Source organism: Vitis vinifera, chromosome 1, assembly GCF_030704535.1.
Source record: "Vitis vinifera cultivar Pinot Noir 40024 chromosome 1, ASM3070453v1".
Classification (NCBI taxonomy): domain Eukaryota; kingdom Viridiplantae; phylum Streptophyta; class Magnoliopsida; order Vitales; family Vitaceae; genus Vitis; species Vitis vinifera.
In genome coordinates this window covers 20,002,357-20,074,445 of record NC_081805.1, presented here as the reverse complement: position 1 = coordinate 20,074,445, position 72,089 = coordinate 20,002,357, and the positions used below count along the sequence as shown (strand labels likewise).

The window sequence follows — 72,089 nt, the reverse complement described above, 5'->3', positions numbered from 1 at the left end:
CTCAACTATAACAACACAAACATTCTTATGTAGTACTCCACGAATTGCAAGTGGAAGGAGTTGTTGCATGAGAATATGACAATCATGAGACTTCAATCCAAAAATATTTCTTTCATTCACTTGTACACACCGAGAGATGTTAGAAGCATAACCATATCGGACCTTCACTTCGTTCAAAAATTTACAGAATTCCTTTTTTTCATTTGAAGTTAGTGAATAGCATGCAACAGACAATGTAACTCTATTCCCTCTTTGTATGGGGTGAAGCTGATCTCTAATACCCATAACTTGTAAGTCAAGACGACTATTCAAGTTGTCCTTCGATTTACCCTCCATACTCAATAAGGTGCCAACTATACTATCACATATATTCTTTTCAATATGCATTACATCCAAATTATGATGCAAAATAAGGGTTTTCCAATATGGCAATTGGAATTTTTTTTTTTTCCAGTTGTGCTCAAGTTTAGCATGTTTTATTTTTCTTTTTGCCAATATCTTGTTTTTTGATGTCTTTCCCAAAGTAATATGTTTCATTCCATCTAGTTGATGTAGAACATCTTCTCCAGACAATTCTTTGGGTGCTTCTCTATGCTCCTCATTTCCATCAAAAGACCTTTTATCATGTCGAAATCTATGATTAATTGGCAAAAATCGACAATGACCCATGTAACACCATTTCTGTCCATTTTGTAATCGATATGAGCAATTATCCTTATTGTAAATAGGATAAAAAAATTGCCCTTTAGTGCTCCAACCTAAAATATTTGCATATGTAGGAAAATCATTGATAGTCCATAATATAGTTGCATGCATACAAAAATTTTGTTTTGTTGAAGCATCATATGTTTCAACCCTAACCTCTTATAAATCATTCAACTTATCTATCAATGGTTGCAAGTATATGTCAATGTCATTCCCAGGTGCAGTTGGACTAGGAATAAGTAGTGACAACATGAAGAATGTTTGCTTCATACACATCCAAGGTGGTAAGTTATATGGAATAAGAACCATGAACCATATGCTATAGGAAATTGACATATTTCCAAAAGGATTGAACCCATCACTTGCCAAACCAAGCCTAACATTTCGAGGTTCTAGTGCAAATGAATGGTGTACCTCATTGAAGTTTTTCCAAGCTAAAGAGTCCATCGGATGCCTCATCATCTTACCTTTCACACGACCATCAACATGCCATTTCATGTGAGAAGCCATCTTGATGACATATATAGCCTTTGAAGTCTTGGTCTTAGAGGAAAATAATGCAAGACCTTAGTAGGAATTTTCTTCTTCTTTGATGACTTATTGAACTCATCTATAGAATGAACATCACTTGATTTTCATCTAGAGTCACCATAAACAACACACTCATTTGCATTTGCATGCTCTTTTGTATACAACATGTAATTTGAAGGGCATGCATCAATCTTAATATAATGAAGACTAAGGCCACGAAGTATTTTTTTTTTTTGCTTCATAATAACTACTTGGCAATGTCTCACCCTCAGAAAGTGTCTCCTTCAATAATTCAAGCAATATTGTAAAGGACTTGTTGCTCCATCCATTAAGACACTTCATATGAAATGGTCTTATGATATAAGACACTTTGTGAAATTTTTCCACCCTGGATATAGTTCATGCTCTGCATCCCTCAACAAATTATAAAATTTGTTCGCATCCTTATTTGGCTTTTCAAACTCATCATGAACATGTGGAGTTTTTTCAAAGTCCAGTGAAGCATTAGTATTTGACACTCCAAATGCATCATTTAACATTTCTTGCATCTCATCATACATATCAGGCTCATTAGTGTTGGTATTTGTAGGTTCATAAAACTCGTATTCCCCATGCATCAACCATTGCACAAAATTTCTAGCTATCCCATTGTCTAACAAATGATCATACATAATTCCTCGATTCTGCATAAGACAATTGTTGCAACGAATGCAAGGACATGGGAGCATTTCCTTTCCTAGTGCATTTTTGAAGGCAAAGTCTAAGAACTCCAAAATTCCTTTATCATATTCACTACTTATTCTTGACTTTTGCATCCAACTTTTATCTATTGACATTTTTCTTGTAATTCTGCAAATTAAAACCTTTAAACACATAATAATGAATCTTCATATGAACTTATAATGTATGTGACATGCTTTCTATCATCTCAAACTCTTATATTAGGTAGTGGTTCCTATCCTATTTAGAAATATATAATACCTAAGAATCAATTGCTTATATGCTTGGTTCCATTTTGACAAAATTTTGACAACATTTCCCTATAGTTCTCCAAGCACACGAATTGACCAAGGTTTAAACATACTATTAGTTAGCTTAACTAAGTTGCTAATAATACGTTACCTTATCCAAGTATGCACCCAGAGAACAAGGGGAATTATTGTCAAAATTTATCAATATGGTGTAACATAAGCGAGGGATTTCATAGATATTATATATTTTTAAACTGTCCAAACAAACAATGCAAGCATCATTTTCAGGCAATTTTACCAATCATATGCTAAACATAGAGGTTGAAAACTTGAATATGACCACAATAAATAATCATATTCACATTTTTACAACTTATATGTTTTAATATATGATAAAAGAGACATTTGTCATGCAAGGATACTTGAACGGGTTATCTAGGGTTTCCTAATTTGAAAATGAGTAAATTTGAATGAGGAGGATGCTAACATTAAATTCAATATTATAATGAATAGGAAAGAAAAAATAAAAACAGAAACACTTATAAAAGAAAATTTAAAAAAAAATTGAAAAGATAATCAAAATTAGTGAGGATGAAAGAAATGAATATATAAACTTAAACAAATATCAAGCTATATTATTATTTGGAAGTATAAGAGAACTTAGAATTTTACAATTAAAAACTAAGGCTGTAATTGGACATAAATACTACGCTAAAATATGTCTCAATTTATGTCATAAAACCAGATTTTCATAATGATTCTTAAATAACATATCTTTCTAATTTCACTCCTGTAGCATACACTATTTTGCTTTAAGACTAGACTCCTCTCTTACATATGATAAATATTGTGCTAAATAGATTATCAATTTAAGGATGAAAATAAACAAAAAGTTGAAGTTAGAATGGAAGAAAGGATGAGAGTATTATGATAAATAGAGTTAACTAACTATTGTCTCTAAATTATTTATGCTTTAACCTATCAAAGCTAAAATTAAAAAATATCCTACATTTTTAATACAATTTCCATATATGCTTAATTCTTAAGTTTCCCATAAAAATTTACTAAATATTCATATATTTACAAAATCAAATTTGATATTTAACTATTAAAATTATTTATATCTTCTACTTGTTATAAAAAAATTTGATATTAAGTCATTCAATATAATCTTTTGGAATATCAAGTCCAATAATAATGGGGCTTCCTGATAACATATGGTAGAATTTTATCAATTGTCAAGTAGTGTTAGAATTCATTAAAACTTTAAATTAATATCCACCTACAAAAGTTAGCTACTTTAATTTCCCTATGTGAGTGGTAACTTGTTTTAGAAAAATCAATTACATATATATAATAATGAATTTTTAATTCAATGGAATTTTATAAATTACCAAGCACTATTAGAATTGTTTAACATTTAAAATTAATATCCACCTATAAAAGTTAGTTACTTTAATTTTCCCAAGTGAGTGGTAACTTGGTTTAGAAAAATCAATTATTATATATATATATATAATAATGAATTTTTAATTCAGTGGAATTTTATCAATTACCAAGCACTATTAGAATTGTTTAACATTTAAAATTAATATCCACTTACAAAAGTTAGCTACTTTAATTTTCCCACGTGAGTGGTAACTTGGTTTAGAAAAATCAATTATTATATATATAATAATAATAATAATAATAATAATGGATTTTTAATTCAATGGAATTTTATCAATTACCAAGTACTATGAAAATTCTTTAACACTTAAAATTAATATCAACTAACAAAGTTAGATATATTAATTATCCCTAGGTCGGTTTCATCTATTAAACTTCAAATTAATTTTTTAATGGTAAAATAAATATTTTTATTTGTTTACTTTTAAAGTGCAAGTGGAATTTGGTATCTTTTTGTTATGATTTTTGGAAGGTTGTTCCTTATATAATTTAACATTTTCGAATTTTTCTATTGATTTTGTTACATTATTTATCTTGGGTAAATATCCATTCTTAAAAGGAAAAAAAAAAGATTTTTTTTATAATCAAATTTAATAAATTTTAATTTAAAAATATATTTATCTTCATGCTTTCTTTTGTCATTCTATTTATTTACATTATTTTTTGTTTTTATTTTAATATTTTCTATCATTCCAATAAAATTTTAATGAATTTACTTTGTATTATTGAAATTTGAGTCTAAGACGAGTTTTATTACTATATTTTATTTTTTTTCATTTTCATATAAAATAGGAAATATGGTATCAAATATTTCATAAATTAAAAATGAACATCATTTATTTTGAAAAAAGTTTTAAATTTTAAATATTAAATAAAACTATAAAATAAGTAAGAAATATTAAATAGGTAAGTAAGCTGACTATATAAATTACTACTTTATTTTTTTTAATATCCAATTAAAATAATTTTAATTTTTTTAACCAAAATAATCCAAAATTTATTATTTTACCTTCAACATATATGGTTCCCACCATAAAAAAGATAATTTTTATAGTTGAAATCATTACAAATATTCTATATATTATAAACATCACATGATTTTTTTTTTAAATTATACTTAGAATAAAAAATATTGTAGAATAGCTAAATAAAGTAGCAGTTGTGGAGATGTGAAGGCAAGCCCAATGTCCTCACAACGTACCTGAAAGCTAGTAGAAACCCATACCCATCATTATTATTGTCTTACACGCTTTCCAATAAATTAATTTCCCCAAAAATTCAATCCCAACATTTTCTCATCCAATGTTAACTCTCCAACACTTTCCGCCATTTTCTAGAAAACCAAACAAGCTAAATCCTATATGGGCCTTCTTCACTCGCATCTAAGGAAATTTATTTCTCCTTTGCAACACCCACTACTCCATCACAGGTTCACCTTCTATTTAGTTTTCTTCATACTTTTTCTGTTTGGTTTGTGAGAAAAATAACCACATATAAGAAAACTACGACCCATTTCAATTTCCCCAAGAAAATAGCTTTTGGATTATAATGGAGGTGAGTTGTGTATTTATTGAAAAAACTATGTTAGAGAATGCTATATTATATTCTTCAAGGAAAAATCTCCAAAAAAATCTAACATAAAAAACATGAAACTTTAAGAACTTACACAGGAATTAGCAAATGAAAACTTACAGAATCAAAATAATAAAGTTAAAGATAAAAACACAACATAAAATGAAAGGGAAAAAAAAAAAAATCTACTTTTTAGATTTCTCAAGTATCAAAACAATAATAAAAAAGCTACAAACTTTGTTTACCATTACTAAGTTTTTCTGATAACTAAAGGAAGATAATTGATAAAAGGGTGAGTGGGTTGAAGAAATACCAGAAAATGATGTGAAGAGCGAAGCGACTTGCAATTGAGAAGAAACCCTTAGTTTGGGTTATGTGGTTCTATAAGTCACCGAGAGTTATAAGTTTGTGGAAAGTTCATAATCTCAAAGTTCTTAAGTTTGGAAAAGTTAAAATATTAATAATAATAATATTATTATTTAAAAAAAAAACACTTTTATATTAAGTTTTTTCAAACCAAAAGTTCTAAGCTTTTTTTATATTGAAAGATGTTTTCATAAAGTTATAAAAAAAATAGACTCTATTAAATTTACTTTCATATTTTATTTATTTAATTTAAAATTATATTATTTTTAAAGTTTATTTAATTTAATTCTAAAATCAAATAACTTTTTTGTTTATGTTTTTCTCATCAATTTTTTCAAGATGCATGTTTTATGGTTTGCTTGGATGAATTTTTCAAAGTGGGCTTTGAAAATTTGAAATTTCATTTTAATGAAATAAGTTACTATTGATATGTATTTTCAGATTAAGTAATTTTATACTAATAGTACAATAATGACTCCCTTAGCCTTATATCACTTTCTAAAGGAACATCAATTTCTCATCCATATTTATAATTTTTAATATCTTATAACATGGCTTCATTAATGAAATTTCTTATAAGTTAATACTTCCATTGAAAGAAATTAAAATTTTAAAATAAAAAATTAAAATTATTCAAATATAAAAAATATTAGAAATATAAAAAATATTTCTAAAAAAGAAAAAAAGAAAAAGAAATGGAAGTTTAAATAAAATAAGTTATTTGAATTGAAAACAACTAACATTCATATTTTAAAAAATACAATATTTTCTAAATATATTTGTATGCATAAAATTTCAGTTAACTAAAAGCATTATTTTTGTTAAATATTTAGTAAATATGAGTTTATAGAAGAAAGAAGTAATTATAAATTAGAAATAAGATTGAATTGAATGACTATGAATTAATAGATAATATTAATGATGATAAAATTTCATAATTAAAAATTATGACAACTAAATATTTTTCTAAATTAAAAACTTTTTAAACTTTAAAAAAAGAAAAGGGAAAAGTGGGTTTTGATTTATTAATTTTAAAAAATATATAGAAAAAGAACCTCAACTTTTATAAAATAGTTTTATCTTCATCCATTTAAAAATATATGCCCCTTTGTATAATTTAAATAATTATTTCCTAAAATACCATTTTACTTGATAATATTAAATAAAATTATCCAAAATTAATTTCTAATTTTAATTTGATAAAAGTGTTTTGAAAATAAATATATTATAATTTTTTTATTATATAATATGAGATATAAATTATTGTGGAAAAATTCTCCAAGACTTTCAAATGATAAATAAAATATTTATAATCCCTTAGTTAATAATGGTTTTATATCGTGCATTATGTAAATCTCTTCATCTTCTCATTTTATTTAATAAAATTGAATAAAAATTTTATTAGTTGACATCAACAATAAAATAAAAATTGTTAATAATAAAACTAAAATACATAAAAATTAAATACAATTAAAAAAACTTAAAAAATAAAAAATAAAATCTCAAATCAATTAAAAATTACTCCCATTGTATTTCAAACTCTTTATCGATATTTATATTTTCTACTGCTTTAATTAAGTGAAAGTTAATATTTTATTTTTATATTTTTAGCTTTAAAGTTTTTTAGTTTTAATTTTATTTATAATTTTTAAAATTTCTTATTTTATTAATCTCAAATTAGTTCTCACAATAAAAAAAATTGTTAATTGATGTTATTAATATATAAAAGGGTCATTTTAGGAAATAATTATTTGAGTTATGAAAAAGTGCATGTATTTTAAAATATTTTTAAATGAGTGAAAATAAATATGATCTATAAAAGTTTGAGTTCTTTTTTCTATATTTTTTCAAATTAGTGACTCAAAACCCACTTTTTCAAAAAAATAAAAATAAAATTTGAGTAACTATAAAAAGGAAAACTTTCTAATTTAATTAGATAATGTTTATTATTAGTTTCAAATATCTGATTTTCTCTACCAAATGTATAGGTTATATAACTCATCTTATTATTCTCTTGACAAAAAAATATCAATTGACAATGAGATTCCCAATGTCTTTTATATGAAACTTATTATTAACAATAAATAAGTTAATTAGATCTTAATTGTTAATAGTTTTATCTTGTTACTTAAAATTTAGTTATCACTTTTATTGGTATTTTAAATACAATAAGAATTATTTATCATATATAAAATCAAAATTGTTTTTGATTTACCTAACCCACACTTGCATTTAATTTTTTATATCAAATAATATTAAATTGAACCATCATATTTTTATGCTAATATACTAAACTTTATTTTAGTTTTACCAAAGCATTGATTGTGAGTATGTATGTATAAGGTCTTTTAAGAAATTATAGCTATAGATAACTTAATAATCATTTAAAATAAGTAACAAACTTTGATCATGGTCGGGTGAACCTGTTACCATAGGTTCAAAATATTTAAGATAAATTATAACCTTTGGTCACAGCCAATGTGAAATTCGTGACTAAACATCATTAAAAATATCGTATAGACACGATTTCAAAAAAAAAAAAAAAAAAAGAAACATGATTAAAACACTTCTTCATCACATCTTTTATCACGGTTAATAATCACCGTGACTAAAAATATTGGCGCCAAAATTTCCCTCCACCAAATACACATATAGTCACGGTGCCAAATAAAGCCGTGACTAAAATACCTTCTTAGGTGACAGTTGATGAAATCATTGTGACTAAAAATATTGGCGCCAAATTATCCCTCCATTTTTTTCCCTAGAAAGTTGATAAACATATATAGTCACAATGTTATCATGGTCGTGAAAAAATGATTTTTTTGGTGACGAGATTTTGTGACCATGACTAAATAATCATCATTAAAAATCTGTTTTTTTTGTAGTGAAAGTTAATTTATTTATTTGTCTACTTGTTAACATGAACATTTTGGCATGCTTAATTTTAATTTTATTGAAATGTACAAATGACACTTGCATGAGCACAATAGTTGTGCCTTTGAAAGTTTTCGATATCTTCTCCATGATTAGCAATGCAAATATCAACGTTTCCAACCTAAAAAGATATAACTTAGTTTTATTTAAAAAAAAATTAATTTGCAAGTACACTAAGAAAATTTCAACACAAATAACTTAGAAAATCAAAATAAATTAAATTTATCAAATAATGAAGTTATTGACTTTAGTATAGGGAGGCAAAAATGGATTACTATTCAATCAATTGCTACTAACTGTGCTTGGAGTACTTATTAGGTGACAATCTACTTTTACTTTGTCCCAATTCAATTGCGAAAATATAGGACAAGAAAGAATTTTAAAAACCTTGAATCCCAACCCTTTGTTTTGTTGATGAGAAAGTTGTAGATAAGTGAAAAAAAAAAAAAGAATACTTAATCTTATGTTTATGTTGTTTGGGATTTTCCAAAAAATTGAAGTTAATCTCAAATGGGACAAATAGTCTTGTATTAGGGTTAGTTTTGCAATAGTGTTTCTCTCTTATATCCTATATATTGAAAGTTATATATATAAAATTTATTGTTTAGGATATTTATCAAGTATTAGGTCCATTTGGTTGTCGTGGAATAAAGAAAAAAATGAAATCAAAATTGTGATATTATTCATTTGGTTTCTAGAAGAGAAATAGTCACTTATCATAGAACTTATAGCATTTTACTTATATGTTTCTATCTTTTAGCTAATGCTTTCTTATTTTGGTTATCTCATAAAGGTAATGGACCCATGAGTGTTTTTAAGGTAATTTCAATTACTTCTCTTATTACATGCCAATACATCTTTATTCAAATTAATTTTTTATTCTCTTCACTCTCTATGCAAGCATAATGTCTAATAAAGAAATTAATACTTGAGGTTTTTATTCCTCTTAGCTTGCTTAAACCTTTTTTTTTTTTTATAAAGATTGGACCATAAAAGTGCTTGTGCTCCATCGAGGATCAATAGAACAATATAAAAATTCAAATGTATTTAGGAAAAATTGGAAGTTAATATTAATAGATGAGTTTGATAAAATTTATTTATAATTACACTTTTCTTGTTCTTATTTTGAATTTTCATTGATTTTCCAAAAAAAAAAATGATTTACTTTTTGCATACTTCAAGTTTGAGTTAAATAACTTTTAATCTTCTTATAGGGTACACAAAAGCAAGTTGTCTTATTCAGTGATGTGATTGACGTTAGGATAGAACCCTTAAAAGCATGACATGATGTACTAAATTTAAAATTCATTATTTATTTAATGATATTCCAGGTTCACTTTTGTCTATCCTTATTCTATGTATTATACTTTATGAGCATTCTTGTTTGCATATTTTGCGTTGTATGTGACTTAGGTGCATTAGGAGTTGCATAGAAAATCTAAGTTATGGGTTCCTTGCAAATAGATGACTTGTTCACAGTCGATTCATGGGCCTAGGCAACCCATTAGAGCCTATAGTGCACCACCTTCTAATTGGAGGGATGACTGGTCTTGGCTATTGGGACAAGTTTCTCATGGTGAGTGCACTAGTGTGTATGGTTGCACATTAGACAAGACTTATGGTGAGTTATGACTTAAGGCTATCAAGTAGTCATGATTCCACCAAACTGCTTCATTATGTTGAATCTCTTGAGAGAAATTTAAATTTGTGCTAAAGTTAGCAGTGACTTTGACCTATGGGTGAGATCATAAGATGATCATATATTTCCTATGGATTAGGTCATTGTTGATGGAAATCGATAGCAATAGGTATTCTTAATAAAGGCACCATGATATCTCTTGGGTGATCCCAAGAGACAAAGTGTCCCCTTGGGTGATCCTAAGGAGTTCATGGAAATTATGATCATAGTAGTTCCTTAAGTGGAACTTGACATAGGCTCTTTGAGAGCTAAGATATGTTAATTGAACACACAATAAGAGGATTTGTAAACCAAGGGTGGTAGAGGTAGTCTTGAAAAGCTGATGGCTTTCACCTTGTTAAACTACGGACACTAGTTCATAGGGAGACTGAACACAATGGATAACAAGTCATAGACTTAAGCACTTAGTGTCTCATTGTTATTTACATAAAATATTAGAGTTCAATTAATTCTCTGTAGTAGGATATTGAATCAATTTTAAAATTGAATTATGAGAGAGCTAGAATTCCTATGGGTCTTAGTGGTCCTAGCTCTGAGCTCACATACTTTGTTGGCATGGGTTATGAGGGTCGGATTTGCTCTAGGTTCACTTTTGCGCAAAGGGCATTTTGATAATTATGCAAAATTACATAGGGATAAGTGGACAAGGTCTTTAGGTTGAGCTAATTGATTAATTAGTAAACCCTGTTGGGTTAATTAATCAATTAAGACCCATTTTGAGCTAGATTAAGTGACCCAAGCCCTTAGTGAGCTCAAGTCACTTAAGCCAATAGAATACCTTATAAATACCCCCTTAAGGGTTAGGGTTCATATAATTTTTCTAGAGAGTCATCTTCTATCTCCAAAGAGTCGTCTTCTATCTCTAGAGAGTTGTCTTCTATCTCTAGAGAGAGAGAGAGAGTCATAGCCTTCACTCTCCCTTCCATCCCCATCAGAAAGGTGTCAAGATCAAGGTTCGAGTCATTAGGCGGAAAACTTGGGTTTACGAGACTTTTGCGTTTTCGTTCTTCATTTGCACCATATGGATTTGATTCGGGAATATCTGAATCTAAGGTATGGTTTTCATTAGCACTTTCTAAATCCCTTTAAACTTTAAAAATGCTATTTTTATATTGTGCATAGGATTTAGAAAAGGCCTAGGATAGTTATGCATGTTCCTAACCTGATCCGGGCTTGAAAAAAATGAGAGATTTGGGTTTTTCATATCAATTGACATGTTTAAAAATGATTTTATTAAAGGAAAAAAAATTCATTTCAAATGGATTGACGAAGCAAGTTAACAATAATTTTCTAAAGATACATGACACCCTTGAACCAATGTTATTTGTCCATAGTTGAGTGAAGGAGGCTACAAGTGACATTGATAGATAACATGCTCTATATAATTTCATTGAGCTTAAAGACCTTCAACATCATTTAGAGGCTAATTAATTTAACTGACAAGTATGTGTGTCATTATAGAAAAAACATATTTCATTTTTAAAATGCTAACAATTTTTATGTTCTCACATGTCCTTGTAGATATATTAGTTGTTGTTGTGAAGGTTGACCCCCTTGTTTTGATAAAGAAAGATGAAACTCTTAGTGACACCTACTAGTGCAATGTTATACTCATGAACTCATTGTATTCATCTTATCGATTTTAAAAACAGTTTTCCCTTTCATTTTAGTCCTTATAATATAATAGTTTTAGCTTTACAACTTTTTTTTTTCATTCTTTTTACAAGAATAATACAATTGCATTAACATTATGCGGAGACCTTGCAAGAAATGAATGACATTTACTAGAAGAACAACTCCTTTATAAACCTATAATTGCTTTATTAAAAGCAAAAATCACAACATATGCAAGTACATATTACAAATTAAATATCATTTACTTTTTTAAACATCTTTACCATGTTTATGTCAACCATTGAAACATTTTATTGATAATTAGGGAATTTGTGTCTTTCTATGCTATCAATCACCACGGTTCAAATCAACCCAAATCTTGGAGAAGTTGAAAATTTCAAAGAATGATATATTTCAAAAAATAACTATTTCATTTTCTTTTTGTTGAACACCAAAATTAATATTGTAACAAACTTGATTTTCAAGTCAACACCTATTTCAAGTGTAAGTTTGGCAAGGGCTTCCAATTCATCAAAGTTTATTGACTCATAACAAATAACATTGACTGATTTGGTAAAAAGACCATTATCCAAATTGTAGGTTTGTGATATCACAAAAAGTGTTATACCTATATTTCATTCGTTATAATAGTTAAATTAATATTAATATTGTTTATGTAAATTTGTAGAAAATGTATTGTTCCTTTAAAACAACAGTACTCCATATTCATAATATGGACGAACATTGGTACAATGCATGTACAAAATGCAATAAGAAAGTGTTTTTAAAGGATGAAGAGTAGAATGTACAAAATGTTGCAACATTACTACAAATTATTGTCAAAAGTAATATCATTTTATGTATATTGATTACTAACTTTAGTTGTGATATTTATTGGAATTTTCAAACTTCTTTATTAATTTTAACATTAATATAGTTATATACTCAAACTTACAATTATCGATGAAACCTCCCAAACTACTTTAACCTTGTTCGATGCTATTGAAAAACTCATTAGGGGTCCTATAACTAACTTTATCAAATAAAAAAAATAGGTACAATGTTTTTTACTTCTAGCAAAGTAGGAAGGGAAAAAAAATCTTACTATCTAATTTGATAAATTTCGTGTTTTAGGAAGGTATGAATAGTATGTTCTATAGAGGATTAATTCACTGCTATGAGAAGTCATACATGTTCCCCACAAAGATTAGTCAAATCAACTACACATCTAAATTATTAGCGAGATTCATTATAGATGAAGTCCACCTAGAAGAAGACATAAAACATTATCATAATGAATAGTGACGACAAATTACTTGCTAAAAAGAAACTTAAGATTGGAAATTGATAATTTTTTTTTGTATTTTTCATTTTCATTTAAAATGTTGGGTTCCTTCACTACTTCCTAGTTCCATGTTTTATTATGTCAATTGCTCTAATTCTTACTATCATGATTGTGTACTATTAAAATAAAGGTTTTATTGCTTGATGTGTGGATTTTGTCATTTAGAGTTTAGTGAAGCCTGCTTGGCTAGAAATAAAGATCTATTTTTCATTGTCACTTTGTAATTTCCTTCATCGTATGATAGTAGTTTGTTTATTTCTTAATGTCATTGTTGTAGAGTACTTTGGAGTTCATTTACCTATTTTGGAAACTGCATTGATTGAACAAAGTGCTTATTTGTTTCTTTTTGTTGAATTTTTTAATGATCTTGGATTATCATTTTGGAAACACTTCCCTACTCATATAGAATTTAGTTTTGGACATGTGTCATTTGAATAACCAAGTTCTTTACACTTAATTTTTATTTTATGAGATGATTCACAATTATTGTATTTAATTAGGTTGTATGAGTAGTATTTCATGCCCAGTTCAAATGGAATAACTTGTGAGATTTTGTTAACTTGATATGAGATCCCTTAATTGGTCTATTACAATGGTTTGTTAATTTTCGAAACATGGATTTTGTCTTTTGTGTTACTCATTTTCTACCAAATTCTCAATTTTATTGGATTGTGATTTGTCATCTTACAAAGTATCTAACACAAGCAAGCATTATCTTTCTTGAGGATTATTATATGCTATGTAGTAAAGACAAAACATACTCTATTTTTTCCCATTTTCTTCTATAAAAGTCTTGGATATTAAAAAATGCTAGGTGACCTTATCTAGTAGAATTCTTGATTTTCTGCTTAGCTGCTTTGGGTTGCTAAAAAGACTAAGGACCGAGGTCATAGTAGTGGTATATTTCTTTTATATTTGATAGAATTGTAATCCTTATGATTTCAACTTTAACTCAAAGATTCAAGTCCAAGAGTAGGTGCTTTTTTTACCACTTTCCATACATATTGCCTTGCTCATAGAGCATTAGAACCTATTAGTTCTCTAACGAAAGAAAACTGGGTACAAAAGTTGTAGTTCTCTTACATCTAAACAAAATTTGGTTGTTTACTAGCTTGATCTTTATATGATGATTGATTTATATGATAATTCTAATGATGTTGAATTTTTCTTTGTTAAAGAATTACAAAAGAAAGAATTCAAATTAACTATAAGATTTGCTTTGTACTTCACCTACTCTTGTTTGCTTTTCTCATGTATTATATAGATGATGGCTTTGGATCCAAAGCCCTAATCCATGGAATGTTCTTGTTGTTGATAGTACCTTCTATAGTTATTATTTTTGGTTTCTTGTGTGGAAGCGAGATTACTAATCCAAAACATTGAAAAGTTGATTTGCTAAAGGATCTAGGAATCAACCCTATTTTATTTTTCTTACAAGGATTCATATACCAGTGTATTTTTCTTCATTATTTTAAGTATGGAATCAAGATGAGTTTTATTACTAATCCAAAACATAATGACAATTTTGAGTTGTTAAAAGATCTAGAAACCCTAATTTTTCTCCTAAAAGGATTCATATAGTTGGTCCTTTAATTTATTAGTTTACATATGGAATTAAGATGAGTTTTATTACTGATCAAAGATATTGAATGTATACAATATTTAAAATAACTTTCTTTTTAAAAAAAATAAAATTATGGACTATATAATAAAAAATATTGTCAAAAGTTTTTCTTTTAAAATCTGAATGCTAATTTTTGTATTCAAATATTAAAATTTAATCTTTTCTATTATATAAAAAGCCCACAAAACTTGTCATTCAATTAGTAATAATTCTTTTACATAAACATTTTCATCCTCTTTAGTTTTTCTAAGTTGGTATATGATATGAAGTAAAAGCTTTCTATTAAGGCATATTTTAGTTTTTCAAGTTGCTGGATTTGCTTCAATCCAAAAATAATCTTATGTGATTTGCAAACTAAATGAGAAGACTTAGCTAGTGTTTGATAAAAATTTGAAAATTAAGTACTAATGAATTTTCATGTTGAAATTATAAACATTGAATTGAATCGATAGAAGATGAAAGCATTTGTTATTATCTTAAATATAATTGTGGAACTCAATTTTATTATTTGATAATAAAAATAGTTAAAACCTGAATTTTTTTTTTCTTTTACAAATTCAACATCATATTTACTTTATGACATTACTTAAGTGAAGTAATTAAATCCTCATTGAATAATATAATTCTGCACAATATCTTTTTTACAAAATTATAATGACTATTTTTTAAATATGGTATGTTTAAAACTATATATATATATATATATATATATATATATATATATATATATATATATTCATTATTTTTATTCTAGCTAAATGTAATGACTATTTTTTAATCATTATTTATTTTGAAAGTGACAATATATATTAAAAAAAAAATGTAGTATAGACCCCTCTTGTGGACCAAAAGTTTTTTCTCACCACTTGCTGCCCACCCAGGAAGAGCTGGGCATCTCTATAGAAGGGAGTGGGGGACGGATTCCACAGGTGAGTTGCATGCATGAGACGTGTGGCAAGGATGTGACCACCTTGCCATGGTGGTGGTTGAAGTAGTGGAGCTGGTGGAGCTTGGGGAAAAAGAAAATAGGAAATAGCTCTATAGATAGGAGGATGAGCTGGGCAAGGTGGTTAACAAGAATAGCTCTATAGAAAGAAGGGGGCCAAAACAAGAAGTAAGGTGGGAATGGGAAGTTGAATAGAAAAATGGGGGCGAGTACTAGCTGAAAAAGAGAAAAAGAGGAGTTGGAAGCCATACAACTCTCGGTCATGAGGGAGCATTCCAGGAAAAGCTATTGTGAGATTCTTGTTTCTCATAGAGCTTCTTGTTGCATATCCCTGCTGTTTCATTCTCATTTTCAGCTGTTTTTTCTAAGATTGATTTGTTGAGTGGTGTGGACATCAAGGGCCACTCGTTTGCTTGGCTAGATCTAACTCCTTACATGCATGCTTTGTTTTGGCTTGGTTTTTGTATGTTTGTTTTCTCTTGTGAATGTTTGATGCCTTGCTCCTTCCTTAAACTAGATACATAAAAATCATGCTCTTACTTTCTTTAAATCCCACCTATTCCTTACTCTTTGAGGATCCATGACATAGAGCCAAGTTCATGCTCTGTTTTTACATTTTTTTTCTCTATTTCTTGCTGATGATGGGGTTAGGATCATCATGGACAATTTCGAGTGGAGAAGATTCACACAATGACATAGTCTCTAGTAGAAGCAAGATTTTTGTCGGCATCACTATTCTTTTCGGGTTTTCTATGCACATCACAAGGGATTTTTCTCTAGTTCCAGATTGGTGTTCGCAATTCTTCATCTCACCTTGTCCACAACTGGAGATCGTCTTGCACCTCCATTGGCAAACTTAAATTGGAAACCAACATTGCTTCTAAAGAAGGATCGCTGTTATCGACATTATCTCCTCTACTATTGATTGCAATTGAAAACAAGGAGCAACATCTTCATTATCTTCCTGATTACCACCGGTTCATGTCTCCATGGAGGAGTTGCTGTAGGTTAATTTACCATCACCATACCCGATCATTTCCAGATTTTGGAAGTCATCATATTGCAAGACAGGCACATTTCAGATGGATGTAACCATGAATTTTGACAAGAGGATTAGAAGATTGTAGCCATGAATCTCAGTGAGAGATTTTGAAGATCGCAACTATGAATTTCAGCGGATGATTGGAAGATGTTTTGGAATTTTCTAATGGAGATTATAATTTTGAATTTCGGTGAAAGGGAGGAGAATTTGAGAATGGAAGACACGAATATTGTAATATCGAAGATAGGAACACGTTCAACTGGTTTAAGGTACTGATCATGAATCATTTTCTTCTTTTGTTGTTGCATTTCGATGGGAGAATTGAAAAGTGACAACAACTAGTGGAGATCACATTAGTGGTAGCAACATATGGCAACAACATGTGGATAAAAATCAAGTGGAAAAGGTGTTAGTTCCTAGCTGAAAATTAATAGAATTGGACGATTGAATTGTAGCCACGTAATAGAGTTTCATGGCTGCATTTCAGTGGAGATCAATGGTTGTATAGACAAGAATTGTTTATGGCTGAAATTTTCTTTAATTTAAGTAGAAATATGGATGAATTTTAGTAGATTTGGTGGCTGCATATAGGGTGATCGAATGACTGAAATCCAAGTGAAGTTTTGTGGGTATTTTCATGGCTAAATTGTGCTGAAATTCTAGTGAAGAAACGAGCTTATAGGGTGATCGAATGGCTGAAATCCAAGTGAAGTTTTGTGGGTATTTTCATGGCTGAATTATGCTGAAACTCTAGTGAAGAAACGAACTGAAGGTGGCTGCATATAGGATGATCGAATAGCTAAAATCCAAGTGAAGTTTTGTGGGTATTTTCATGGCTGAATTGTGCTGAAACTCTAATGAAGAAATGAGCTGATGGTGGTTGTATATATGGTGGTCATGTAGAAGAGAATTAATGAAGAAAATGCCACATGTGTATGGCTATGCATGGCCACTCTTGGCATGCAATCCCAATGGCCACATGTCATCCTTTGATGTTAAAAATAATTTTCCATACTCCAATTTTTAAATAATTTTCAAAACTCCAATTTTTCTCAAATAATTTTAATTCCACTTTGGTTTTCAAATAATTTTTAAGTCATTAATTTTTCTTCCTTTCGTTGGGTTTTAGGTAAAAAAAAAAATCTCATTTTTTTTTTTTTTTTATAAACTTGCTACCTTTCTCTTCAGGTAAGCACTTTCACAAATTTTCTTTGATTTTCAAATAATTTTTTGTTTCTCTTGATTTTAAGTAAGCATGAATATTATTTTCATAGTTCCAAAATAAAGGAATTTGTGAGATTAATTCATGCAAAATCAATTGGGCTTTGGTGGGGACCCAACATGTGAGATATTTTCTTTAAAAATAATTTGAGTGAAGTGCATAATTGACATTGACGGTATCTTACTTTGTTTTGTGACACATGTGATATATTTTGTATTCATTATTGTGCACTAATCCCATTTCATGATAGCACGTTATTACTTACTGCTAAGGTATGATCTCACTCCCACTTTGTTTATTCTCCATGCATGACTTGTTTCCATTGTAAGACTATCACTTAGTGTCCATTGATTTCCTTTTCAATTTCCATACTTGCCTCACCTTATTTAGTAAAGACCCATTTTTAGAGACTTAGAGGGGTGCTACGGTTTTTACTATACCTTCCCAATAGGTAATCTGACTTCCAGACCCAACTTTGGTTTTCCATAGACTGTTTTTTCCAAATAAGGAGTCGCTCTTAGGGTTTTCTTTCTTATTTTGTTTTTCCTTAAAAAAAAAAAAAAAGGTGACTCTAAGTCTTTTCTAAAAATCATATTTTTCACCAAATAAATAAAAAAATGAGTCTCACTGTCAAGTGGGAACACATCATGCTAAAATACGGGGTCCACAAAATGAGTACTCCACTAGGGAAACTAAGGTCAAGCTTGAATTTAAGTTAAGGCAAATGTTGCGTTTGATTAGTCGGTTGATGGATACCTTCTCTTTGTTCTTTTCTATGCTTAAGTAATCATAGCACATTGAGAGTTTTGATGTGGTGATTTTATATGTTTGATTGTTATGTCCATTTGGGATGTTGATATGCTGATTATGTTGATAGATTCTCTTGTTTGTCTTAGCATAATGACTCTACTCTTGCCATGATTATCCTGCTCACTCTAACATGTATGTTCGTATTGCTATATATCTTTTGTCTTAGTGTTGACTTTTTTGCTTGTATATTATCTTGATCATCTTTGAGCATGCTATCCTTGTTGTTATTCATCTTGATTGTCATATTCTCATTTAGCTTGTGTGCGGACATGGATGATATACCTATGTTCTGCTTGACTGCTTGTTTCATGACTACACTTTTCATGTGTGATTGCATGTTGCTTGTTCATGTGGGTTGCACATCTATCCCCTCACCTCTAACCCTCTAGCTTCGGTCATTCCCTTCATTTCGATTCTTACATTTGCAAGTATGAGGCCTTGTGTGTGCTCGTTTATCTGATTGAGCTAGTGGTTAGGAGTAGGGTCTAGTGACAGACTATATCGATGTTTGGGAGCATTCTGAAGGAAGTTGACATATTGATGCTAATTGGAGTTCGATCTTTGAAGACCTGTATAGCCCAGAGCTAGGTTTCATAGATATTTGTGTGACCAGTGTGTTTCATTTTCTGCTTTAGATTCATAGGATTTTCAGATGCACCCGCATCGTTCATTGTGCACCTTAGATTACCACTAAGTGCTGAGAGTTGCGAGAACTTTTACTATAGGAAACCCCCTAGGATGTCGAGGTAGTGCATGTGTGGAGGTGATGACCACCTTGCATGAAAATGCTTTGTCTCTTTGAAGGCGTGTAGAGGGTTGCATACCACCGGATGGTAAGATCATTTTTGCTAGGGATTTGTTAAAGTCCACCATTCCCCTTTTATAGCCACCTTGACCTTGTAGGTTGAGCCTTAGATCATTCGACTAGGACTTCTTCCTTACACGTGGGTGCATCTGAGAGCCTTCAAAGCCTCTTTAGATACAGTTTGGTTCCAATACTTCCTCATTTGGTCTCCGATTGAGAGTGCTTAGAGATCAGTACGAGTTTGAGTTACAGTTGGACCACCCTTCTACTTTGTGTTGACTGTTTCTTTTAATTCAAATTAATATTTCTTCCGTGCTTTCCTCGTGCCATACCTTATCTCATACTTCATGCTTTGTAGGATTGGTTCTTCATTCTCAGTGTGGATTTACCATCTTGGGTTAGAGTAGAGGGCAAATTGGTTCGCACTCTCGTGAGATCAGACATGGATCAACAATTCTTCACAGTTGACTAATTCATAGCTGTCATGGCTTCCATTCAGGAGGCCTTGACCAATCTTAGACAGGAGATGGGTAGTCAACAGAGTAGACTGCTTATAGCTCAAGACAAGGTGCCTCATGATTCACTGCCACCACTACCTGATCAGATAGTGCCACAGGCCTCACCTTATCTATTACACGGTCAATCTGAGGTCATCCCACCTATAGTAGTACACACCACAGTCCCTGATGATACTCATGCACGCATGGATTGTATCGGGTAGAGTATTAAACAGTTGAGAGTATCTGACAACTCGGTTGTTTGGGATAATCTTGATAGTATACTAGTGGCCAATCCACCGACCAAGTTTAGGATGCCTGACATTGAGAGGTACATGAGCGTTGGTTGTCCCCGTGTTCATCTTCGAATTTACAGTACTGTGATGAGGGCCCATGGGTTAGACAAGTCGCAGATGATCACCGTGTTCTCTTTATCTTTGAGTGGCGTAGCCCAACGTTGGTTTGCATATTTGGAGTCCTTGCGACGCACGACAAGGGATGACCTAGCTCAGTTTTTGTGACAATTTTTGTTTAACATTGTTGTAGATGTGTCGAGGAGAGAGCTAGAGGCTTTGAGACAGAGATCAAATGAGTTCATTTCTTCCTTCATCTCTTGTTAGTGGGAGAAAATAGTAGAGATTGTTGATAAACCATCAGAGAGAGATCAAATACAGATGATTCTGAGGAGTCTACAACCCAGGATTGCTAGATATGTGGTCGAAGTACCTTTTACAGACTTTGGATCTTTGGTTTTAGCATTGTATGACGTGGAGGATGACATTTCGAGAGGGTTATGGTCCGATTCTTCCGCTATTGATGCTAAACGAAAGAAACCAATTAGAAGACAGATATCAGATATGGGCACTATCACTTTTACTAGTTAGAGACCTCTCAGGTGTCATCAGCTAGTTCCACAACTTACTAGGATTTACCCTTCTTATTCGCCTCACCAGTATAGGCCACAAGCACCTCTTCAATCGTATGATTAGACTTACCAGTCTTCCACACTAGTACAACCATGTTATGCAGTACCAGGCACAAAGAGGCCTCTAGTCTCATATCCTGCTTTAGTACAACCATGCTATGTAACACAAATCACAGAGAGACCTCCAACTTTATACCCTAGACCTAGGCCTCCATAAACGTTTGCTCCTTTTACTTTGAGGACATCGAGACAATTTTCACAGTTGGGTATGTCGTTGAGCCAGGCTCTCCGAAAGCTCACAGATACTGGATTATTGATGTTTTTTGCTCCTAGGTCATTGCCTCAACCTATTTCGCCACAATTTAGGATTAATCTACATTACGCATATCATCAAGGGCCAGGACATGAGACCAATTATTATACTGCTTTGAGGCACGCCATCCAGGACTTGATAGATTAGGGTTTGGTTCACTTGGGTCAGCCAAGTGTAACCACTAACTTTTTACCAGCTCATACTTCACATGCAGCCCCTTCGCCAGCCAACAATATACATTTCATGGATTTCACTGAGTCGGATGATCGCATTCACATATTGATTTAGAATGATTTTGAGCCAGAGCCTATAATAGTGGATGAGAGCTATGAGGTTGATGGAGTGATCTCAAACACACAGGCGTTTGCACCATTTAAATTGGTTCCTGACACACCATCAATGCAGTTGACTACGGTTGGGCCATTGATTCGCCCACGCTATAACATTTATTCTCCATTTATATTGAGTTGAGATCTTGATGAGACAATTACTCAGGATGTTTAGTATGTCATCCGTGAAGGTAGGGTAGTAAGACAACAACCTCCCACAATTGCTAGACCTTTAGAGAGTGATGCCACTCGAGTGGAGATCAAATGAGAGGATGATGAGATTTTGAGGCAGCTCCAGAGCACTTAGGCCCGCATCTCCATTTGGAGTCTTTGGCATCATCTACATCTCATCAGGAGGCATTGGTTAGGGCGTTGAGTCAGATATGAGTTGAGACATCTACCTCCCCTGAGAGATTGATCCATATGTTGATAGTTGACAGGGCCACATGCATTATCTTTTCTACTAATGATCTACCCCTTGGGGGTTTTGACCATACTCTATCTCTCTACATTTTTGTTGGTTGTTCCGGGCATCGAGTTCCATTTGTCCTTTTGGACAATGGTTTTGCCCTGAACATTTACCTACTAGCTATAGTAGTCACTCTTGGCTTCGGGCCTTCATACTTTGAGCCATCTACTCAGACAGTTCGAACCTATGATAGTACACGTAGAGAGGTTTTGGGTACATTGACATTGGACTTGCAGATAGGTCCGATCACATTCTCTGCTTTATTTCAGGTTTTGAGGATTCCAGCATTCTTTAACCTGCTACTGGGTCGGCCTTGGATCCATAGAGCAGAAGTTATACCATCTTCCCTTCATCAGAAAGTGAAGTTCATACATGAGGGCAGAGTCATTACTATACAGTCTACTGGAGACACTTATTCTATTTCCGAGCCAGTATTAGAGATTAGTCATGGTGACGATGACCTATTTCTGACTAGTTTTACCTTTGATGAGATATAGATTGTAGAGGTTGAGTAGTTCTGTAGAGATCATGTGGCGCTTCCCTTTGATGAGCATAGTAGTACAGTGGTTTTGGACATGATGAGATCTATGTCTTTCTCACTTAGCTTAGGTTTAGGGCATTGTTAGCATGGCTCTAAAGAGTTCATCGCCGCAGTTGGTCATGATACTCTTTTCGGTCTTAGTTTTGTTCCTACAGAGGTTGATTACAGATACATGGTGCTTTTACGCAAAGAGAGACTCAAAGCTCGTTTGCTCCACATGCCATTTAACTATTCTGTTCGCCCATGCAGGATGAGCTTAACAGATTATTTTGTGAGGGCACCAGAGGCACAGATGCATTCGGAGAGGATTACTAATAGACTTAGTGTTGATCAAAAGATTGAGCTTCAGTGTCTCGTTCATCAGTTGCAGTTGAATGACAGAGCTCTTGGCACTTCCACTTCTGTTTTGGTTTCTCCTCTATTTCTAGACTATATGAGCCTATTGACGCTTTATTTCCTAGAGGAGACTGATGAGTATGGGATCTTTGTTGAGATTGCAGACATGATAGATGGGGTTATTCCACGTGACGAGTATAGTGATGAAATGCTCATGGTAGACATGAGTAAGATTGCCGATGATGTTTAGCCAGAGATTGCTTCTCCACTCGATCTGTTTAGGGTACTTGCTATCAAGATGTTTTGAGGATGTTCAGCTTGTCCTTGCTTCTGGGCTACTTATTTCTATTACTCATGATGATGATGTATTTGAGGGCATTACTAGCCCAGTCGTGGTAGAGTCCAAGCATGTGGACCCCCCACTTTCTTTTGATGTATTGTTAGGATTCGTCTCCCGTTCTGATGATGTACTAACTCTTTCTTCATATATGGATATGAGCCTTTTTGAGTATTTTCCCGTCTCTTATGACATCACTTTATCTGCACTTCATTCACCCATATCATAAATATTTGATATAGATGATGAGATTGTACAACAGATTTTTCTACTTCTGATTCAAGTCCCAGTGATCAGAGAGTTTCATTTACCAGAAGAGACGCTGAGATTGTTGATTTTGGTACAGCAGACCAACCTAGGGAGCTAAGGATTGGATTAGATATATTTACAGATGAGAGGAAGGCCTCGTCCAATTACTCAAATCATATTTGGATGTTTTTGCATGGTCTTATGAGGACATGTCGGTCCTTGATCCATCCATAGTTCAACATCATTTGCCACTTTTGCCTCATGTCAGACCAGTTAAGTAGAAGTTGAAATGATTACATCCTCGTTGGAGTTTGTAGGTGAAGAAGGAAATTCAGAAGCAGCTCAGTGTGGGATTCTTATAAGTGGTTGAGTATCCTGAGTGGTTGCCCAATGTTGTCCCTGTTCCCAAAAAGAACAACAAAGTGAGAGTCTGTGTTGATTTATGAGATCTTAATAAGGCCAATCCCAAGAATGATTTTCCTCTCCCATACATTGACATGCTAGTTGATAGTACAACAGGTCATTCGATGTTGTCCTTTATGGATAGGTTTTTTTTTTGGGTATAATCAAATCTTGATGGCTCTAGAGGACATGGACAAGACTTCCTTTATCACTGAGTGGGGTACTTACTGTTATAGAGTCATGCCATTTGGGTTGGAGAATGTAGGAGCCACCTACTAGAGACCAACGACTATTCTTTTCCATGACGTGATGCACTGAGATGTTGAGATTTATGTGGACGACATGATAGTGAAATCCCAAGATAGAGAAGATCACCTGACAACTTTGAAGAGGTTCTTTGAGAGGATCAGACAGTTCAAATTGAGATTGAATCCCAAGAAATGCACTTTTTAAGTGACTTTTGGGAAACTACTAGGATACATGGTTAATGAGAGAGGCATAGAGGTAGATTTAGATAAGATCAGAGCCATCCTTGACATGCCTGCACTGAGGATTGAGAAAGAGATCAAAGGTTTCTAGGGTAGACTTCAGTACATCAGTAGATTCATCGCCAGATTGATAGATATATGTGAGCCCATTTTTCGAAGATTGAGGAAGAGTCAGCCTACTGTTTGGGATGATCAATGCCAATGCGCATTCGAGAGGATTAAGGAGTATTTGTTGTCACCTCTAGTTCTGGTGCCTTCTACACCAGGTCGTCCCTTTGTAGACCCTCAATTTTGTCCATTTAGCACATGTCTTTAAATTTTGTTTTCAGTGTTCCATAGTAGTTCCTTGGTGGCCCATTACTACTCGTAAATTTACCTTTTTCTGAGTCACATCGGAGACTTTGGTTGAGAGATTTATCCGACCCCTTATTGTGACCCTTGGCAGCCCTAATTTAGACTTAGGCTTTTCTTGTTTTTTTTTTTTTAGGATAGCTTTTAGATACACTTGGCCCATTAGGACACACCCTGAGTCACCTTTAGATGTTTTTGCATGGTTTGCATGGTTGCATGGCTCGTGTTTTTGCATGGTTGCATGACTCCTATTCTTTTGGTGGTTACATAGCTCGTATGGCTTGCATGTGGTTGATTTTTTTTATTTTTTTTTGTTTTTAATTATTTTTATTTTTATTTTTATTTTTTATTTATTTGTTTATTTATTTTATTTTTTAGATGTGTGATTTAAATTTCTTTTGATTTTCTATTTCATGATATTTATTGATTTTAATCTTTATTCTATTTTGTCTTTATTTTATTCTTATTTCTATTTATATCTTTATTTATTTATTTATTTATTTTTTTGGGCATGAGGAAAGGGGCCGCCATTTATTTGGAAGGAAAATCAACAGAATTTTGAAAAGAGGAGATTGTGTTTTTAGAAGGATAGCGCGTATATTATTTCCAGGAGGGAATCGATTACAAAATGAAAGAAAACATGAAAGGAAAGGGGATTTTCCTCCAGCAGATTTGGGGGGTTCTTTGAGGGAGGCTGATATATATATGTGAGAGAGAAAAAAAGAGAGGGATTCTTGGGATTGCTTTGGGTGAGAAGAACAGGGACTGATGTACACGAGTTTCTAAAGGATTTGGGAGAAGAATCATATCTAGAAGAAAGGAATTGAGTCAAAGCTGTCGGGTATGCTTCTTGCTACTTTTTTTTATTCCCGTTTACATTCAATACTGCATGATCCTCTGACCATTTTTGAATATTCAATCTTTGCTGATTGGTGTGGACGGTAGGGCCACAATTAGTTCTATTGAAATTGGTTGTTTCTTTGTTTATTTAAGACTTTCGTTCTTTTCAATGTCATTAATTTCTTATGAGAATAATATGCATTTGGGTCAGTCCTTGATTCTGATGATGGAAATCCTACCTTGTTCATGTTGAAAATCTGTTTTAAATCACTCCCCTATTCTAAGCCAATGGATTGAAATATGAAATTGTGGCTTTTCTTGGTTATTTTCCTCTTCTTTCTGTGTTTTTTTTTTTTGCTATTTTCTTCTATTTCTGGCCCACACCTCAACCAGCCCTATTCCCGATCTTCAAGATTTATTAATGTTGATTCAGAAATTTTTGGAACTATGGAAGAGAATTTAGGAAATAAAGAGGTTCTTGAGAACTGTTCTAGTGAGTTCGCTTTCTGCTAGCCGTCTGCATGGGGATGTTGTAATTGGGGAGCTTTTGGCTAAATGGCTTCTGAAACTTCAGCCTGTGACTACTTCTCCTTATGTGTTATTATCAAACTTGTATGCTTCAGATAGGAAGTGGGCAAATTTAAAGAACCTGTCATTAGCAGGCAACAATTTCTTTGGCCCAACTACAGACTCAACTTCAAGGTTAGAATCAATCCAGTCTTTAGATTTCAGTTGCAACTCCTTTTCTGGTGATATGGCAGCATCATTGACTGTTGAGTCTGATATGGAATACAATTGGAATGCCAACATTGAGATATTTGGAAGAAGAGGTCTTGCTCCCGAAGTTAGACTTGGTGGGGTGCTTGGCGACTCACTTACCAGAGTTGCAAGAAAGCAAGCAGATGCACTTTTGTTTGCAGAGGCCAGAAAACAGAGTCTTGATTCTTTGAAAAGAGAAGATGACATTCTTGCTATAGAAGAGAAAAGATATGATGCTACTAGTGACAACGACAGGATTGTGGTGAATGATGGCAATATCCTACAGTGGGCACAGGTTCTGGAACCTGTTAGGGAGCTACCTACGAATGGGGAAATCAAAATTAGAAAGTGTATTTATGAGGTTCTGGAGAAGGATCCATCAGAATGGGTAAAGAAAAGATTGGGCGCGTTATTGGCAGGAGAGGGAGTTCCATTAAAAAGTGTAAGAGAGGCTAGTGGCGCACATGTTGAGATTGATGATACCAAGACTGACTAGATTATTGATAAATGAGGTTGACGATGAATTTAATGACAAGCTGGTATCATTTGGTCACTTGTTGTTCTCTTCACATAGACTATGAATCAGATAGTCGAGATATGAATAACTTTGAATGCTGTTGGCCAGAGAATAGTTTTGAAGCTTGCTCAGTATACTGGCGTTCATGTAATAGCTGAAAGGCATATACCAGACTTCGAAGGAAATTGATATCGTTGGGAGAAGGAATGGGAAGCTGAATACCATCATGATTTTCTGTAGATTGGAAGGCATCTTGGACTAATTTAGAATAATGAAGTGGAGAACAATCATGAGGCTATAGTGCTTTATGCTGGTCACTTTTAGAAAAAAAAAAAAAAAAAGAAAAAAAAGATACAAGCTGGCTAAGTGAAGAAGATCTGTGCAGAAGAGACAATATCTTATGACATCCCTCCAGAAAATATCAGTCTCTTTCATAATCCCCACCAAATAAAAAAAAAACATCCCTGGAACTGGGCAGCATTCTGTGATTCTGGCAGAGTATCGCCTTAAGTACATGGGGTCAGTGATCCAGTTGCAATCGTGTGTGGGCATAGCTGCGAGAGGAAGTCGATTCAGGAAAATTTCTGGAGAGAAGAGAAGACCTGCCCCATATGCAGAGAGAAGCTCAGGTCCATGGAGCTTATTCCAAATCCTTTGCTTTGGAACTTTATAGAAGAATGGAAGCAAAGAGGCATGAACTTAAAATTCCAAGCTGCTCTTCTTGGATTCACCCCCAATGACCACTCTATACAGAACAAAGCCCTGAAGGAGATGCAAGTTCTAATGGAAAGGCCACGCTATACAGAAAAAGTTGCAGAGGAAGGCCTCATCTCAAAATTTGTGATCTCTACTTCTGCAGATCCAGAAGAGCCACTAGTGTTCAGAAAAGACCATCCTATAAATTGAGAATAGTCCAAGACACCATGTAACATATTGTTTGAAATGTTCAAGAATCTTAGATCAACAAGGTCACATAATTCATGTGGAATCAGTCCATGGAGGAGGTTCTCAGAAATGTCTAGGTACTGAAGTTGTGAGAGATGGCCATAGTATTTGGTTATACTACCATAGAGTCTATGTTCCAGAGGGACAGTCTCTTAAGTCTGATCTCAAGGAGCCTTTGAGGATTTATGTTTCGTTCCAGCATATACAAAAAATGCTGCCAAATGAGACTGTTGTCCTTGCCGAGACTGAGGATTCTTGGTTCAACTGTCAGAAACTGAAATAGCTTAGGAATTCTGATATGTTTTCAGGAATGGATGATGAGTCCAATAATTGTGAGATGGTGAATTCTGGCTTAGAAATCCCCAACGCAGGTGATGGTCATACTCTTCATGCTAGCGCACTAGTTTTCTTGCTACTGAGATCCACAACTTGTCAAAAAGACCTGTCCCCCAATCCGTCCAATAGGAGTTGAATAAGTTGAAACTCGAATCACCATATTTCTCCCCTCTGTTACGGCTCCCGAGAGGTCTTATTTGACACCGGAAATGATCCTGTTTCTGAATCTGTAGCTAAACCCTTTGCTGTAAGAGAAGTGATTTCTTTTGGCTCGATTGCATACTGAGAAAGTTGGTGTTTCAGCTGGAAATGCTAATTCCTGAGCTGCCAAGTGTGAAGTTTGAAACCTACGAGTTTACAAGAAGCTGGAGGCACTTATCTAACAGCAGGAAGAGTTACAATGAACCTAATTTGGCACAGTTAATAACTGATGATAGTGATGAATAATAGCAGAAGCTCATTTGGCTATCAAACTTGCAATGTACCAGACTTCTTTTTTTAAAAAAAATTTCTGATATGATTGTTGCAGACCTATCCATTGATGGGAACTCCATGTATGATGACATTACTGGGAACGATCTCCTTTCCGATTACAAATGTGGTGAACCAAGTATGTTGTTTAGTGTCGCTGATACGTTAAACAGAGCCATCACAATGCCTGGTTTAGGGAAGCAGTTGAGGCATGGGAAGCGCTATCGGTATGTCAGCTCTCATGATGTGGTACATTGGGCACGTAGTTTTATGCCGGATTTGAAGCGGGCATGCAAAGATCACTACAGTAAACGTTGCTAGAGCACTGGTTTTAGCCTGAGTTTCAGAATTGTTGCTCTTTCTCCCAGTTTTAAGAATCTTTCCTTAGACCATTTTGTCAAAACATATAAGAGGGCGAATAGAAGGGCGATGTTTCTGGACCATGATGGAACTGTGGTTCTGCAATCTTCCATTGTTAAAACTCCTAGCCTTGAGGACTTAGGAACAGCAGCAGAGCATGGATACTTCATTAAGTGGAATCAGAATTTTAATCGGGAATCAAGTCCTTTACTCATGGACTTTGACTGAAAAAGAATTGCAGATTCTGTGATGCAATTATACACTGAGGCAATTGATGGCTCCTACATAGAGACTAAGGAGAATGCCTTGATATGGCACTACCAAGATGCTGACATTGATTTTAGATCCTGCCAGGTAACGAAGTTGCTGAATCTCGTTGATTGAGTGTAAATTTCTGATTCTGGGCAATTCGATACGCCTAGAGAATGAGAAGTTATTTCAGTAAATTGAATGTCGGAGAATCAATTAAAAACACGAGTACTCAGTTGAGGAAAATGTCTGTGAGCAAGTTGACAACAGAAAACAGAACTCAAATGTTAATGTAAGAGAAATTGTTCATACACATTTCCAGATCAGAAACTGAAATTGCCTTTCTGCCCGCATTCCCTCTCTTCTGCCATGGTGAAGCACCCTTAGAATGATAACGGTGGTCCTGCTTTCTCCAATGTAATAAATCAAAATGACTTCTCATCACTCTCTGAATCTGAATTGGAAGAAATATTGGAAGACATCAGTTGGAGTGTACCAATATGGTTTGGGTTGTGATGGCAGTAATATGAGAATAGAAACTTCCGGAAGAGATGGCAATGAAATTTGCTTCTCCATAGTTGTTTTGAGTGAAATGAGTTTGCTGACAGTGACACCTAATGCCAGTATGCAGAATTCTATTTCAGCAACCTATAAAATCATCCTCAGGCAACCCTAGCAATCCAGTAAAAAACAGTCCCAAACTCCACTCCATCATGGTTACCTTGCTACATACACCTTCTCCCTTACTTACCCCTTTGATTGAGAATTTACTGTTTTAAATTGAATTTCAAAACCATTGTTCAACTAAACATTCTCAACTTTGAAAAATTCATCTTTAGACCTTCTCTAGGCAATAAAATCCAGGTTTCAATATCCTTTTGCTGCCATTTTCCTTCCGGCATGCGTTTTCACTATTTTATTTTCAACTGATTTTCTCGATTTTTTTTTTAAGCATGGATAAACTTCATAATTCCAAATCATGGAATTTATGGAACCAACTCATGCAAAATCAATTAGGGCTTTGGTGGGGGCCCGACATTCATAGCACTCACTTTAATACTATTTGTTTGATATGTTGATTTTTTATTCTTCTTGATGAAATACTTGAATTCACTTAATATCTATTGTTGAGATACCCTTGTTCCCATAGACGTGTGGATGCTCGCTAATCAGGTACGCTTTCTCTACCCTACAACTCTGAAATTCTATGAATGTGTACGTTATCATGAGCCATGACCATGTTTGATGCCACATTTGATTGTGTTGATGCTTGTTTGATCATCGTTGATAAAATATATGTAATGTGTCATATTTCCAAACTAATCTCTTATGTTTTATGATAGCGCTTGAAGAGCGGTTCAGGTACGCACCCTAACTCTCCTTTATTGCAATTTGATTGTGTTTGGCATGCCACTCTTTAAAATCACCTAGCCTATTTAGGTATCTATAATTAATCAATTAATTGCCACATTGCCCCCAATTTAGTTAGTAGAGACCTCTTTAGGGCTTAGAGGGGTGCTACCTTTTAAAGGTACCTTCCCAACAGGTAACCTGATCCCCGGACTTAGACTCGGGTTTTTCAAAGACATGCTTTTTCCAAAAATTATGGAGTCACATTTTAGGGTTTTTCTTTCTTGTTTTATTTTCCCTTAAAAATAAAAATAAAATAAGTGGCGACTCCAACTTTTTCTAAAAATTAATTTTTCACAAATAAAAAGCGAGTCTCGCCGATCGAGTGGGGACGCACGTGAAAAATGCATGTCCACACCCTTACTCTTACACTTATTAGTTTCAGATATAGCCTTAGGATGCATGTTAGTTCAGCTCGATGATTCGGGAAAGGAGCGAGCTATTTATTATTGGAGCAAGATGATGCTAGACTATGAGACGAGGTATGTCATGATTAAGCGTTTCTAATTGGCATTGGTTTGGGCTACTTAGAGATTGAGACATTACATGACATAGTATTCAGTGCACTTGATATCTCGTTTAAACCCTTTAAGATATTTGTTTGATAGGCCTGCTCTGATTGGTCGACTTATGAGATGGTTGATAATCTTGACTGAGTTCGATATTCATTATGTCACTCAAAAGTCTATTAGAGGGAGCATTGTTGCAAATCACTTAGCCTCATTACCAGTTTTCGATGGTAGAGTGATTGATGACAACTTCCCAGATGAGGATATCGTTGTAGTGACTAGTTTGTCAGGTTGACACATGTACTTTGATGGTGCGGCCAACCATTTTGGATACGGGATAGGTATTCTGTTGATGTCCCTTCATGGTGACCACATTCCTAGATTTGTTCGTTTGGGGTTCTCTAATCGACACCCTGCCATGAACAATATTGTTGAGTATGAGGCTTGTATCTTGGGATTGGAGACAACTCTTAAGCTCGGGATTAGATAGATAGAGGTGTTTGGTGACTCCAATATGGTATTGAGACAGATTTAGGGTGAGTGGAAGACTAGAGATGTGAAGCTCAAGTCTTAACATGCATACCTGGAGCTATTGGTTGGGAGATTTGATGATTTAAGATATACATATCTGCCTAGATCGTAAAACCAGTTTGTTGATACCTTAACTACTCTAGTTTCCACGATTGATATTCTTGTCGATACTATTGTTCGCCCTTTACTGATTGAGTTCAGATATGTTCCTACCTATTGTTGTTTGATTGACGAGGCAAAGTTAGATGATGGCTTGCCTTGATACCATGACATATACCAATTTTTGAGATTTGACACATACCCTAAGGTCGCCTCGACCAAGGATAAGAGAACGTTGAGACAGTTAGCCACCCAGTTTGTGATATGTGGGAAGACACTGTACAAACGATCAACTGATGGGATGTTACTATTATGCTTAGACCACACCTTTGCCGATCGAGTGATGAGAGAGGTTCATGCGGGAGTTTGTGGACCACATATGAGAGGGCATATATTAGCTCGTAAGATCATGAGGACTGGTTATTTTTGGTTGACCATTGAGACGGACTGTTGCTAGTTTGTTCAGATATGTCCAGAGTGTCAGATACATGGAGACCTCATTCACTTGCCACCTTCAGAGTTACATGCACTAACTTCACCATGGCCATTTTCAGTATGAGGTATAGACATTATTGGGAAGATTTCACCGAAGTCTTCTAGTCGTCATGAGTGCATCTTGGTCACCATTGATTACTTCACCAAGTGGGTGGAGGCTGCCTCGTATGCGAGATTGACATCATCTGATGTCACTAGTTTCATTAGATCACATATTATCTGTCACTATGGAGTCCCTCATGAGTTGATTTTGGACAGAGTGATACATTTCAGAGCGGATGTTGACACTTTATTACAAAGATACGATATCCAGCATCATAAATCTTTTGCGTATAGGTTGTAGACTAACAGAGAGATAGAGGCTGTAAATAAGAATATTAAGAGGATCTTGTGGAGGATGATTAAGACTTCTCGGGATTGGTTAGAGAAACTCCCTTTTGCATTATGGGCTTATCGGACTTCTTTTCGCACCTCTACAAGAGCCACACCCTACTCCTTGGTGTATGGTATGGAGGCAGTGCTACCAGTTGAGATAGAGATGAGTTCATTGAGGGTAGCATTAGAGCAACAAATTTTAAAGGCAGATTGGACTCAGGCTTAATTAGACCAACTCAATCTCCTAGATGAGAGGAGATTGAGGGTAGTAGACCATGTTCATGCCTATTAGAGGAAGATGACCCTTGAATTAAAAAAATGGGTCAAGCCTAGACCGTTATAGAGAGGTGACTTGGTTTTGAAGGTCATCAGAGGATTGATTAAAGATCCTAGAGGGAAGTTCAGACCCAATTGGAGTAGACCTTATTTCATTAGGGAGTTGACCCTAGAGGGCGCTGCATGGTTGATGGATCTAGATGGAAACCGCTTCTCGGAGCCAACTAATGTAGATCGGTTGAAGAAGTATTATGTTTGAGACCATGGTCATAGGATGGGTGGCCATCATTTTGATTAGCCATATACCTTATTATCCCCCTTTTTTACATACAGACAGTTACTAGCCCATTGAGCCTCGCATGTGCATCAAAGTCTTTCTTTCTTATTACCTTGCTTACATTTCTACATAGGGATAGGGGCCCTTTGTTGTATGAATGTTTCATTTAGGAGTTTCATGAGCCTTGGGCCTACGGACACATCTTTCTCTCATTATTTTTTCTTACCATCACATTATTCCATTCCATCATATCTCATTGGTTGTGTTCTTCATCTCTTTTTTGTCTTATTTGCTACTTGTTCTGCTTCATCTTTTCTCCACCCTGAGTGGTGATCCTCCTCAATTCATTACATGGAGGATGGTCACATCATTTTCATTATCTATACCATAGACATTGATCTGAAAACCCTTAGTTTGAGAAGGTCATCTCATTAGAGAAAGTTTATGTTACTTTAGCACTTGAGAGTGTCTCTATCCATTATTGATATCATATTTGGAGCTTATTTTGTTCATGTTCAGGGTATGTGCATTTGTATATATGTAAAAAAAATGATGAAGTGAAAAAAGAAAAAATAAAAATAAGCACATGTGTGTATGTACATAGTATTCTCCATCATTGAGCGTGTATGTCGATTTTTGAGGGTCACTTTATCGAGTATGTTTGTTGTTGGGAGTTTGTAGGTGAGTTCTTCGAGATATTTTTTTCTTTGTATTCACTTCATGGTATCTTTTGTTAGAGAGTGAGATGAGTGACTTTCTCTTAAGGGCTCTAGGCCATTGTTCCTTTCATCATTACATTCACTGTTGATGTGACTTCACTTCATATTTTGATTTGAGTTGATCATCATTCATCTCTATATATTCATTGTTTCACTATCATTCTCGTCATTGCTTTTGATTCATTCCTTTCACTTTAGCCCTTTGTTCTTTTCTTACACTGACTTATTCCAAGTTTGATACTTTCTTTGCATCATTCTTACCATCTCATTATTAGTTCGATTTTCTTCATTGCCTCATTATTGTTTTTATATTCATATCGGGCATCCTTAGGTCCATGGCTCACGAGCTTTTCTATACATATTGCATTTTATATATGAGGACATGCATTTTGATCATTAGGTATTTGAGTCTAGTTTCCTTTCATTTCTATTACCCTAGCCTACGTTATGTCCTGTGTCTTAAGACCACCTTGAGGCCATGAGATCAAATGTCGTCTTCAACAGCCCTACTTGTACGTATTTGGGATTTGGTTAATATTTATATATCATCATGTTTCTTCTTCTGGGAGACACATTTTTTGGTGTTGGACCCGATTCAACTGTGGATATGGATGACTGGGATTACACATTTGATTATGGATGATTTGATGTTGTTTAATTTTCCAACCTATCGCACATCTAAGGCCATATTGGGCATATTTCCCTTTCGGTTAGGATTTATAGATCTTCATGAAGTCGCATGATCCTCATCACTTACGAGATGTATGTCAAATTGATGGTTTATTGTTATCTTATCATGATCCCCCAGTAGAGTCTCTCTTGGGCCATTTAGTTAGACTCACACTTTTCGATATTTAGATGTTATCATGCTTTTTCTTCTGGGAGACGCCTCTTTGATTTTTGGATTTGATTTAGTTGTGGACATAGATGATTTGTGCCCAATTGGTGTCTCAGCTGATTCGTGTCCAACTGGTGCTCCTTGATTGAGGGAGTAATCAACAAAATTTATAACCTATTACACCATATACTAGGGTAGCAAAGAAAAAGCTACTATAGTATAGCGGCTCTAGGATCATTCACTGGGAAGGGTTTCCAAATTACAAATGATACCAATTCAAAGTGAATTGGTACTTTTTCATTTCAAGGTTAGCTCAAGAAATAAAACAAAAACTTTGATTGGTAAAGATTTAGATTTAAAATGACTACAAAGCAAGTGATGGAAATTACTTAGGAAGAAAAACATTCCTTGGAGGGTCAGGTTCACTGGGGAGGTTCCTCATGCAAAAGACATTGCTCCGGTCAGTTGGTTCATTTCCTCGCGTTAGAGAATCAACATATAGTCAATTCTCTAACCGGTGTTGTACAGATACATCCTTTAATTAGATTTCAGCTTTAATTCTCTCACTGATGCAACTTGCAACGGTTCGAGCCTCTCACTAAGCCTTAACCATTCAAGGTGATCTTTAACCTTGGACTTCCCTTCTCAAGCTCGCAAGAGATAACTAATGGATGTCTCCTTGGAGTCCAAAAGCTTACCAAGTGTTGGCAATTCCAGAAAATCCTACCTACAAGTCACCTCCCAGAGGCTCGCAAGGGGTAAACTAGTGCATCTCCATGGTTGGAGATCACTTGCCTTACCAAGTGTTGGCCCAGGTGACTCTAAGGTGTTTTAAGTTAACTAAAAACATAGAAATCACTAAAGGATTTCACTTCCTCTTCATTCATGGCTGAAACCATAAAGCTTTGCATTCTTGCACTTGGAACCTTTCCCGGCAACCTTAGCTCCAAGGAACTAAAGGTTTAGTTACTCATTCTCTGGGGAAACTTCCTCAGAGAGTGCATAACTTAGAAAAAATGAAAAATACAAAGTGAGAAGATAAGGCAAAACAAAGGTCTTGAATTTTACTTGCTTTCAAACTTTTACAAAAGGGTTCCTCCCCGAGAACAGGCTCTCGGGAGCTATTTATATGAAAAATTACAATACTAATTATTACATGGATATTTACTCTTTTTACTAACTTAAAAGCTAAGGAATCTTATAATTGGTGGCTTTCAAGGAGAATTTTGGGATTTAGACAACAAAAATCTGATGAAAAATATCTCCCAATGTCGGTAGCAAATATCGGGAAGCACTAGGGATCATTTCGCAAGTGCAAACGAGGTCTGCGAGATTTCGCAGAGGCACAAAAAGGGCTGCGAAATCACTTCGCAGCAAACGGCTGATTTCGCAACGCTGCGAAGTGGTCTTTCAACTTGTGGTATTCGGCTTCCATCTTGACGGGAAACTTCAGGGGGGAAAACACAACACTGTACAAAAAGGCTGCGAAATCATCTCGCAACAAAAGGGTGATTTCGCAGCGCTGTGCAAAATTCTTCCTTCAGCTTGGAGTGATCAGCTTGCAATGGCTGTAACTCCTTCATTTCAACTCCAAATTGTGTACTGTTTGAAGCATTGGATTATTGACTTCCTGAACTTCGAAACGACATATAGAATGCATAAATTGGACTTCAAGAAGTACTCCAAAAGTGGCTGACATGACTGTCATCAAGAATATGCTTCATGACAGCTTTCTCTTTGCTTCTTCTCCTTACATTCCGGATTGCTTTGGTGATCAAAAAGCTATCAAAACACCAAAACTTAACACATATTGATTAGAAGTGCTTGCAAAGGTCTTTAATACGTTAATTGGGTTAAAAAGCAATAACTACTACTCAAAAGTGTTTAAAAGAGTTAATAACAAGCTATGAAATAGCACATTTTGAGTAGTAATCAATAGATGACTAGGAGTACACATTTGATGATGGATGATTTGATGTCATTTGATTTTCTAACCTACCACACATCTAGTTTCATGCCGAGGAATATTTCCATTTTGTTTGAGATTTGTAGATCTCTATTGATGTGCATGATCATCCCCATTTATGAGATGCATGTCTAACTGATAATCTGCTTTTATTTTATCTTGATTCTCCAGTGGAGCCTTTCTTGAGTCATTTAGTTAGGCTCATACTTTCTGATATTGTCATGAGTCTCTGATGGAGTTATTTTAGGCACATAGTCTCCCATGTCATCATTTCAGTGGAGTACATGTCAGACTTCCTAGATATCCTTATTGGAGTATCCTTGAGTTGATGAAAGATTCCTCATTCATTCCCTAGCTAATCATTTCCAAACAGACTCGCTTACTTATGTCATCCTTAGTGGAGCATTTGGGTTGATGACAGACTCTCTCATTGGTTACCTTAGTGGATCATTTTTGAGCTATTGACAGATAGGCTTCCTTAGTGGGTCGTTGTTAAGCCATTGATAGGCAAACTCACATTCTTTTTCCTTGGTGGAACACTTTCGAGCTAGTGATGGGTAGGTTCCTACAGGTTGATTTTCAGTGAGATAGTGCAGTTTGATTATCTTGGTCATCATTGGGTTTTTGTCGAGTCACCAGGTCAGACCGGTATGCCTATACTTTCTGAGTCGTGGATAGTTTGACTCTTTGATACAAAGGCGATTAGTTTGAGCCATTTGGTTATCTGCATGCCAGGATGCATCAGTTGCTATACTGGGGTATATTTTCCATTTTTTTGTTGTTGAAATGGTTGATTTCACACTTAGTTTTTATGGTCTTCTTTGTTGGTCACAATTTTGATGATTTTGCTGAGACGAGTCTTCAAGGGAGCATGACTTTTGATTTTTTACTGTTCTAGTACTTCTAACTTCTCAACAGATCATTATGTTGAGGCAATGATAGTTTCCCTAGTGAACTAGTTCTCTTAAGACTCCTAAGTGGATCGCTCATTTGAGATGATGATAGATTCCTCCAACAGGGTATTTTGAGTTAAAGGCATCCAAATTGTCATGACGCTTCATCAGGTCTCGTGATTTAGTCAGATGGGTTTCCTTTTAGTGGATCGAGAGTTGCGATGACACACCACACTAGGGCGTATTTATCTTCATCATTTCCTCACAACTTGGCGTTCAAAGCCACCATCTTTTCACAGTTGTGGCATTCAAAGCTATCATTCTCATTCTTCAATTTAACATTCAGAGCCATTGGTTAGTTTGGTGTTCAAAGCTGCCGTTCACAGTTTTTAGGCGTTTAAAGCTACATTCATCAATTTGGCATTCAGAGCTGTTGTTCTCACTCACAGTTTGGCATTCAAAGCCACCATATTTCTTCAGTTTAGGCGTTCAAAGCCAACTTCCTCAACTTAGGCGTTCAGAGCCATCTTGTTTAATTTAGGCATTCAGAGCCACCCTCCTCCAGTTTAGGTATTCAAAGCCACCTACCTCAGTTAGGAGTTCAAAGCCACTTTCCTTAACTTAGGCGTTCAGAGCCACATTCTTAGTGTTCAGAGCTATTAGTTTTTAGTTTTGCATTTAAAGCCCTCATCTTTCCTTAGTCGGGCATTCAGAGCCACTTCTCTAACTTAGGCATTTAGAGCCACCGTCTCCCATTAGGCTTTCAGAGCCACCTTATTCAGTTTAGGCATTCAAAGCCACGTTCTTTAGTTTAAGCATTCAGAGCCACTTTGCACAGTCCCACTTTCCTCAGTTTAGGCATTCAGAGCCACCTTCTCTAGTTTAGGCGTTTAGAGCCACCTTCTCTAGTTTAGGCGTTCAGAGCCACCTTCTCCAGTTTAGTCGTTCAAAGCCACATTCCTCTGTTAGGCATTCAGAGCCACCCTTTTTTAGTTCAACATTTAGAGCCACAGTTTAGGCATTTAGAGCCACCTTCTTCAATTAGTCGTTAAGAGTCACCATTTTTCGTCATAGGCGTTCAGAGCCACAAGTGTTCAAAGCCGCCGTCTCAGATAGGTGTTTAGAGCCACTTTTTCATCAGTTCAGCATTCAGAGTTGTTGCTCATGGTTAGACGTTCAGAGCCACTTTCTTTAGTTAGGCATTCAGAGCCACTTTCCTTAGCTTAGGCATTCAAAGCCACATTCTTAGGGTTCAGAGCTATCGGTTTTTAGTTTGGCATTTAGAGCCATCATCTTTCCTTAGTCGGGCATTCAGAGCTATTAGTTTACAGTTAGGCGTTCAAAGTCGAGTTATTATCATTCAGATCTGTTGGTTTTCAGTTTGGCATTCAAAGCCGCCTCATTTCCTTAGTTCAGCTTTTAGAGTCGTTGCTTATGGTTAGGTGTTCAGAGCCACTTTATTTAGTTTTAGGTGTTCAGATCCACCTTCATTGTCTTTAGAGCCATCATTTTCATGGGTGTTCAGAGCCACCACTTTCTTTCATAGGCATTCAAAGTCATTTTCTCTATTCAGGCATTCAGAGCCACATTCTTCAGTCCAGGCGTTTAGAGTCACCTTCTTCGGTTTAGGCATTTAGAGCCATCTTATCATCTTAGGCGTTCAAAGCCACCTTTCTCACTTAAGCATTTAAAGCCATTTCTCAATTTAGCGTTCAGAGCCACAGTTTAGGTGTTCAGAGCCATTCCCCGCCCCGCCCCCCCCCCCCCCCCCCCCCCCCCCCCTCTCCCCCCACACAGGCGTTCAAAGCCACCATCTCAGATAGGCGTTCAGAGTTGTAGTTTTAGGAGTTCAGAGTCACTATTTTCATAGACGTTCAGGGTCATTTCCTTCATTGGCATTAAGAGTCATAGGCCTTCAGAGTCATTCCTCCCACAGGCATTCAAAGTCATAGTTTAGTTGTTCAAATCGTTCGTCTCAGTCTTAACGTTCAGAGCCACATTTCAGGCATTCGAAGTCGTGTTTTTCCAAAGTTCGTCCTCCTCCATTGTGTGTGATATGGTCATTTGAGCTTATAGCTTGTGTTTTGATTGTATCATTGGTGTCCCTTACTTTGTGCTCTTGTATGGTGTTGTACGCATAGTTTTCCTTTTATATATGTTTGTCCATATGCTCCTAGTGGTTCGATTGCTACTCAACTTTGGCATCGATTTTCGAGTCACTTTTGGAGACATCTTAGAAGGAGTCTAGATCCATAGCGCAACTTTAGAGGCATTTGGAGAGCTACCATTCTCTTAGGATTTTAGAGCCCTTTTTGTTCATTTGTTTGTTTGAGCAAGTTTGTATTCTACTTGTGCACCTTTAGGGGTCTTTTTTTTTTTTTTTTTTTATAAAGTTCACTTCGTTCTACTCACTATTCACACTTTATTTTCATTCTAGTATTCATATTCCTTATACTCATGAACTTTACCGAAGATGGGCATATTTGTAGACCCCTTTTATGGACCAAGTGATTTTTTTTACCACCTCGGGAGAGTTGGGCATCTCTATAGAAGGAAGTGGGGGACGATTTCTATATGAGCTGCATGCATGGGACATGTGGCAAAGCCATGACCACCTTGCCATGGTGGTGGTTGGGAGATGGAGATTTTTTTTTTTGTTTTTGTTTTTATTGAACCGGGAGCAGCGGAACTGGTGAAGAACGTTGAGGGAAGAAGCAGAGTAGATGGAGGCTTGAAAGAAAGAGCAAAAAAGAAAAGAAAAAATAGGGGAGATATCTGGCGGATTGAGGAAAGAGAAAAGACAGCTGAAAACGAGACAACTCTAGGGTTTATGAGTGAGCATTCCTGGTAAAGCCACCTCAAGCTTCTTGTCTCTAATTTTTGCATTGCTTCGTTCCCATTTCCACCAACTATTCTAAGCATTGCTTTGTTGATTGGAGTGGACATCAAGGGTCACTCATTTGCCTTGTTGGGTTTGATTCTATACATGCATGCTCTATTTTGGTTTATTTTGAGGTATTTTTTGTTTTCTCTTGGAAATATCTGATGCATCACTTCTTCCCTAAACTAGATACACTAAGACCATGCTCTTATTTTCTCTAAATTCCACATGCTCCTAGCTCTTTGATGGTCTATGATATAGAGCTAAGTTCATGCTCTGTTTTTACTTTTTTTTTTTATTCCTCTTTGTTTCTTGTTGATGGTGGGATGATATAATCAATGGCCAAGCTGTTGGGATTGGAGGAGTGAGGCTATGGGGGAAGTGAACTTAAGGGAGCATCCTCCGTGCCTGCTATGCAAATCATGTTCTCATTTAGGTAGTTAACTATCTCATCAATAACTAGATAAAAAAACACTAGTTGGGATTGCAAGCAGCTACAACCCAATTCATCTATCTGCAATGAGGTGATGAAGAAGGAAAATAGTGGGCCAAGACATGGGTTATGATCCTATTTTTAGTCATCAAGACACTCTTGGAAGCCTTCTTATAATCACCGTCTCCTAGAAAGAACCAACAACCCACTCACTATCATTGATATTGGATTTTGAATGACTAAGGCTGACCTGGTGAACAATCTTAGTACCATTGCAAGGTCTGAGACCAAGGAGTTCATGTAAGCTTTAGCTACTGGTGCTGATGTGAGCAAGATTGGGTAGTTTGGTGCTAGGTTTCACTCGGCCTACTTGGTTGCCACGAAGGTCATCGTCACCACCAAGCACAACGATGATGAGCAGTGTGTATGGGAATCCCAAGCTGATGGGTCATTCACTGTCACCAAGGACACATCTGAATGACACAGAGAACAGCCTGTGATTTTTCTGGGTCTTGGAGCCGACTGGAAAATCGCTGGCATTTTGATGAAGTTGGTGTCATTTGTGTTCTCGTCAAGCACATTATTTCATGAAGGTGAAGTTTCGGTGTAGTTCATGTGTCGTTTCTTCGAGGACGAAGTTTTAGAGTAGGCTCCGATTCTCTATTGTTTTCGAGCTTGTATTGATATTGACATGGTTTGAAGCCACTAATGCAAAATCCTAAGAACACCAACTACAAGTGCAAGGTATGGAAAATGGAAGTAGAAATGTTGTGTCTCATTCCTGTATCCATGACAAGATACTGGAATAAAAGAGACGACTAGCTCACAAAGTGTATTCTATTACCCCATAGGTTTATAAGGAATCTGGTATCTCAAAACCCCTTCATGGCAAAAGGGAGGGTATTGCTTAGCATTTCTAAATTTTCAGAGGAGCAAGAGGATGTGAAAGAATAGATCAAAATTTATCTAAATCATGATGTTGTTGATCGTTCTTCTGACAGAGACTGTCGGAATGTTGGCGACATTGTCAAGCTTGGCGAGCCTCCTCTGGTGAAGACAAAAGGCACTACCTTCGTAAGACTTTAGGGAAGCTGGTAAATTGATTTAGAAGGACCTTGGTTGTTGAACCTATAAAATGGAGTCTGTTAAGTGGATATTCTACATGCAGACAGGATGGAGGTGTGTAGATTCCACGTGCCTATGAAGAAGAGGATGTAGCCAATATAAATTTGTTTCTTTTGGTAACTATCATACCAACAACTGAGAACACTCTTGCATGGGCAACGACATGTGAACGAGATCAGTGGGGTCATGCAAAAGTTGGGCATCTTTGGTCCCTAGCTCCAGTCAATCCAGATCCCTTCTTCACTGCCATTGGCACCAACCCACGTGCATGAAAACACTGGAACATATCCTCATCCCCGTGTGTAGCAGTTGTCAGTTTAGAGGGCTATAGAAGATGGTTTACTTGTGGTCATACCTAGCAAAGGTGAATTCATAAGAGCAAAAAGGACCCCACCTGCTTATGTAACCACTAGCATGTATGGCTACAATCAGTGAAGCTCCTCTCCACCCTAGGCCCCACTTCTGCATAGCCATCCCCAGTGTACTACCCCAAAAAGCCAAGTGTCGATCTTCTCAATTCTTCATCTTTTGATCTTAAATTTTTTTTTTTTAAAAAAAAATCCATTATCAAATAATTCTTCAAAATTTCAATTTTCAAATAATTTTCAAAACTTCAATTTCCAAATTTAGAGCCCGTTTGGCAGTGATTTTTAAAAGTGTTTCTACCCTTAAAAACACTTTTAAGTGTTTTTGGGATGAAAATAAAGTGTTTGGCAAATTTTAAAAAACACTTTTGAAAATCTGGAAAAACACTTGAAGTGATTTTTAGAGAATCACTTGACAGGTGTTTTTTTTAAAAAAACACTTCAATTTTTTTGAAATATTCCAAAAATGCCCCCAGTGATAAATCAATTAGAAAAATCTTTTTTTTTTTTTTAGAAATTAATAGGTGAGCATATATTGTTTTACTTTTAAAATTATCTTTTATTCAATGTTCTTTTTTTTATTTATTGATTTAGATGTTTTTTGTAAATATTTTTTAAAATTTTAGTATAGTGATAAAAAAATTATTATTTTTAATTAGAAAAGTCTTTTTTTTTTTTTTTTTAGAAATTAATAGGTAATCATATATTGTTTTAATTTTAAAATTATCTTTTACTCAATGTTATTTTTTTAGTGATTTAGATGTTTTTTCATTAATAAAAAGTTTTTTTTTGTTTATCATACCATTTTTTTTAATTAGAATTGTATGTCCTTTTTGGTAATTTATTAATATTAAAAGTGTTTTTATATTTATACAATATATTATCAAAAACATTTTAAAATCATTTTTTCTGATTATCATAAAAGTGTTTTTCACATAAACACTATAGCAGAAAACACTTCAAATAAAAACACTTCCACTAGAATCACTACCAAACGGGCTCTTAATCTTCAAAACTTCAATTTTCAAAACTTCAATTTCCAAATTTAATCTTCAAAATTTCAATTTTCAAATATTTTTCAAAACTTCAATTTCTAGATTTAATTTTCAAAATTCCAATTTTCAAAACTTCAATTTCCAAATTTAATTTTCAAAACTTCAATCTTCAAATAATTTTCAAAACTCCAATTTTCAAAACTTCAATTTCCAAATTTAATTTTCAAAACTTTAATTTTCAAATAATTTTCAGAACTTCAATTTCTAAATTTAATTTTCAATATTCCAATTTTCAAAACTTCAATTTCTATACTTAATTTTCAAAATTCTAATTTTCAAATAATTTTCAAAATTTCAATTTCCAGATTTAATTTTCAAAACTTTAATCTGTAAATAATTTTCAAATAATTTTAATTGCACTTCGATTTTCAAAGTATTTTTCACGCCACCCCATTTTTTTTAAAATAATTTTAAGTCCTCAATTTTCCTTCCATTCTTAAGGATCGGGATCACCAAAAATCCCGTTTTTTTTTATAATAAACTTGCTATTGTTTTTTTCCAGGCAAGCACCTTCACAAATTTTCTTTAATCTTCAAATAATTTTTTATTTTATTGATTTTTAATAAGCATGAATGAATTATTCATAATTCCAAAATAATGGAAACTGTGGGATTAATTCATGCAAAAGTAATTTGGGCTTTTGTGGGGGCCCAACATCCATAATATTTTCTTTGAAAATAATTCAAGTGAAGTGCATGATTGAAATTGTTTGATTTTGACCAGTTTTGTGTGAGATATTTTACATTTGTCATTATGAGCTAATCTTATTTCCATGATAGCATGTTTTTATTTGCTACTAAGGTACACTCCCTCTCCTATTTCATTTATTTATTTATTCTCATTCTCGATTTGTTTATTTATTTGATCATTTTATTGGTATCCATTGATTTCCTTATTAATTGTCACACCTGCCTCATCTTATTTAGTAGAGACCTTATTATAGGGCTTAGAGGGGTACTACGACTCATCACTGTACCTTCCCAATAGGTAACCTGACATTTGGACTCGACTTTGGTTTTCCACAGACTATTTTTTCTAAATAAGCAGTCACACTTAAGGTTTTCTTTCTTATTTTGTTTTCCCTTAAAAAAAATAAAACAAAGATAAGTAGCAACTCCAAGTCCTTTAAAAAAAAAACAAATTTTCACTAAATAAAATAAAAAAACATGTCACGCCGTCGAGTGGGAACGCATGTGAAAAACACGAGTCCTTAGGTAGTATTTTTTTATTAAGGAAAGATTTGGTGTTAAACTTTCACTCTATACTTTGTTTAACTTTAAAATATTAAGTATAAGATTCAAATTAATTAAATTAAATTTTGATTTATAATTCTAATTTTATTTTATATAATAAAATTTTTTTTTAAAAAGTTCAATTTTAATTTAAAAAGGGATTTAGTATACTTCTCCAAAATCTACCCCTTTTATTACTATTTTATATTAATTAACATAATTTAATTATAATTATTAAATAATTATACGTGGATTTATGATTAAAAATAAATTACCTTTACCTTAAAAATATCTCATAATTAGTTAATGAAAACTATTTATGGTATGTTGAGTAAATTGCTAAAAAGGAAAAAAAAGAAAAGAAAAATCATTCTTATTTGGATGACATGGAAAATAAGATAAAAAAAAAAACAAAATACTATGGAAATTTTCAAAAAGTTAAAGTTAATATTTGGAAAAGTGGGTTTTGACTCGTTACTTTAAAAAAATATAGAAAAAGGAACATCAAATTTTATAAATAACGATAATCTTCATCCATATTTTTTTTATAAGTCAAATAATTATCTCCTGAAATAAATTCTCTGATATCCTTAAGTGATAAATAAAATCTTTATAATTCCCTAGTAAATAATGATTTTATATCTTATATTATATAAATTCACTCATTTTCTCATTTATTTTCAATAAAATTGAATAAAAATTTTGTTAATTGACATCATAAAATAATAAATTTTAAAATTAAAACTTTCTTTCTTCCACAATGCCAAACGGAATGGACAAACCAAACCGGTTGGCCTTTTAGATAGGCCTACAATGCCAGACATAATGGACAGATCGAGCTGACTGAACCTATCAGAAAGCAAATCCATTCAGTCAAGTCCTCCGGTTTTTTGGCATGCATGGTCTACCACGCTTGATGTCTGAGCGCCGACCTAGACGCCTGATGTCTAAGCATCATACTAGACGATTGATATTTGAGTGACGACCTAGACACCTGACGTCTGAGTTACGGACTAGATGCCTGATGTCTAAGCGTCGGACTATACGCCTGATGTTTGAGCGTCGGACTAGACAACTGATATCTGAGTGACGACCTAGACACTTGATGTCTGAGAGGAGGCCTAGACGCCTAATGTTTGAGCGGCAGACTAGACGCTTGATGTCTGAGCGACGACCTAGATAGTTGACGTCTGAGTGGCGGACTATACGCCATTTACACCCAAAAGTCAATGTCAATTAATTGTTACACACTATCCCAAACATTGGCAAGCTAAATGGATAGTCAGCTACACGGTATGAGATTTTAGCCCGATAGTCAGCAAATGGCACCAATCAACCGCCCTTACTTGATGTGATTGCCCAATTTGCACCATAATAACGACGTTGGTTGTCCTATCAAGGCTCTATTTCCGTCGTACAATCATCATTACAAGATAAGAATGGTGTCATTAGCTCTATATAAATCCCTCAAAAAGCACGAACAAGGTACATATGCTTATTCTCTTCCACATAAATAGTTAGAGTTATCCTTATCTAACTTAAGCTTCGAAGGGGCGTGCCCGAACCACTTGTTTGGACATTCTTCTGTGCAGGGAAGAAGTCTGTCTGACTCTAGTGAAGCTAGACGGACTCCTCAAGAAGCACGAACAAAGGAAGAAGTCCGCTTGACTCCAGTGAAGCTAGACGAACCTGACTTCAGTTGGCTCAACACTAACATTATCCATTTTTCCATGCAAAATAACTATTCTGTTTATAACTCATAATGACCTTGTCATTCATTTTGGTTAATTCCCTCTCTTGATACATTCATTCCTCTTCTTGAGATTGATACATCTCTTGACTAATTAATTCTCCCATTCACCCCCTCTTGACACTTCTCATGCATTCATCTCCTCCTTTGACACAGATTCATTCCCATCTTAGCACCACCTATATATATATAGTGATGTTTTCTACTTTTAGATATATATTTATGGATTTAAAAAGCACTTTTCCTTCGATCTTGGAAAACTTCACTTTTTCATTGATTCTATTTGGTTTAATGTATGATACCTCTCTGCAACATGCTAACATTGAATCCATGTTCTTCTTTTTCTTTCTCTTTTCGATAAGATACCTCTCTACAACATGCTAACGTCAAATCCATGTTTTTCTCTTTCCTTAATTCTCTTTTTGGTATTGATAGTATTGATTGTTGATTGTTACTGATTTTTTAGCGCTTCATCTTTGTCTTTTCTTTCCTTACTCTCATCAAATTGAGTTTTGATGTTATTTTTTTTTTTATGAATTAATTTAGTATAAGGAATGATAATTGTATTATATTCATAATTGTAATTGATTTGATTGCGGATTATTTTATATTTATTATTGAAAATTGTATTGAATTTAATGACTCACATTATTTTATAAATAATCAAATTTCAAATTTATTTTAGCATATTTATCATCAATTATCTTTATTCTTATTTAATTATTTGAAAAAAAAAAAGGAAAGAAGAGAAGAAATTGGAAGACAATTGTAAAAAAGTTGGGATGATAATTGCGATGAGAGTTATTTGGGTCATTTTATATATGTATATATTATTTTAATTAATTTTAAAATATCTAATATTAAAATTTTCTAATTATTTTAATGATATGACATTATATCATTCCTAAATATTAAAAAGTAATTTTATAATATGAAGGACATGATACAAATCATTGCAATTTATTAAAAATTTAAATTTTAAAATAATTTTTAAAATTTAAATTATTGATCATCCGCATCTCTAGAATTATCATAATAATTTTAATTTAAATTCTTTAAATAAAATAGTGATAAAAACTAAGATGATTTAAAAAAAAATACATGACTTATAATATAAATATAAAAACTAAGTTAATCATGTAATTACAAAAATATTAATAGTTTAAAGAAACATAAAGGATAGTCTTATATTATTATAATATATTCAATATATTATCTATAAATATAATAAATTTGATTTATCTATTTATAAATATTGTATATTAATTAATATCAATATTTTTAATTTATCATTTTATATGTTATTTTAATTAATTTTAAGTTATTTATAACTTATTTAAAACAAATAATTTATTGTTATACTACTATTTTTAAATAATAAATATATATAAACAACTCCTAAATTTAATTTAAATTATTTCATTGGTAAAAAATACTTTACACATTAAATATCTCATAATTAGTTAATGAAAACTATTTATGGTATGTTAAGTGAAATGCTAGAAAAGGGAAAAACTAAGAAAAATCATTCTTTCTATTTGTATATATAACATGGAGAATACGTTAAGAAACTATGAAATTTTTTTAAATATTAGCTTTAATATTTTTTTTTAAAAAAAAGGAATAAGGAAAGTTTGAGAAAGTGTATTTGTATATGGAAGTTTTTTCATCATTTTCTTTCCTTTTATTTTTTTTCTTATTGATTTTTCTTTTATCAAACTCTATAGTATCTAAATTTAGTTTTTATAAAATAATATGTATATTATAAAACCAATGAAGATAAATTATGGAATAAAATATTGAAATAAAAGAGAAAAAAATCTTATATAACCTATATAGGAATAGTGTATCATCATGATTTTTAATTTTTATTTATTTATCAAAATTACTTAAATAAATAAATTTTTAATTTTTAATTTTTATTAACCAATTAAATAGAGTATATTTAGAACTCTAATTTTATTGTATTATTATAATTTAAACTAAAGGATTTTATTTTAAAATAAATTCAACTTCAATATAAATGAATTAAAAACAGAATTTGATTGAATGTAATTCCAATAAATCACCTAAATGGGGTTTTTTTCTATAATTTTAATTTTATTACAAGGAACTAATAAGAAATAAATAAATAAATTTTTTGGACCTCCTAATAAAAATTTGATCAGTGAAAACATGACTTGGACTTTGCAGTGATTTGAGACCTGGTAAGTCAGCTTGCAATCAGCGTGCCAATTATGCCTGAAATTTGAGATGCCCCATGCATCAGGAGGCAACATGCACATGTTGGGATGGGAAGACTTTTAAATATGTTCCAAAGCTGCTACATATTGAATTAAAATGTTTCATCACGTTCATTAACATCCGAACAACCAAACTTTTTTCTTCTCTTAATTTTGTTTAATCCAACCTTCTCAACAGGTATTCAACCTGAACTTCCTTGGTAAGTGGCATGATCCAGTCTCCGTACAGATTGGCAACTAACCTTGGCTTGATCTTATATGCTGGATCATCCCCATCATCTCCCTCTCCCATGTTTCTCACCTCCTGCCCAAATGCTTTGGCCTTCGCTTCTACTCTCTTCTTGATTGCTGCTTCCACTGCCTCATAGGTCAGCAATGCCATGAGTTTATCCCTATCCTGTCACACCAAGAACAAATGGATATTCCAGTGGTGCCATGGCAGAGAGAAAGATAAATGAACCATAAAAGACACATCGGAGTTATACTTGCTCTCTAATGGCAGCCTCATACACATCCGAGGATTCTAGAAATTTAGCCTCTGCTACAAATTTTCCGTAGTGGATCCTCTTTGAGAGAGCCTGCAGACAAAAATGAGGAAGAAATGGAAGTCTGACATATGTATAAACAGTAAAGGGCACAAAAACCTTCCATGTGTTAAAAAAACTAGTACAAATAAATTAGTTCACTGAAGGCATAGCCTCACAGCAAATGCACATGTGAATGGTTTTATGTAATGGGATAGAATTAGTTGAACCGTATACTTGCAAGCAGTTTGTGTCGCACACAGCAGCTGATCCATGATTACCATCATCACCGGCTTTAACCAACCTTGGAAGGAGATTTTTGAAATATATATTCCAAACCTTATTGTTTAGATTGACTGAATCAGCACAAGGATGCAGGACCTATTTGCAAATCAGAAAAATTAGAATCAGTTAATGAACCAATAACTCGGCACAAATGTCAATAAAATGCCATCTTAAGCCCTTCCAAGAGAGGATGGTTTATTGTCTTGCGAAATGAAAGCTGAGATAGCACTTGTTGAGAAAAACGAAGCTCTCCTATCACTTGTTGGAAAAATTACAATACCCAAGTATACAAAGAAAAATAAAATAGATTGAATAAAACAAGATTCATGTGGTTTGGTCTAACTGCCTATGCCCCACATAAAATTTACTAATTAATAAACTTCAAAAATACGAACTAAAATTTCCTCAACCTTTCTCTACACAAAACTCAATACCCTTTATGTATATACTCTTTGCTCATTTTTCACACTTTTTTTTTTCTAGAAATTCTATGTAAAACCATATATTTCTAGAGTTCTATGAGCTAACCCTTAACCAATAGTTTCCTAAGCCTAATCAAACTAAAAAAAGTAATATACTCAAACACAAACTCTACAAATACTAAAAAAAAAAAAAAAAAACCAAATAGATTGAGTTAAATACGAACAACTTTCATCTTGACTCAAACTCTCTCAATTCTACATAATTAATAAGAATAAACATATGTCAAATATAAACTCTTGTCAAACTTGACTCGAAAAATCATCTTTGCCTTCTTTAAAATTTCATTACTTTTACAATTAGTCTCATCTTTGTGCCAATGAGTACTTTTAGTTCAAAATGGAGTTTTGATCATTTTGGCGTGAAGACTTTTCATGACATGTCTTGACCTTCATAGTTGTACCTAAAATTGTTTTTCTAATCAAAGTATATAAAATTTTCACCCTTTTCCTCTTCATAGCTATCAAAGCACCTTTATTAATATCCATAATACCATTTTTTGTAGAAAAATCATAACTCAAAATGTCCAAAGGTTCCAAAGAGATTAAACTTCTCAATTTAGGAACATGCTTACCATTACTTAATGCCCTTACAACACCATCAAACATCTTCACCTTCACAGTACCAATCTCAATAGCTTTAGAGCTTGAATCATTACCCATTACAACAATACTAGCATCACATTCGTTATAGGTATCAAGTCACTCCTTACATGGGCACATATGAAAAGAACATCTAAAGTTTAAATCTAAGAGTCAACCAAATTTTCATCAATTATAATAGAAAGAAAATCTTCTTTCTTATCAAATTCTTCATCAATAATATCAGTAAAATTTGAAGTATCTTAGGATTCAAGATTTTTCCTTATTTATAGGTACTTTGTCAATTCTTCACAATACCTTTTGGTATGTCCTTTTTTATGGCAATAGTAACGCTTCACATCCCTCCAAAAGTGTGATTGGGAATGATCATCTTTGCTATCACAATATTTCCTTTGTGACTTATTCCTACCATGACATGATTCAAAATTCGTCACAAGAGTTTGACTAATATAAGACAAACTACTTGGGTGCTTAATATTTAGTTTTTAGATGAACATTTGACTTCTCATCCACAGTCAATGTTGCCTTTCCAATTAAAAGCTTAGTCATCTAATTTTGGTGTGCCAATAAAATTTATTAACAAACTTCGGAAATCCAAACTCTAAGTCTCTTAACCTTTCTCCACTCAAAACTTCATAACCTTTGTCTGTCTCAGCGGTCTTTGCTCATTTTTTTATGCTTTTCTCTAGAAACCCAATGTAAAACGCCTACATTTTATAGAGTTCTATAGCTAACCCTAAACTGGCAATTTCCTAATCCTAATCAAAATAAAGAATGTAGTTTACTCAAATACAAGTTTGACATATATTGGCTCTCCTAAAAATAAAGAAGTAAATAATTTGAGTCAAATACCAATATATTATACCAAACAAGATGAAATTTTATTTACAATTTTCAATAAATAAAAAATAGGCAAGATTCATTTGCTTAAAGAAAAGCCTCAAGCAAGAGACATGCACTAGAGATCATTGATCATAAGTTCAATTTAGGATTCAACCACATATTGTAAGTTTCTAAGCCTGTCTTGATTGAGTTGTCGGAATGCTTCAGTTTTCATCCACAATTTCAATTTTCCAATTAGTTGCAACTAAAACAACACTTTATTGAGCTACAACATATATATATATATATATTGAAAGTTTTAGCACACTTCAAATGTCAACATGTTCAACAAACAACTTCAGACATTGATGCTGAAGCGAAATTTGAATAATGACATTCTTATACATAATATTATTTCATTGGAGCCTTTAACTAACTCGTATCATATTTTCATTTGCAACTCCAAGCATTTTTCCGTAGTACTTCAACAAATATGTGCATTTTAAGATTTCAAAAAGGCATTTCATTTCCATTTCCACTTTATTTATTGCTACGGTGATTTCTCCACTCTCCATAATACAACACCAAACTATTGTTCAAAGGCAATCATCAAATACCTACTTACCTAATGAAATAGAAAATAGACCAAACTGTCAAAGAAAACCAAAATATTCACTTCATCTCAAGAGAGAACATGCTACAAAATAGATCAATTCCATGAAACATAAACAAGTAATAGGGATGTTACATAAATGAGGATTATAATGTCTTTTCTATATTTGTAGCTACCTACGGGTATTGCAAAAGAGGAAACATTGGCTCAAGTAATTGAGCCGAGAAGAAAGGATGCTCATCTAGATTATTGTATCTACCCACCTGTCATGCAAAGAAAAGGCAATCAAAAAAGAAAAAAAAAATGAGATATCAACATTTATACTAATCTTTTTTACATTAGCTAGAAACTAAAAAACCTAGGCATGAAGCTTTTCAGTTTCCTTGATCATGAACTCAACCAAAGAGCCATGAAACCCCATAGAGAATGCATTATGGTCATGTCTGTCTACATTCTAACAATATTGAGCTAACCCTTAACAAATGGTTTCCTAATCCTAGTCAAACTCAAAAAATGTAATGTACTACAATACAAACTTAACAAATATTGACTACTAAAATAAAAAATAAATAATTTCATCCAAATACCAACAATCTTCACATTGACTCAAATTCTCTCAATCATAACAATTAGTAAGAATAAACATATGTCAAGTTCAAATTTTCATCAAACTTGACTGGAGAAATCATCTTTTGTCTTCTTCATACTTCATCACTTTTGCAGTTAGTTTCATCTTTATGTCAATGAGTACTCTTGGTTGAAAAAGGAATCTGGATTATCTTGTTGTGCTCTTCTACTCCGGCAACTTACTTAACATTGACAAAATACTCCTCATAGTATGACTTCACTTTCATAGATTTATGTCACGGACTTAGTCTTTTCCTAAGCTCGTGCGGCACTTAGACAAGCCAAACCCTTGATCTTGCTAAGTTAGGATTGCTCCCAATGCTTAACTTGCTAGGCTAAGATGCATACGACTTGGAAGCTTTAGAAGGCGTAGTAGGAAACTCCTAAAGAATGAAAGCTTTTATTGCTCAAAGGAAGCTTTTACAAGTGCTTTTGAACTCACTTGTTTGGTGCCTTGGCCAAATGAGGCTCTCACCTATTTATAGGCACCAATGGAACTTTCTGGAACCTTGGAGGGTTCCTTACAAATCATGAATATTCTAGAACATCCTACACAATTCTATCTATAAGCTTATGAGCAAAAATATACAAGAGATCTCTAGAATTCTCTAGAAAGCCTTAGACTCTTCTCATGTCTTTCACCATAGTGTAGAGATGTGTGAGCTTCTCTAGGCATCTCTAGAACCTTCCACACTCTTTTCCCCAATGGCTAAGTGTAGAAGTCTCCAGAAGCTTCCTAGGCTCTACATAAACCTATGGGAAGGCTCATTTGAAGCATCATGTGACACTCTCCCCAACCTAAGCCACAGACGTCCTCATCTAACCTACTACCTGAAATCGCTCAATCTGTTCCTAGAACTACTGGCTCCCAACTAGCCTTGCTCTTTGGTAGTCCCTTCCATTTCACTAAGTACTCCGTAGTAGGAGGCACACCTCATCTCTTGATGACTCGGTCTCCAATGATGTGTTCTACCTCCTTGCCATAGGAGGTCATAGCCGTTGTAGGTGCCCTCTTAGAAAACCCTCAACTTGGATCATCCTCATTTTCGTAATATGGTTTCAAGTAACTTACGTGGAAGACGGGATGAATCTTCAACCTCGATGGTAACTCAACTCTATAGGACACCTTGCCGACCTTCCCAAGTATGGGGAAAAGTCCTTCATACCTCCTCACAAGGCCTTTATGCACCGACCTTAGCGACTTGAATTGTTAAGGAAGGAGCTTGACAAACACCATGTCTCCAACCTTGTACTCTGTGTGATGTCGCTTCTTGTCAGCCCACTTCTTCCTCTTTCTAGCGGCCCTGTCCAAGTATGAGCGTGCTATGTCAGCTTACTTGTGCCACCCCTTAGTGAACTTGAAAGTCGCTGGACTTCTCCCTGTATAGCCCATTGCTAGTGTGTGAGGAGTCAATGGTTGATGCCCCGTGGCTAGCTCAAACAAGCTCTTGTTGGTTGACTCACTTCTTTGCAAGTTGTATGAGAATTGGGCTATATTTAACAACTTAGCCCAATCCTTTTGGTTGGCATTCATGAAGTGCCTTAAGTATAGTTCTAGTAAGGTGTTCACCCTCTCAGTCTGCCCATCTTTCTACAGGTGAAAGCTTGTGGAGAAGTGAAGCTTCGAACCCATAAGCTTGAAGAGCTCCGTCCAAAACTTCCTAATGAAACATGGATCGCGATCACTGATAATGTACTTAGGCAACCCCCAGTATTTGGCCACATGTTTCAAGAATAGCCTTGTTGTCTCTTCTATAGTACAGTTAGTAGGGGCTGCTATGAAGGTCACATACTTAGAGAACATGTCCACTACCTCTATGATCGAGCCATAGCCCTCTAACTTAGGTAGCCCGATGATGAAGTCCATAGTGATGCTCTCCCATGGACGCTTCGCTATAGGTAGTGGCTCCAACAGGCCTCTAGGATGTTGTTGTTCCACTTTGTCTTGTTGGCACATAAGACAAGTCCTCACATAGGCCTCAACTTCATCCCGTATTTGAGGCCAGTAGTAAGCCAACTCGAGTAGTGCCCTCATGCGTCGTTGCCCAGGGTGCCTAACTCACTTGATATCATGGCATTCCTTAATCAGATTTCGTCTTATGTTCCCCCACTTAGGTATGTAGAGTCATCTCCCCTTAGTGTAGAGTAGGTCGTCCTCCACCCAAAACCGCTTAGTTTTCCCTTCATAAGTCAGGACGATGAGGCTCTTAGCCACTGGATCATGTTGCAGCCCTTCCCATAGAAGGTCCATTATGTCCTATTGGGGCTGGCTTGTTATGGAGGCTAGCTCTACCTTGTGGCTTAGGGCATCGACCACATGATTAACGCTTCCTAGCTTATACTCCAGCGTATAGTTGAACTCGGCCAAGAAGTCTTGCCACCTAGCTTGTTTAGGACTTAGCTTTTTGTGTTTGAAAGTAGCTAGTGGCAACATTGTCGGTCTTCACTATGAAGTGAGACCCTAGAAGATAGTGCCCCCAAGTGCGCAAGTAATGGACGATGGCGGTCATATCCTTTTCTTATATTGTGTAGCGCCTCTTCATGTCATTTAGCTTGCGACTCTTGAAAGCGATTAGATGTCTATCTTGCATCAGAACTCCCACAATAGCGAAGTCTAAGGCATCTATGTGTATCTCAAAAACCTTGGTGTGGTCGGGTAGTGCCAACACTGACTCCTTAGTCACAACATTTTTTAGATCTTCAAAGGCTTGTTGGCACTTTTTGTCCCACTCCCATGCCCTGTTCTTCTTGAGAAGATCAGTGAGTGGAGCTGCTCTTGCAGAGTAACCCTTGATGAACCGTTGGTAATAGTTAACCAAGCTAAGAAAAGACCTTAGTTGAGGCACCTTAGTAGGTGAATCTTATTCCTAGATGGCCTTCACCTTGCTATCATCTATCATTAGCTTACCATCTTTGATGCAATGCCCTAGGAAGCTCACTTTTTCCTTAGCAAAGGAGCACTTCTCATTCTTTACGTATAACTCGTTCTGCCTTAGGATCTTGAAGACCTTCCTTAAATGCTCTACGTGCTCCTTTAGGGTGTTTAGGGTGTTACTGTAGATGACTATGTCATCCAAGTACACCACCACGAACTTGTCTAAATATGGGTGGAAGATCTTATTCATGAGTGTGCAAAACGTTGCTGGGGCATTGGTGAAGCTGAAAGGCATCACTAAGAACTCGTATAAGCCATACCTAGTCACACATGTAGTCTTCGGCTCGTCCCCCTCTGCGATCCTTACTTGGTAGGAGCCTGACCTCAAGTCTAGCTTCGTGAAGTATCTCGTCCTACCAAGTTGATTGAACAAGTCAGCGATGAGCGGAATAGGGTACTTGTTCTTTACCGTCACCTTGTTGAGTACCTAGTAGTCGATGCGCATCTGTAAGGACCCATCATGCTTCTTTTGAAATAAGACCGATGCGCCATAGGGAACCTTGGATGGTTGGATGAACCTTGCATCTAGGAACTACTTAAGTTGTCTCCTTAGCTCCTCCAACTCGGGCGGTGCCATCCTATATGGCCTCATAGCAGGAGGCTTAGCTCCTAGCTCCAACTCAATCTTATGATCTTTCTCCCTCATAGGAGGAAGTCTTTTAGGAACTAGGGCGGCATCACGTCCTTGAACTCATCAAGGACTCCCTTGATTTCCATAGGCATGGGCTCCCCCGACCCATCATCATTTTCTTCTTTAAGGGTGGCGAGGTAGGTCACCTATTTCCTCTTTAAACCTTTCTTTACTTACCTAACCGATAACATAGGGGTCTTAGGAGAATCTTCGGTGACCATGGGGATCATGCATGTCTTCTTCTCTTCTAAGATAGCCATTGAGCGTAGGAAGGGTAGTGACACAACCTTGACCTTCTGTAGGAAGTCCATCTCCAGTACCATCTTGAAGTCGTCCTTGGGTGCCACTATGAAGTCGACTCTTCCTTCCCATGAGCTAATGTGCATAGCCACCCTACGAGCTACTTCGTGTGATGGCTCGACAGTTGAATTAACTACTGATTTGTCCCCAATTGGTGTCTTATAATTCAGTACTCAGACGGGAGTTATCAGCAAAATTTAAAAACCTATTTCACCATATACTAGGGTAGCATAGCTAGCATAGCATAGTGGTTCTAGGATCGTTCACTAGGATGGGTTTTCATTTCACACCTGATATTAGTTTAAAGAATTGGATTGGTGCTTTTTCTTTTGCAAGTTAGCTTTAAAAGAAAACATAATCTTTGGTTTGAAAAAGGTTGGTTTTAAACTAACCAAAAATAGTAACTGATTTTAATTACAAAGAAAAGGTTTCTTGGATTTTCAGGTCACTACGTTCAGGTTTCTTATACAAAAGAGGAGATTCTGGATCTTTTCCTCGAATTGGGGATTTAACCTATAGTTATCCTCCCAACCGATGTGTTACAGTTGCTTCCCATTAATGGTTTCAACACTAAATCCTTCTCACTGATGCATCTTGCAATGGCTCGTACCTCTCACCTAGCATTTTCCATTCAAGGTGATCCTTAACCTTGGATTACCCTTCAAAAGCTCGCAGGAGATAACTAATGGATGTCTCCAGGGAGTCTAAAAGCTTACCAAGTGTTGGTTATTCTAGATAATCCTACCTTTAAACCACCTCCCAGAGGCTCGCAAGAGATAACTAATGGATCTCTATGGATTGAGTCCGAAAAGCTTACCAAGTGTTGGCCCAGGTGATTATAAGGGATTTTAAGTTAACTAAAAATATAAAAACCATTACCGGGTCACAACCTTCTCTTCATTAAAAACTAAAACAAGGAAAACTCCTACCTTTGTATCCGGATCCTTTACCAAGTTTCCTTCAATCCAAGAAACACAAAAAGCCTAGCCACTCATCCTCCAGGCCTCCGAGGATGTTTGGCTAGAAAGAAAATGAAAAGCAAAAATGTGAAAGAAAAGCAGAGCAAGTGCTCTGTAGATATATTTCTTACTATGATCCTCCTCCGTGGATTACATTCTTTTCTTTACATGATATCAGAGATATATATAGAAGATATTTTCTAAGAAATATCCAGAGAGATATTTTTTACCTCCTTTTAGATATCCTAAATATCCTAAAAATCCTAAAAATATCTTTAGCGGATTACAAGGAGGAAATAGGTAATTACACAAAATATCTTGAGAAAAAAAATATAACTGAGTGGGTGTGCAAATATCTTAAGATTACATGAAGATTTCGCAAGTCAGATATGAAGTTGCAAAAATTTCGCATGTGGATTTGGCTGGTGCGAAATTTTTGCATTTGGAATTGCTGGTGTGAAAATTTTCGTATTTGGCTTTTGCTGGTGCGAAATTTTCGCATCAGAGAAAGGTGATGCGAAATTTTCGCATCAGAGAATAGGTGATGCGAAATTTTCACATCAGCTTGGTGCAGTTGCCTTCAAATGACTATAACTTCTTCATTTCAACTCCGATTTGCACACCACTTGAAGCGTTGGACTCCTGACTTCCCAAGCTTCTAAACGATATATAGTATGTATACAATGAACTCTAGAAAGTGCTCTAAATTTGTCTTTAAGTTGATGTCCTTTTGAATTTCGCATAGCATACGAAGATTTCGCATAACCATGCGAAATTGCTTCATGTTGAATTTCTCTCTTTGTTTTTCTTCCTTACAGATCTTGATTGGCTTGGAAGCCTGTTTCCAAGGGTTGCACAAATTTCTCTCTCATTCTTGGCTTGCTTCAATGATAAAAAAGCTACCAAAAACACCAAAACTAGCCAAAAATTGATTAGTAACACTTGCAAGGGTCCTTAATGTGCCAATTGAGTTAAAAGGTAATAAATACTACTCAAAAGTGTTTAAAATAGTTTATAACAAACTATAAAAGTGCACTTTTTGAGTAGTAATCAACCGCCTTGAACCAACCTCCTTCCTTGGATGCTTGGAGCTCTAACCTCTTTGTCTCATCCTCCGAGACAAAGTTATGAGTGGCACCAGTGTCCACCAGGGCCTTGGTGGCCTTCCCATTTACAAGGGCCTCTACATACTTTAGTCCCTTGCTTTGAGACGTCTTAGGCACCGGCTTGGCCTTGAGGACGTTTAGGAGTTGTAATGATTCCATATGAGCATCAATCTCCTTCTCATTTTCCTCGATCATGGCATTTAGGGCTTTCCTTTTGGGGCAGTCCTGCTCCTAATGTGGACCATCACATAGGAAGCAATTGGTCCTGGGTGTGAACTCCTTTCCTTTGTCCTTGCCTTTACCATCCTTGCCACCAGAGGTCTTGTTTGATCCTTCCTTAGGAGTGTACCCCCTAAATCCCATATCTCCCCTACCTTTGGCATGATTACCCTTGGACCGTGACTTGGGCTTGGAGGAGTCTCCCCTTTTGTATTCCACCAAGGACTCCACTACTGCCATGGTCGTGGCTAAGTCTTGGACACCACGTCTCCTAAACTTTTGCTTGACCTAGCTTTGCAGGTTGTCCATGAAGTTGAATAGTAGCTCATCCCCGAACATGTTGGGTTTCTCAAGCATAAGTGTAGAGAACTCTTTGACATACTCATGGATCGAGCCTATGTGCTTGAGATGTTTCATATTTTTCCTTGCTAGGTAAGCCACGTCCTCAGGGTAGAATTGCCTTTTTATATCTCGTTTAAAGGCATCCCATGTGTCTATGGTGCACGTCTCTTTTTCCATATCGACAAACCTCCGATGCTACCATAGAGTAGCATTGCCGATGAGGAAGAAGGTCGCGGTGTGTACCTTAGTGGCTTCATATGTCAGTGCGATAGCCTCAAAGTAGCGCTCCATGTGCCACAAGAAGTTGTCCAGTTCCTTGGCATCCCTCTTGCCACTAAACGTGTGTGGCTTGGGCACCTTCACCCTTGGTACCTCATGAGTGGCCATGACTCGTGCTGATACGACAATCTTATAGATGGCCAGCTCTTGTCGAACCTCCTGGTCTCGGGCCTCCATGCGTGCAACCAAGGCCTCCACTCTTGACTCCATGCTAGCGAACATGCTTATGACCTTGTCTTGGAAGGACATGAACTCCTTGTGTGACATCGGATGAACTTGTGAGCCTAGCAACCCTTCACGAAGGTCTTGGATCTGCTTTCTTAGATCATCTAAGCCCTTTTCCATGCCTTGTTCAATCAAGTCCTCCCCTTCCCAAGTGTCTGCCATGGCTAACTCCACCTTGGCTAGCCTTGCCTCCATGTTGGCTATGGCATCACGAGATTTATCTTTTTTGCCCTTGCCCTTACCCCATACAGTAGGCTCAGTCTCCTTCCCATGGGTTTGCTCACTAATCTCCTCTACGTTGGAGCCCGACATGCTTTCTTTACTATGCCCTCTTCATAACCTAGCTCTGATACCAATTGTCACGGACTTAGTTTTTTCCTAAGCTTGTGTGGTACTTAGACAAGCCAAACCCTTGATCTTGCTAACTCATCCTTACTCCCGATGCTTAGCTTGCTAGGCTAAGATGCTCACAACTTGAAAGCTTTAGAAGGTGTAGTAGGAAACTCTTAAGGAATGTAAGCTTTTATTGCTCAAAGGAAGCTTTTACAAGTGCTTTTGAACTCACTTGTTTGGTGCCTTAGCCAAATGAGGCTCTCACCTATTTATAGGCACCAATGGAACTCTCTGAATCTTGGAGGGTTCCTTACAAATCATGAATATTCAAGAATACCCTACACAATTCTATATATAAGCCTATGTACAAGAATATACAAGAGATCTCTAGAATTATCTAGAAAGCCTTGGACTCCTCTCATGCCTTCCACCATAGTGTAGAGATGTGTGGGATTCTCTAGGCATCTTTAGAACCTTCCACACTCTTCTCTCCAATGGCTAAGTGTAGGAGTCTCCAGAAGCTTCCTAGGCTCTATATAAACCCATGGGGAGGCTCATTTGAAGCATCCTGTGACACTTAGCTAAAATTATGTTCCCAATCTTCATAGCTATCAAAACACCTTTGTTAATATTCATAATATCGTTCTTTACAAAAAATTCATAGCCCAAAAATGTCCAAATCTCCTAAAGAGATTAAACTCTTTCTCAAGTTAGGAACATGCTTACTATTACTCAGTGTCTTTACAATACCATCAAACATCTTCACTTTCATAGTACTACTCTTAATGGCTTTGGAGCTTTAATCATTTTCCATTAGAATAACAATAGCATCAAAGTTTATTAGATCACTCCTTATATTGACATCCATAAAAAGAATATCCAAAGTCAAAATCTAAGAGTCAACACAATTTTCATTGACTATGACAAAAAGAAAATCACGTTCCTTTATCCATCTTCAACTTAAATAGTTGTTTCTTCAAATGTAGTCTATTTGTTAGGGATTTTGACATATAAATTTTTTCTAACTCTTTTTATAAATCAAAAGGAGATTTCTTGTTTAAAATACTGTAATTTATTTTAAGAGCTAGATTTAAATGAATAGTACTTACCACTCTTCTAATTCTTCATATTCTTCATCTGTCATGCTCTCTAGTTTCTTGCTTTGTAATGTTTTGAGAAGTTCTTATTGTACCAAAACATCCTTAACAACACTTTTGTCAAATAATGAAATTATTCTTTCTATCAAAGGACTCAATATCATATTTAATGTCAACCATCATCTTCAAAATAATTTTCCCACATCTTTACACCATGTCTTTAATATCATTTGTTGTAAAAATAAAAGTTATAATACCACTTGTTGGGAATGGAAGCTTTGATATTACTTATTAGGAAAATCACAACAATCCAACACAATAGGAAAAATAAAGTAAATTATACCAGGCAAAATATTTACATGGTTTATCCTAATCGCCTAAATTCACTAGAAAGGGAAATCAAATTTATTAATAAATTTCAAAAATCCAAACTCAAAGTCTCACGACCTCTCTCTATCCAAAATTCAATGCACCCTTTATCTATTTCTCTTCGGTCTTTGCTCACTTTTTTATACTTTCTTTAAAAATGTTATGCAAAACCTTATATTTATAGAGTTCTATAAGTTAAACCTAAACTAACAGTTTCCTAATCATTGTCAAAATAAATAATGTAATAGACTCAAATACAATTGTTACATATTTTGACTCTTCAAAAATAATAATAATAATAATAATAATAATTTGAGTTAAATACCAACTTATTGTACCAAACAAGATGGAATTTTATTTATGTTTTCAATTATATAAGAAAGTTTCATTTGCTTAAAAAATAAAACTAAAAAAACACCAAGCAGGAGATATGAATAGGAGATAACTGATTATAACTTCAATTTAGGATTCAATCACAAATTACAAGTTACTAAGCCTCTCTTAATTGAGTTGTCAAAATGCTTTAGATTTCACCTACTATTCCAATTTTCCAACTAGTTGCATGCATGCACTGAACCAACACTCTATTATATATCTATTGATCTACAACATCTAAATATATATATTGAAAATTTTGGCACACGTCAACATGTTTGACAAACAAGTCTTTTCATTTCCACTTTATTTATTGCTACGGTGATTTCTCCACTCTCCATAATACAACACCAAACCATTGTTCAAATGTAGTCACAAAATACTTATTTGGCCCATGAAATAGAAAATATACCAAACTATCAGAGAAAACAAAATATATTCACATCATTTCAAGAGAAAGCATGCTACAAAATAGATCAATTCCATGAAACATCAACAAGTAATTGGGAAGTTACATAAATGAGGATTATCGTCTTTTTCCTATATTAGTAGTTACCTGAGGGTATTTCAAAGGAGGAAGCATCGGCTTAGGTAATTGAGCCGGGAAGAAAGGATGCTCATTTGGACTATCGTATCTACCCATCTGACTTGCAAAAAAGGCCAATCAGAAATAAAAAATAAAAAATTGAGATATCAACATTTTTTTTAGCTCTTTTTACATTAGCTAGAAACTAAAATACCTGGGCATGAAGTTTTTCAGTTTCTTTGATCATGAACTCAACCAAAGAGCCATGAAACCCATCTTTGGAGAAGGCATGATGGTCATATGTGTCTGCATTGTAATAATATTGAGCCCTCTCCAAGAGGCTAAATATGATGCTATCCTCTTGCCTGATTAAAAAGTGTCTTATACTGTCTAATGTGTAGCTCTCACTGGCATCCACCCTTTCCTTATGCGGATAGCTGTACCAAAATAGGAAAAAAAACACTTGAATGTCGAAAGATGCCCACATAAACCTTTCCCTACAAAACAGTTACAATGTGCATAATGTAGAGTTTTTAAGTTTGAGCAACCATGTCCTTCAATGGAACAAATAAATGTGGAAGAATTCCTAGCTACCTGCATGCACTGTGGGATGGTTTTCCAGTTTATCAACCAAATTATTGTCAAGTTTTAAGCAATTATAACTAAACTACTTAAATTTTCAAAAAAGTTGACAGATATGATCACAAGATTGTAAGCATCAAAGTGTAGTCACTAAAGCTATAGAGTGGAAGGAATTACACAACATAACCTTCACGTGATATGAGTGAGTTCATATCTTTCTACATTGCCCCATTACATATTCTTGCATTATGGTGCTTCTTCGTAGATATCCATCGTGTTTCAAACCATTTCAAAACTTACATTGATTTATGTATTTTTGGGTCAAAGGTATTGTTGAAGTACCTAAATGATATTTGATAGTATTCCCTTTAACCCAAATGCATAAAATTTAATAATTTTTAGATAATTTTTCTTTTTGGATTTTGTTCTTTTCAGAAGCTTACATCAAAATATACATTTCCCTTTCCTGGTTCTAGAGGTGCTAAGAATAAACTACTCTGGACTTGCTTTGATGCCTATAATTTGTAAGTAGTTTGGGAGAAATAAACAAAAGAATATTAGATGTTTTCGCCCCTTTGGAAGCTGGGTATTTTGTTATAAAGTAGAGAGGTTAGATATCCAACTTCAAAGTTCTCTAGGATCTGGATATCACACACTAAATAGAGTCGAAGATCAGGGATTCCAGTCTAATTGATTCACTTAATTGATTGAAGATTTCTTTCTAGTACTTATTTCTCAATCTTCCTCATGAGTGGATTCATATACATCCCAAGAGAACCGGTGGATACATCCACTTGATTATCAAATTCAACTGATTTATCTTTTGTTGAACTTTTAGATCAAACAATCTAGAGAGATTCATAGATGTGACCAATTACTTTGTAGTGCCTTCTATTTTTATCTTCTCCCCTCAAGAAAAAAAGAAAAGAAAAGGAAAAATGGAAACTATTCTAGGGTTCTCCAAATTAAAACACAAAAACATGAGCCCCATTTCCATCATAGAATACCCACCAGACCTAGCCTTGTTTCCAATTATTCCACATAAAAATCCAAGAAAAGGCATTAGTTAAGTAGAACAGTGACAAAACAATGAACAATAGACTTAGAATGAAACAAAAGTTTACCTGATGGGAGAAAATGCAGAAGCTTGAATGAAGGACAACTTTTTTGGGAGAGATTTGGGAATGAGGTTAGGGGTGATCAAGATGGCAATACGCAAATTAGGTGGTGATGATTTTAGAGGATTGGGGGTTGATATGGGCGGATTGTTTGGGGTTGATGAAAACATGGTGGTGAGATTGAGAAAGAGCAGCCTAAGTACAACACCAAACTAAGATCACCCTCTTTGTAAATCACGCCTCAGTTAAGATTATTGGTTTTAATATTTGAACCCAAAATCGGTAAATTCATGCAACAAACAAATCAAACAAATTTTTCTTTCTTTAAATTTCTCCAATGTACTTACCATAAACTTCTCTTCATTTTTTACTTTATTCTATCTCTTTAAAATATTCCAAAATTATAAAAACTTTTCTATTATACCACTTCCTTTTTCTGCCTAGAAATTTAAACTTATCTCATATAAGTGTGATATGCTTGTTCTTATTAATGTCTAGATTATGGTCAAAGTGGATTCTTTTTATTTTTATTTTACTGGTTAAATATATTTTCTCATATAAAAAATAATCATTATATTTGATATTAATTTATTTAATTAAACTAAGTTATTTTGGATTAATAATTTGACCAAAAAAAATATAATGTTCAAAAACAAAATGTTATTATAAACTACATTTATACTATTTATAAAAGCCTCATGGATTATCATATACTGAAAATTCCTCTCATGTCTCATTTTCTCAACCTTAATTTTTCATATTTCTTTATTGTTTAATATATATATATATATGTTTTTCACAGAGGTTTCTTAAATAATTTATTCACTTATTCTTTTATTTTCATATTTCTTTAAATCTTCTATTTTTTATTTAAATAATATATACTATTCCTTTTTATGAAATTAATTAATTCATTTAATAAATCTTCTCTTCCATATTTCTCTATTCTTTAATATATTTTTTTTTTACTTTTTTATATAAAAAAAAATTAATAATTTACTTACTAAAAAAATCATAATATGTCCAATTCAATCTTTTTTCATAAATTTTTATAAAAAATTAAATAATTTGTTTGTTAGAAATTGTTGTGCATGTTGAAGCTTTAATACAAACAAAGTTAGTTGAAGAATTCAAAGATAAAACAATTCACACAAAGGTACACACGAAGTTCTAACGTCGTTCCGCCAATCATACTTATATCCACGAATAAAAAATTTCACCATACCATAAAGAATATTACAGAAAATAAAATTAGATACAACTATTGGGTTTTCGAAACATCCTATATTTCCTCACTCCCTGTATCCACATCCTGAATCATGAGTCCTCTTAGTTCACCAAGTATTCATCTCATAACCATTTCCTCTCATAACTTATAATATTTATAAAGATATTCCTAATAACTTTCCTTATACTATAAGAAAATCTAATATTACAATAAAATATCAACTTAGCAAATATTCTATATATATATATATCTAATGAATCTATACTAATTAGGAATTTAGGATATTTTCTAATAACAATTCCTAATTTCTTTCATGCATTATATATATATATATATATATATATATATATATATGTAAAAAATGAATAATTTATTTACTATAAATTCCTAATATGTTGTATGCATATTTTCATATTTGTTTAATTTTTTTAATATGCGTTATTCATTTTTATAAATTTCCCACAATGAACAACTTTCCACAGAACATTGGTTTACTTTGAACCAAAGAAAAAATAAGTATTTCTTTTTTAATAATTTTCAATTATGTTCCCTTTGGTTATATATATACACAAGACCATTCATTTATTTGTTTGTTATTATTTTACATGAGCCTAAAATTTATCTATACAATTAAAACCCAAAGCCTAAAATTAAAGTCCTATCATATTTAAATAGCACAAAACTTTATTTTCTTAAATAATTAAATTATGCATTTACCCAAACTTGAGGTTGGGGTGTTGCAATGTGGGTAGTTGATAGAGTAAACTTTTTGAAGTTGAGAAAAATGATTTCACATTCAAATCAATTTAGGAATCGACTTTTTGTATGTGTGTGTTTACTCCATAGGAGAGCAAATCAATTTTACATGATGTAAACTAATTATGAAATCAGTTTGGTGATTATGAAAGCAGAATGCATGTGAAGCTATTTTCTAGAGGATAGACTTATTTTCAAACTAATTTTTAAACTAGTTTGTGTACTGGAATTGATTTAGAGAATGGTTAAAGGACTCTCCAAAGCACTACAATGGCGACCTTAGAGGCTACATTGATTTGGGCATTAAGTTAGCATTTCAAAGGCGATTCCTACAAAATAATGTAACAAATATTCACACCGTGACTTTTTGCTAATTGATTTAGACACTTATATATGCATATATATGTTGAAACCTTTAGAAGATCTTTAGATTTTCTCGAAGCTTCCTATGCGTATTAGCTTTGTTTAGGGTTTCCCATGTGTCCTAATCTTTACCCATAAATAAGGGTTAGTTAGATGGGAAAAAAACTTTTGGAACTTTTATAGAATCTTTTATATTTCTCTGTAATTTTAGATTTTAATTAGCTGTAACTTAAATTTCCCTTCCTTTTCTTTCATTTTCTTGCATTTCCTTGGCATTTAAACATGGTGGAATTCTATGAATTTTCCATGAGCAGAGGCTAAGTTCTTCATCTAGAGTAAGATCATGAAGTAGTGAAAATCTTGAAGAAAAAAGAGTTTTCATTTCTATAATTTTCCTTTACACTTTGTTTTGGTGATCATACAATATAAGACATTTCATATTTACTATAATATTGTTTGGCATGAATAGTATTTTATGGCTAAAAAAGGACTTTTGCAACCAATTTTTTTAATGGTAAAAAAGTTCTTTCAGGAATGATTTTTTTTTTTATTGTAAAATATCATGTTTAGCCATGTAATATATTTGAGGCAAGTAATTTTTCATAAGATTTTAGTATGATCTTGTATTCATAATAAAATACTAATAATTTAATTATAATGTCAATTTGTGGTAAATAATTTTTATAAAATTTTGTCATAAATTATCCCATGCCCAGTTCCTAATTTAAAGAATATGGGCATAGCAAATTCATTCAAGCCATACCAATATATCCATCCTTAAACCTTTCCTATGATAACCCCTCACATTGGATCCCACTATGCTCCAAACGAATTATAAAATCCAATTTTAGAAAATGTTGAAATTTGTGGCAACTTAAATCTCCAAGGCGGTGTTTGGTTTTAGAGAATTGGATCTGATTTGAATTCCAACGAATACTATGAAATTCAAATTATTAATGTTGGTTTAAGGTTTACAGAATTTGGATTTGATTCCATGCAACCAAACACGATCTTATTGCACTCTACATTTTTCATGTTTTGATTTTGTTCATTACACTCTTGGTGGTTCAACTGGTGCCAGATGATGACTAAAATGGTTGATACTGTAACAAACCAAGTAGTAAAGTTTCAAAACCGTCATTGCTTATGTTATTTAAATTCATGTTCTCTTGAATCCGAAATGTCTTGGTAGGTGTCACACACGAAATTTTGGGTCTAAGTTTTCGAGTTTGTGCGTTACCTAGACACTTTCTAAGCCAACCTTCCTCCAAGCCACGAGGTACACACTCAAATTATGAGGCTTTCCCAACTCGTATTTTATTGATCTCCAACAGAATACAAAAGGTTCTCTGCAAAGACTCCTACACTAAGCACCGGGTAGTTCCCTTGCTTTCTGAAGGCACACAGGTCCTCTTTTATATAGGTTGCACTAAGTATTCCTAATCCTACTAGGGAACTAACTTTTAACTCCTAGTCCGACTGAGACTCAAGCTCAACATATGCCACATTGAGTAGGACTCCAAGTCCCTATTCAATCTCAAATTCCTGTGCCACAAATCTCTATCTCCTTGTGCATGAGGACTCAGTTTCCCATCCCGATTAGGAGTCTCCATGTGTCAAGAGTCTCTCTTTTCCGCCTCAATTTTCTACTCTGACTAGAAATCTCATTTGATAGGAGTCTTACTCATGCGATGCATCAGCTCATTGTATTTTCGGCTGGAGAAGACCACACCTTGCTCAAGCTCATCCTGATGCCAAGACATGTCTAACTCAAATTTGCCTGCACATGACTCGTGTTGTTGCACTTGTGCATGTTGGGCTCACGTGTCAAGGCCCTTACTGCCGAGATTGTGCTTTGTCTCCTTTGTCTGAGGCATCCCATCCAAGTTCCCACAATCCCTGTGTCATTGCGCCCACGGGTTACGCCACATGAAGGCATCAAGCCTGTGCATATGCGCTTGGCTTTGCATGCTATCGCACCAACATGCTTGTGTGTTGTTGTTGCCCGTGTGTGCCAGTAGCTAGCATACCATTTCGAACCATCCATCCCATACGTTGCACCTTGCATTGCTCACAGGTCGCTCAAGGGGCCAAGATGTTGCCCTCATGAGACCACGGGGCCGACATGCTCAGTTTAAGGGGCTAACAGTAGAGCTATAGGTCCAAAAATCGATGATCAGGTTCGATAAATTGTAGAGAGATAAGGGATCATTATGGTTTTGATCTGTTTGTTTGTCGAGGAAAATGAAAGGAAAAAAAATCAATTATTGATTCTGCTCCATTTGGTCGCTTAGAAAATGTAACTTAAGAAACATGTTATCATTAATTCTTTTTGGTTGGTTGCTAAGGTGTAAGAAAAGAAACAGATATTAATTCAATATCCTAGTAAACAATCCATGTTCCTCCTTTTATGTTCTCTACGATTGATGAAATGTAAGAAAAAAAAAGTAAAAATAGGAAACTATAAATTTTAATTATGAAAATGTTCAGGCTAAGTTAAGGTGAATTTTTTTGTTTTAATAAACAAAGCCAATAGGAAAATTAAGACTTCAAATTTGTTTTTTGTTTTGTCCCCCACCCCTCCTCCCCTTCCCTAAACCCCAATTTTCTAGTTTCCATTGTTTTTTAGCAATCAAAAGTAGTATTAATTTCAAACTTTATTTGTTTGTTCCATTGGAGCTATAACATCCTTTGTATTGTGAAAGATTACAAATGTTAGACATAATTGTTACTAAACTTCAAAAAAACATCCAATTTATTCTCACCAAAATTTGGTGTCTTTGAAAACCTTTAAACAAAGGTCATTACATTTCTTACAGTTTATTTTCTATTACCTATCAGTTTTTAATTTCAGTTTTAGTTAGCCTATCTTTTTTTTTATTGCATATGAGATCAATTTCTTAATCAAAACTTCCTAACAAATAGTCGGCGATGTGGATGTCATATTGATGCAAAAGTTGGAGCTAAGTTGTCTAATATTATCACAAGCAAGGTTTATTAATGGTGTATTATTTTTATTGTCTCAAATAAAGATTTTGTATCAGTTCCTAACTTTTCTTGAAAAATTCGAGAACCTAGTTCAATGCTTATGATGTTTCTTATTAAGTGTTATTAGCATTTTGAATTATTGGTTGAATTTGGACTTATTTGGCCTTGTTTTGAATTTTCCTTTAGTGTGTTGTAACAACGGCCAAGTGTATCTACCATTCAGGAACAAGATAAGAAGGCGGAAGCACTACACTTGTCGTATGTACTAGTGTGCTCGTTAGTTAGATAAAAGTTCCTTATCCATGTATTCATTCGATTAAAAAGGTAGACACAACAAATATGTTTCATACATCTTTGTTTTGTGCATTCAATTTTATGTTTATACCTGAAAATGCTAACAAAAGCAAAGCAAATGGTCACAATGATTCTACTTGTTGCAGCTCACTGAGCTTCTATGAAGTGGAGTGGTATAGTCCAATATTATTAATATCGGCCGGACCCGGAAAAGTGTAAACCTTGAAGGGCCACCATAACCCGTAGTCTCATTCCCGAAGTACATCTACTTTTCATCTCTCTACACCTATCTCATCATTAAAAAGAAGACATATTTTATGCAAAAACATAACTTCCTAAAGAAAATAATAAGGCTCGACTTTGTCAGGCAGAGGATGAGAGTGAAGAGGGAATATGATGAACTCAATGTAAGGATCAACTCCTTACCAGAATCTATAAGGCGAAGATTAGATACATATAATGCCTATTAAATGCTTCAAGCAAAGAAGAAACAAATGGGGATGGGGGGCAATCTTTCGGAACCCATTAAAGTTCTAAAAGCCACTTGGATGGCTAATAGTTCACATTGGCTTGGAACATGGTCATTAATCAAGATAAACTAATCAAAAGGAGATCATGTTGGTATAATTCAAGTAATTTTCATCTCATTTCATTTTGAATTTAAAAAAAAATACATATTTTGAATTGGGTGAGGATTTGAAAATTGAAATTCCTACTTTGATTTTGTAGGCAATGGTAACACCCTCAAATGTAGAACTAGTTTTTAGCATAGAAGCATATGGTGGGAAATTGATTGATACAATAAAAGTTAATACAAGGTTGCCAATGTTGGTTATGTATCTTGTGAGAAGAGGCTAGATTATGATCACAAGAAGAAAGTTGGAGCTATGAATGCTCTAGTCCATATCAGTAAAATTTGGTCAAATGGGCCATTTATTTTAAATCTTAACCCCGATCATCACTATACCCAAATTAGAATATGTGGTGGTTTAACTTCAATTTTAGGAATTACAAGCATATGTATTATGATTGTTGTTGATGTTTCACATCAATGTTATATACCAAAGAATTGACAAATAATAAATTATATATAAGGAAGAAAATAGTGATCTCTAAGACAAATAGGTCAAATTCAATTGATCTTTGTGTACAATTTAAAGATTTTTTTTTTTTTTTGGTAGTAAAACATAAATCACTAGAAATTTTATTTCATGGTAAAAGGGTGATCTTTTAACATGATTTTATTTTTAAATGGCAAAAAAGTGATCTTTTACCATGATTATTTTCATGACAAAAAATGACATGTTATTAGAAACTTGTTTTATGGCAAAAAATGATATGTTGCCAAATTTTATTTTGTTGTGAGAAGTGACATATAGCCATAGATTTTATTTTGTAGAAAAAATATTTATTTTACTATAATATTAAATTCTATGGTTAAAAATAATTGCTCATAAACTTATAGCAACAATCTCACTACAAATAATTTTTTATGGAAAAAAATATTTTACCACAAAATACTCTTTTTTAATAACAAATTAATTTAAAGCAAAATCTCATATTTGTTGTAGTGATATTTGCTTGATAAGTTCTCTATGAGATCTTCCTTATTTGAATACATTTGATGCTTGAACTAGTTCATATGTACAAGTAAAATTGATGCTAGATCTTAAGATCAATAAGGATAAATTCCGAAAACAAGAATAGAGCATACATAATATGTTGTGTTATGATTGGAATTTGATTTTGAATTGATTGATTTAATAGCCTATTGCCTCATATCTAAGTTTGTCTTAATTAGGCCTTTTATTTCAAATCAAGAGACTTTTTGACCTAGGGATATAACCTCTAATTTGAATATACTCCAAAAACTCAAATTAATTTGAATTTGCTTTAAGAATTTGATCGTGATCTTAATCACATCAACAATTATATATTAATCATTAAAGAATTTTTGTTCTTAGTCTCAAAACTTTATTTCCTTAATCCCAAAACTTTCTTATTTCTTAAGATTTTCTTGAGACAAGATAACAATTTTCCAAAAACCCATATGCCTAGGGATAATAGCTTGACTACTATCCATCAGTTGTCACTTTTTTCCATTTTGTCAAGAGGAAAGATTTCTATGATAATATTTTGATTGAACATTGATTTCTTAACATCTTAAATAACCATGACATCAATATGACATTGTGTTAAGCAAATGGCAATGAAAATATCATCTAAGGCATATGAGAATGAGCTTGGGATACTTAAATTTGAAGTTACATGCAAAATGAGGTTGTCGAGG

General features: G+C 34.2%; 1 protein-coding gene across 1 annotated transcript; it reads right to left on the bottom strand.

The window, feature by feature from the left end:
• Positions 1-48,888: 48,888 nt before the first annotated feature.
• On the bottom strand, positions 48,889-64,403 carry LOC100263367 (chorismate mutase 1, chloroplastic). Its single transcript, XM_010655717.3, has 6 exons — positions 64,177-64,403; positions 62,685-62,907; positions 62,501-62,587; positions 49,583-49,726; positions 49,307-49,399; positions 48,889-49,218 (listed from the first exon to the last, which is right to left on the bottom strand). Exons 1-6 carry the CDS (start codon positions 64,338-64,340, stop codon positions 48,979-48,981), a joined length of 951 nt encoding a protein of 316 aa, XP_010654019.1. The 5' UTR covers positions 64,341-64,403; the 3' UTR covers positions 48,889-48,978.
• Positions 64,404-72,089: the final 7,686 nt, after the last annotated feature.

What these genes read in the sequence shown, in the direction of transcription:
- LOC100263367 (XM_010655717.3), bottom strand. Translation starts at nt 64,340, where the DNA reads ATGTTTTCATCAACCCCAAACAATCCGCCCATATCAACCCCCAATCCT. An exon ending in TCTGCATTTTCTCCCATCAG is followed by an intron (nt 62,908 to 64,176) that starts GTAAACTTTTGT and finishes ATTTTGGTACAG; the next exon opens with CTATCCGCATAAGGAAAGGG. An exon ending in CTGAAAAACTTCATGCCCAG is followed by an intron (nt 62,588 to 62,684) that starts GTATTTTAGTTT and finishes TTTGCAAGTCAG; the next exon opens with ATGGGTAGATACGATAGTCC.